At 37.8% G+C, this 69992-nt stretch overlaps 2 protein-coding genes across 3 annotated transcripts; both read left to right on the top strand.

The window, feature by feature from the left end:
- Positions 1–12841: 12841 nt before the first annotated feature.
- Positions 12842–16790, top strand: LOC145045998 (glucose and ribitol dehydrogenase-like). 2 transcript variants are annotated; one of them, XM_078994282.1, is made up of 5 exons: positions 12842–13031; positions 13219–13356; positions 13642–14018; positions 16035–16390; positions 16502–16789. In XM_078994282.1, the coding sequence occupies exons 1-5, from the start codon at positions 12843–12845 to the stop codon at positions 16558–16560; spliced, it is 1119 nt and encodes a 372-aa protein (XP_078850408.1). In that variant the 5' UTR covers position 12842; the 3' UTR covers positions 16561–16789. The 2 variants fall into 2 exon arrangements, with proteins under 2 accessions (XP_078850408.1, XP_078850409.1); XM_078994283.1 differs by having other exon boundaries at positions 12919–13031; positions 13151–13356; positions 16502–16790.
- Positions 16791–34587: 17797 nt separating this feature from the next.
- On the top strand, positions 34588–37787 carry LOC144998570 (glucose and ribitol dehydrogenase-like). Its single transcript, XM_078958315.1, has 5 exons — positions 34588–34787; positions 34953–35090; positions 35378–35754; positions 36975–37330; positions 37441–37787. The coding sequence occupies exons 1-5, from the start codon at positions 34599–34601 to the stop codon at positions 37497–37499; spliced, it is 1119 nt and encodes a 372-aa protein (XP_078814441.1). The 5' UTR covers positions 34588–34598; the 3' UTR covers positions 37500–37787.
- The last annotated feature ends 32205 nt before the right edge of the window (positions 37788–69992 follow it).

Genomic DNA, 69992 nt, shown 5'->3' with positions numbered 1-69992 from the left:
TATTAAAAAAATTAAGATAATAAGACAAAACCTCATAAATGGTCACCGGATATTGAAATAATGAAAATACCCATCACTTAATGGTTGAACGCTGACGGAGTTAGGTGGACGGACTAAACATTAAAAGTTTTGAAACCACAGGGACCATCTATGAAGTTTTTTGAACTTAGGGACTAAACTTGATATTTTCGGAAACCACATGGATTATTTTAGAAGTTTTGTCTTTTTTAATTAACGATTTTGGTTGCCGGTAATAAACGTCGTCGCTAATTACATAACAACATTCGATTAAATATTGTGACAACCTGATATTTCGACTCTATGTAATGACCTAAAAAGTCAAGTATTGTAACCACTTTTGAAAATAATTAAATTAACTTTGAAAATAAAATGTACAAATGTCTCTATTTGGTTACCTACTATGTTAGATATCATTAAACTGTGAACATACATAAAAAGAACGCCCAAATCTGAATTCGTATGAGGAAATTATGAATTTTCGAAGTTTCTAACCTACCAGTAGACAACTAAAAACTCCAAATAGAGATCGAGTGGTCTTTAGCTGACACAACCTATACGAGAGTTGAAGACGCCGACAATAGGGGTATGATGTGTGTGAAACTCACTTAGTTTTAATCCTACTTTTAGTTGTAAAATAAACACACAAAGGCAGTGTACCTATCAATTGTGGAATAGTTTAGGCAAGTAGGGTATCGAACACAGGGAACGGCAAATTAAAAATAAAAACTAATTCTATCTAAGTTAATTAAGAAGTAGGGGTTTTTCTCTAGTTTTACAAGACTAGAAACTTACTAACTATTACTAATTTGAGACTAGAAAATAACGACTTAACTAGATTCAATAATTGGAAAGGAACTTCTGTTTAGTTCAACTTGGTTAACTCTATGGTTGATTTCAAGGTAATAGTGCAATGGATTAATCCTTTCGTTGGTTACCGATTCAGGTGATTAGATTTGTGTTCACTACCCTAATCCTTAGCAAATAAACTAACTTAAACAGTGGCCAATTGTCTAATTTAATTATATTCATTAGATTAATTATTCGGGTTAAGTTAGACTTGCAATAGTTAACTAATTTATTCTTTTAATTAACTTCTTGTTTGATGGTCATCTTACATGCTTGCACATGAATTTACTCAATTTTCTTATTAATTCTAGTTTCATATTCATTAATCCTAGACATATAGTATAGTGATCACATAGCATATGAGGTCAATAATCAATAGATGTTCATGCTAATCAATTATCTTCCTATTAACAGAAAATTAATTATTATTCACACACAAGGTTCTTTAGCAAGCTAAAATAACAAAAATTCACCAACTTGGAGTTAATCCTACCAATCAATCAAACCATATTGTCAACTTTGTATCCCCAAACAGAAGTCTAAAGGTTTTAGTTCATAATTAAAGTAAATAACAGCAAACAAACAAAGTCAAGTTGCTTAATCATAATGATAAAACAAAAGAATAAGTGGAATGATGAAATTTTGCCTTAATTACTCTCCGGAATTGAATTCTAGCTTCCTTCGTCGTCTTCTAGGGTTTTTCTGGCTTCTCAATCATAGCAAAGTACTTCTGAATCATCCCAGAACTCTCTTCAATCGATCTGTGGAATTATCTTTAAATATACGAATCGACTCGTCGAGTCAAGTGATGACTCGTCGAGTCCCTCTCACATTCCCCGTATTGCGATAACTCTTTGGGATCTTGAGTCATTATCTTCTCGATTCTTCGATTGAACTCGCCGAGTAGTCGATCTGACTCGCCGAGTAGATGTCATTTTTAGTGTTTTTCTTCTTTATTCCATTCTCGATCTTCTAACTGTTTCTCCCGCTTCCTATCGCTTCCGAGCTTCATCTTTGGACTGAAAAACATAATTTAACACTTTTAAGTACCTTTTGTCCATGAAATGCAATAATTTAGCTAATAAATGAATAAAAATCTATACTTAATACAAACTAAATATGCACATATCAAAATACCCCACACTTGACTTTTGCTTGCCCCCAAGCAAAACTGAATTTTAAGACATTAGAATTATGTATGACAACTCCAATCTAACCTAGCCATTATGCCAAGAACGCAACGCATGCATTTGTGTCTAAAATCTTTCCTAAACCCCCCCCCCCCCTCATACTCCAAATACTCACAATCCTCATAAACATTCGCCCACTCACACCGAACTATGCTCATTTTATGCAACCCTCCGAATCCATCCTCAGAAAACCTCTTACCCTCAAGGTATTTTTAATTGAGCAACCCAAGCATACATAATCTAGAATTACAGCTTTTCGATACCACTATGGAGCTCTTTGAATTCTTCACTTCCTTGATAATTTGTTCTTTGATCTCTTTGAATTCACCACCTTGTATTGATTGATTTTTGGTATCTTCAACTTTTTAATTTCTTCAGAATTTTTGATCTTCTAATTTCATACTTAACTTTGATGCTCCAAAAATTCTTCAAACTTTTTCTTGTAATTCTCTCTTTTTTTAATTACACGTACCTCATTTTTTTTCACTCAAATCCCTACATGCTTAAGTAGGGGCGCTCAACTTCAACCTTTATTGGCTAATGATAAAAATTTTCCTGGATACATTTCAGGTTTAGGCTGCTAAACGTATTGCATCCCTCAGGCTGAGCAATGTCGTGTTTTTGTCTCATGATTTCACTGAAATAAGGAAGCCACAAATGCACTAGAACGTATATAGGCTCAACTAAACATTTGGGTTTTCATGCAATTATCAACATAATTCTAACATGGAGTCCTAATTACTTTTACCAAAATTTTCTAAATAAGTCCTAAGTAATACTTTTGGTATGCAAAATTTTAAAATTAACCTAAATTAAGACTCTAAATTGTCTATTATGTAACCAACCCTAAATTAAGACTCTAAATTGTCTATTATGTAACCAACCCCCTACCCCACACTTATTTGATGCAATGCCCTCATTGCATATTATGCATAATAAAAACATAAAAAAAAAAAAAAAAAAAAAAAAAAAAAAAACTAAAGGGGGAATTGGAACAAACTCCCCTGGGATAGCAGTGGATAGGTTGATCACTTTCATTTTAGCTCCAACTTCAATTGACTTTAGACATGGTAACATCTCATCCATGCCTTGGGTGTCTCATCTCGTGTGGGTCGCTCCAAATACGCGGTAACCAGTGTAAGATCTTTAGGAATTAATATGGAAAGAATAAATAGTCAAGTGGTACTCTAATTAGCATCAAATCAGCAGCCCCTTCGGCATGAAACCAAACGACTCGGCGAGTATATACAAAACTCGTCGAGTTACTTCGTGAAATCTTCGGATTTGTGGGAATTAAGGGCGACTCGTCGAGTTAGTTTGGTGCACTCGACAAGTTGGTCACTGAATGAAAATTATAGAATTCTGCATCTGATCCAGCTTCCAATAAACTGTCTATACGTTCTATATTCACTTCTAGACTCCCTTGCCAACATCTCTAAAGACTGGACGCAATACTTTAACTCTAACGCTCCTTCCTCGTGACTCTCTTTCTCACTTTGATTCTATAACTCTAAACCCTTTTGAAGCTAGCACTCCTAATTCAATTCTGAAAAATCGTCAAAGCATCAATTAAACATCAATAGCAAGTTTTAAACAAACCAAATGAAACAAACAAACACAAAAATAAAAATGCATAAAAAAAAAATCAATCCTCCTCATCATCATCATCAAGCCCTACTCCACTTCCTCCAGCCCCACTTCTTCTTGCACTTATCACTTCTTCCCATGATGGAATATATGGAAAGTTACCACCATCGATGTGTGGAATGTTAAAGTGGTCAAAAAGTCGGACATGAGATTGGTTGCTAAAATTCAAACCCCGTGCCATTTGATCATGTAGTCGCCTCATCTCCACATTGTACCAATCCATTGGTACTTCGTCATTCTCAACCGGAATCACCGGCGGCTCCTCCTCAATATCCCGCTCTCTCCTCGAACGAACCTTCCTCCCTGGTGCTTCGGGACCAACAACCGGATCATCATTCGGGATGGCATAATGGCCACCACCATAATCTTTAATAATCCTCGCTCTCCGGAAAAGAATTGGATTGAACGGAGGTGTAGGGATCAACGTCATGAAGTTCCACGCACTGCGATTCATCAACCCGAATGAGTTGGCCAACCGGGTGACAAACATCCCACCATTAATTCGGGAAGTTTTGCGATCCTTGACCGCACCCTCCGAGAGATATGAAGCTAGACACCAAGGAATGTTGCAAAAAACGTCGGGTGTAATGATGCTCCATAAATAGAAGACTTCGGGGTTGGAAACCTTGTCATCATCCTTTCGTTGATTGATGATGGATGAAATGAGGTGGTGTATGAGGCGGTGTGTTGGGGATCGAATGCTCCCTTCCTGTGCCGACTTTGGAATATAGACTTTGTTACCAATAGTATTCCACCAGCCCGTACTCGTAACTCCTTCGGGAAACACCATATGGGTTTGTGCCAAAAAGGCCCGAAAGATGGGTGTTGAGACCAAGGGCTGATCATAAACCCCTAATCGACAGGCAAGATCCACCATAGAGCATTGATGAAACTCTCCCCCAAGACAAAAACTGAAGCTGGACGGGTGATAAGCATCCACTCCCCCGGTGAAAGATACCGTGGAGAAAAACTCCAAACAAAGCTCCAAATAAACCGGCTCTTGAATACGGAAGACCCGACTCCACCCGTCACAAACCATTGTTTCGCCTTCATGGTGAAACTCCTTCAAAAGATAAGGAGCTAACTCCTCCTCATAGCGAACATTCTGCAGCCAATCCCAATCTATCCGGTTGGGCACATAGACCTCTTTCTTCTTGATATCAGCCAGCTTCTTCTTCCATTTCCGCAATGTCGAAGCGGACTCGATTTGTGGGAAGTTTAGCCATGGAAAATCCCCTTGGTTGCCACTGGAACTTTGCCCCCTTCTGAACATGATTTCTGCGAAACAAATACACAAAACCCAGAAAACACAGAATACAATTAAAAAAAACAAATATCTCCCATATGTTTCCCGACTCGACTCGTCGAGTCTAGGCTCGACTCGGCGAGTCACGCAAACTACACGAGTCAGTCGGCGGGTCGATGAAAACTAGACCATGAAACCTGGAAATTTCGTCAAGGGTTTTGTCTAAGCACTTACTATTAAGATATTAAGGCCAGAATAAGCAGTCAAAACAACATAATTCATGAAAAATCAAAACCCTAGAAATTTACTACTTTTCAAAAACGGGTTTTTTATGCAATTGCTACCATAGATGGCCTTATAATCATGTTCTTAAAAGAAAACAAGAAGAAATTTGTTACCTTTTGAGATTGAACTTGAGAAAATTGAAGAAAACTTGAAGAACAAAGATGAATGCTTGAGAGAAAGTTTAGAGGAAGGCACCCGGCGAGTGTGTATGTGAAAAACTGATTCTTAGGGTTAAAACCCTAGTTACCGGTTGTAAAAGTAATTTTGAAATTATTTTTTTTCTGTAAATAATACCGACTCGTCGAGTCGTGGTCAGACTCAGCGAGTCTGGTCACAAAGTCAAACTTTTTCTGAAATCCATATGGACTCGTCGAGTCGTGGTCAGACTCGGCGAGTCTCTTACAAAAAAGAAATCATAATTTTCAAAATTTTGTTATTTATTAAAAATCATTTCACCCCACACTTAACCTATGCACACTCTCAAGCAGACATGTCCGATGATTTGGAAGATTAAAATTCTAAAAACGAAGGAAAAATAAATAAATAAAAGTAAAAAGTAAAAGAAAGCAAACTCTATATAACGGGTTGCCTCCCGCCAAGTGCTTCTTTTTAAGGAGTCAATAGCTAGACTCCTTCCCATCTACGTTTCGTCATCTCCGAGCATCGGGAACGCACGCCTAACTTTTTGTGATTTGTACTTGGTCTTGTAAGCGTAAATCTTTTCTTGTAAGCCCTTTTCAATGCATCTCTTTTCCTTTTCACAGCCTCATCCTCAGCTGCTTGGGCTTCCCTTTTCCTCTTTTTCTTCTTTACCCCATTCTTTTTCACCTTCTCTTGCACCTCCTTCTCTTTAAATTTAATTACTTCACATTTCATGATAGTTCGTGCTTTAGGTTTAGTAGTGAATGGTTGATCAGCTTCCTCCCTCCTTTCCTTTGTCTCTTCATCCTTTCCAGTGCTCAACCCATCTTCAAAATGAACCGTATCAAGACATGCTACATCGGTGTACTGAACTTTCCTTCCCTTTCCTCCTTCTGCTGTTTGTTCTTCTAAAGAATCATGAATACTATCTAAATCCACGGTATGTGAAGAACTAGTAACAAATAGATTTAAGTTGGCCAAGTCTTTGTCAAATTCTACTAGACTCGTCGAGTCCATTAAAGTAACTCAGCGAGTCTGATCGGGTTTCATCACTACTTGGGTGTTTTCTGAGTTGGCTCCTTCCAGTAGCTTTTCTAACTCCTCCAAGTCCTTGTTAACATCTCCTTCTTCTTCAGAGTGTGTCGAAAACTTGTTGGGATCTTCTTTTAGCAAACGTGCAAGCTCTTTTTCTAATATGTCATCATCCAATTGGATCATTGAGACTTCTTCATTCTTTTCCACTTCTTGCTTGACTTCTGGAATAGCTTTAAACATTACAGACTCATCACCCACCCTTAATGTCAATGTAGACTCACATATATCAATTAAAGCACACACGGTGTTCAAGAAGGATCTCCCCAAAATAATTGGAATTTCAGGGTCTTCTTCCATATCAACTACCACGAAGTCTACTGTAAAAATAAACTTGTCAATTTTTATAAGGAGATCCTCACAAACGCCTTGTGGATGAATTATCGTCTTGTCCGCCAAATGGATCTTCATATTCACCGGCCTTGGTTCTGGTAAATTCAACTTCTTAAAGAATGAAAAAGGCATCATATCGATGCGTGCCCCCGAATCAGCTAATGCTCGGGTGAAAACTTCATTACCAAATTGGCAGGGAATCACAATATTTCCTGGATCACCCTTCTTTTCAGGTAGCTCACTCATCAATACTTTCGCGACTTCAGCCAAATCTTTGCTAGCAGCAAAAAGGCCCTTAAGCAAGTTGAAGTATTTAGGTGTTTGGAGTATTGTTTCCACAAATGGCACATTAACTTGTAGAGCGTTAACATGTTTCATGAAGGTTCTGTATGCTTCTACTTTTTTTGCAGGCATGGCTTTGATTGGGTATGGTAACGGAGGATTATAAGGCTTCAAAGAACTGACAGGTTTATCATTTGCGCATGGACTCGTCGAGTCCAATGGAGTGACTCGGCGAGTTGAGTCGGGTTTTGCTGGGTCCGATTCTTCTACCTTTTCTGCCTTATTCTTGGAGATTCTCAGTGCTTCTGTAAATGTTCCTTCACTACTGGAGGTTATTACACTTACATTCTCCATTCTTCGATTGGGTTCGGTGTTGCTCGGAAGTTGGCCCGGTCTTCTTTCATTCACTTGATGTGCAAGCTGTCCCAGCTGTTTCTCAATGTTGAGAATGGATGCTTGCTGATTCCTCAACATATTTATGGTTTCTTGCATTGCTACATCGTGATCATTGTGTCTTTTTTCGGACGCGGTTATGAATCTTGTGAGCATATCTTCTAAATTGGCATTCTTTTCCATCACCGGCTCTTCCTTTTGATAGAATCCCCTCTCCTTCTGCTTGTATTTCTCCTCCTTTGCCTTTTTATATTCTTCGTATGGGAGCCATTCCTTCTTCGGTTTCCTCCAATCTTCGTCGTATCTATCGCCACTAGAGTAAAACACTTGAGCCTTTTTATTTCCATTTTTGTCTCGATCACAATCCTTGGTGAGGTGGGACCCGCCACAATTTTCGCATCCTACCCTAATATCATGGATTGTTTGATCCATTTTTGTCATTCTTCGATCTAGGCTATCGAGCTTAGCTATTACCGCCGCCATGCTATCATTCACCGAGTTCACTGCTCCACGACTTACTTCATTCCTCAGATTGTGGTATTCTCTAGAATGCTTAGAGAATTCTTCAATTAACTCCTTGATTTCCGGAGGCGGCTTTCTGGTGAGTGGGCCTTGTGAATCGAGTAGTTGCCTTGTAGTGACATTAACTCCATCATAAAAAATGGAGACCTCTTGTTGGCTATTAAGATCATGGTGTGGGCAATTTCTAAGTAGGCTCTTGTACCTTTCCCAAGCTTCATAAAGAGATTCTCTGGGTTGTTGCTCGAAGTTGGCAATGGCTTTCTTTAGCTTGGCTATCTTGGAAGGTGGGCAGAAATGGTCTATGAACTCTTCTTTCATCTTGGCCCATGTGGTGACCGATCCCGGAGGAAGTGACTTTAACCAATCTTTTGTAGCTCCTTTAAATGTGACAGGAAGCATGCGAAGAAGCTGGATCTCGCGAGGCACATTTGGTACATTGAAGTAATCAGCCACATCATTTACTTCATCCAAGTGCTTATAGGCGTCTTCGTGATCTTTCCCGTAAAAAGGAATCTCCTTGAGTTGAGCGAGAATATGGCCCTTTAGCTCGAAAGTAGCGGTTGCGGGAATTGCGGGTTGCACAAGTCCCGGGCCGGTGTCATCACGCATCCTCTTCTTCCATTCCCCCATGGGGATTTCGTCAATATTAGCCATAGCGGTGGCTAAATCATCTTCAAACTCGGATGTGTGCTCGTATGTGGGATCGTTTTCTTCCTCGGTCTCGTACTCGGTTTCCTTTTGAATTGGGTCTTCGATTGTCAATGAGACACTGGATGCTCCTAATTTGTTGCTCCTTTTCTTGCTGAAAACAGACTTGAGGTTTTTGAGCGGTGAGTTCTTTGAAGAAGCGGATTCTCCAATGGTTTTGCCTTTGCTCCTTCTTAGTGCGGTTTCCGGATCTTCAAGAGGGGGAACCAGAGGTGTATCAGATCCTCAGGTCATGAAACAATAACTGCAAACAAAACAGAAAACGCGTAAAAAGAACAAAAAAATATAATAAAATTAAAGCTGATTTAGCGTCGTACTCGCCGAGTCTGGGCGAATGCACTCGGCGAGTCCAAGGTAAAATCAAGTTTTTTTTTTTTTTTTTTTTTTTTTTTTTTTTTTTTTTTTTTTTTTTTCACCTAAAAACTTAAACAGAAATTAACTTTGTGTAAGATCAATCTCACACATAGGATCGATTGAATTAGATTTTTAATGCTAATTTTAGAACCGTTCCGCGGCAACGGAACCAAAAACTTGTTGTGTGTGAAACTCACTTAGTTTTAATCCTACTTTTAGTTGTAAAATAAACACACAAATGCAGTGTACCTATCAATTGTGGAATAGTTTAGGCAAGTAGGGTATCGAACACAGGGAACGGCAAATTAAAATTAAAAACTAATTCTATCTAAGTTAATTAAGAAGTAGGGGTTTTTCTCTAGTTTTACAAGACTAGAAACTTACTAACTATTACTAATTTGAGACTAGAAAATAACGACTTAACTAGATTCAATAATTGGAAAGGAACTTCTGTTTAGTTCAACTTGGTTAACTTTATGGTTGATTTCAAGGTAATAGTGCAATGGATTAATCCTTTCGTTGGTTACCGATTCAGGTGATTAGATTTGTGTTCACTACCCTAATCCTTAGCAAATAAACTAACTTAAACAGTGGCCAATTGTCTAATTTAATTATATTCATTAGATTAATTATTCGGGTTAAGTTAGACTTGCAATAGTTAACTAATTTATTCTTTTAATTAACTTCTTGTTTGATGGTCATCTTACATGCTTGCACATGAATTTACTCAATTTTCTTATTAATTCTAGTTTCATATTCATTAATCCTAGACATATAGTATAGTGATCACATAGCATATGAGGTCAATAATCAATAGATGTTCATGCTAATCAATTATCTTCCTATTAACAGAAAATTAATTATTATTCACACACAAGGTTCTTTAGCAAGCTAAAATAACAAAAATTCACCAACTTGGAGTTAATCCTACCAATCAATCAAACCATATTGTCAACTTTGTATCCCCAAACAGAAGTCTAAAGGTTTTAGTTCATAATTAAAGTAAATAACAGCAAACAAACAAAGTCAAGTTGCTTAATCATAATGATAAAACAAAAGAATAAGTGGAATGATGAAATTTTGCCTTAATTACTCTCCGGAATTGAATTCTAGCTTCCTTCGTCGTCTTCTAGGGTTTTTCTGGCTTCTCAATCGTAGCAAAGTACTTCTGAATCATCCCAGAACTCTCTTCAATCGATCTGTGGAATTATCTTTAAATATACGAATCGACTCGTCGAGTCAAGTGATGACTCATCGAGTCCCTCTCACATTCCCCGTATTGCGATAACTCTTTGGGATCTCGAGTCATTATCTTCTCGATTCTTCGATTGAACTCGCCGAGTAGTCGATCTGACTCGCCGAGTAGATGTCATTTTTAGTGTTTTTCTTCTTTATTCCATTCTCGATCTTCTAACTGTTTCTCCCGCTTCCTATCGCTTCCGAGCTTCATCTTTGGACTGAAAAACATAATTTAACACTTTTAAGTACCTTTTGTCCATGAAATGCAATAATTTAGCTAATAAATGAATAAAAATCTATACTTAATACAAACTAAATATGCACATATTAGAGTACAACACTAAAAAGTCTGACGAAAATAAACAACGGATGAAGGAGTTATGGGATTTAAACTGACTTTTCTAGGCCCAACCTGTTAAAAATAATATAATAAAAAAATAAAGTCAAAATTAGCCGACGGAGTCTAAACGAGAGTTGTAGAGCCTTTTCACACCTACGCGTGCATATAAAGAACGTCGAAATCGGAGCTCGTACGCAAAAGTTACTGATTTTACAAGTTCGGGACACAAAATTCGAGGCTGACTCAACCTCACGACGTGAGGGGACCATGCTCATGATGTGAGATCGTAATTGATGGGTTCCTGAGTGTCAACCACGTCAAATCGTCGACGAGGATCATGTTGACTAAACCTCACGATGTGAGACTCCAAATCAGTCCCTATAAATATAAGCTTAAGGGTGTCAGGTTTGGTGCTCATTTCTTTCCTTCTAAGTGCTGTTACTTTGCTTGATTACCTCGAAAAGCCATCCCGAAGCCCCGGTTTTCTTACTCGAGTCCAGAAGGAAGTTTACGCTCCCGAGATTCCCGAGAATCCTGAGAAAATCCATTTTCACGAGTTAAAGTTCTACTCGATTTTCATCTCACCTTCTCCAAGCTATCAAGTGAGTTCATACCCCTATAAACTACACTTTCAAATGCTTTATCAATGCTTTTTATATAATTTTAGGGGGGAGGGGGGGGGGGGGGGGGAGGAATACAACTAAACACACGGTTATTATCGTGTGTAACCTAAAGTTTCACTATATACTTTTTATCAAGTAAATCATACGTGATTCATAACTATTACATGAGAACTTCGTATGCAGTATATATATTCTCGATAACATCTTGTCTCTTGGAAATAAAACAAGTTTATATATATATATATATATATATATATATATATATATATATATATATATATATATATATATATATATATATATATATATATATATATATATATATATATATACACACACGAATCAAACATTTTATTTATACCTTAAGTATATGTGATCACTTATATCACTATAACTATTATAGTTTACATAACAAGTGAGTATTACAGTAGGGTTTACTATACGAATAAAACACACACTTTGAAAAACTATAATAGGTATAGTTTATGAGAAAATCATGAACATTTACACACTAGAAACACTATATCAAGGAGATATTATTATACAAAATAACAAATGGACATTTTCATACGTAAATCTGTTTTATACTAAGTTTTGTGAGATATTTCACGTACTTTCGAGTATGCATTTTAAGTCATGTATTATATACAAAAATCCCTTGTAAAGGGAGTGTGATACTTGTGTATAGATCTATACAGAATTGACAATCCCACAACTAAGCTGTTAGCTACAGCTAGGCCGGCAGGTCTGGGGTGACAAATGTCATAACTTTCCAACGTCTGAAGAACGTTGTTATAGGCATCCTGGTCAAATATCATGGTTATAAGACTCACATGTATGTACGTACTATATTCATAATTTCAACCGTACTCTATTAACCATTTTCTAGTTGTGTTGTGATTAGGGATGAGAGTAAAACATGAAGGGTGACAGAAAGAGGAGACTTGTGATAACATTTGATATGTGGCTAGTGATTTCAATATAAGCTTTGGTAGAAGATAGCATTTATATGTAGGTGGAGGAGTGGTACTTAATTGTGATTGGTCTACTCCAATTACTCCAATTCATAAGGATCACCAATTTTCAATCTATGTCGTTCAAAAAAAAAATCAATGGCTAGTAATTATTCTCGAAACTTTTAAGACTTTAGTCTTAAAAATTATGGAGCCCACAACTATGTATGTTTTATATATATATATATATATATATATATATATATATATATATATATATATATATATATATATATATATATATATATATATATATATATATATATATATATATATATATATAAATAAGGGCCTAATTTTTTTTTTTTTTTTTTTTTTTGCCTCAGGCCTCAAATTATTTGATACCGACCCTCTTAATTTCCTGGCTTTTCGTTAGTGAATAGAAAACAAACGTGAGTGGTGAGATATGAGTACATCTTCGCGTCTAAGCAAGGTGGAAAGAGACCAAATTGTCATTAATGTGGTTAGTTGGACTTATTTTTCAGATTAATCAAATATTTGACTTTGAGAAAAAATTTGCCTATATATGACGAGGTCTTTCATTCAATCATCCATCCATCGTAAGTCATGTTGTTCTCGGTAACGGTTAGTTTGGTGGGTTCAGTCTCCAGTAGAATACCGATCACACAAAACTCATGTTTATATTCACGGCGGTTGTTGACTTCACTTCCTTCTACAGGATCTAGCAATAATGGTGTTGTAGCAACGACAACATGTGTGTTAAGACGTGGTTCATCTTCTATTCACACCTTTAAGGTCTGCTAATTCTCTTCTATTCAAAATATGCTAATTTTGATTGTAATATATTATTGGATTATTAATGGTTAATTCCTTGTGGTGAAATATTTTCATTTTTTTGTTTCAAATCCGAGCAGCCATTGATGATAAAAACTCACAAGCATTCAATTACCCTAACTGGAGTTTGGTAACTATTTAATTTTAGGCGAAGGCCATGCAGAGGGAAGAAGGCGAACGACGATTCCCACCACAGCATCAGGATGGTCAACCCGGGAAGGAGTACCTGATGGATCCTCTCCCAGTATTCAGCGATCCTAATTACAAGCCCACTAACAAACTCCAAGTACACTTCCTTTCTTGAATATTATTATTCTTGTCATTTGGTCATCCGATAGACTTCAGCTAAACTAGAAGAAATCAAAAATCATTTGTGTATGAAGCTTCTCATCTGTAGTTATCATACTTGTAATTTAATTTCAATGCAAAAGTATTTTAAAGAGAAACAGTGCAAATATGAAACCTTTTGCCCATGCAATAATAAAACAGTAGAAGAAGTCAAATCATGTCAGCTTGTTTCCTATATGAAAAAACCATCTAACATAAGTTCTTTGTTGTTTACTTGGTGTAGGGAAAGGTGGCTTTGGTGATAGGAGGGGATTCGGGTATTGGGAGGGCTGTTTGCAATTCTTTTTCTAAGGAGGGTGCAACTATAGCCTTTACTTATGTGAAAGGTGTCGAAGACATAGATGCAAAGTATACTTTAGCGATGATAAATGATTCAAAAATGAGTGATGCAGGTGATCCAATTGCAATTCCTACCGATGTAAGGTATGACAAGAATTGTAAAGATGTAGTGGATAAGGTGGTTGCGACATATGGACGAATTGATGTACTTGTGAACAACGCAGCTGTGCAGTATGAAACATATACTTTAGATGATATCACGGAGGAGAGGCTTGAAAGGATATTTAGAACTAATATATTCTCCCAGTTCTTCATGACAAGGTGTGCCTCTTAATGTTCAAGTTATTATTATATTTCTTTCACCAGTTATATTTTTTCTTGAGAACTTCACTTTGCCCCAAGAAGGAGAGTTTCAGAGTCTTAATTAAAAAGTACGTAAAAGGTAGCTATTGATTTATAGTAAAATTCATTAAACTAGAGCATCAATGGATATAAGTCCGTGTTAAAACTTATTTTCTTGATCTCACTAAGTTACATTGTGACTTTACATAATGGGATTTTAATTTGTATACAAATAAGATGAAATACATTGCAATTCATAGAGTAATAACATTTGTGCTATATGTTTCTTCCTATCAGTATATATTTTGCAAATCAATTGTGATGTTTTGTGTTGATGGCTTTATTTTATCCAAAGGATTAATTCTGGGTAATCCTATGTTAAGACATTTAGTGAAATTGAGACCTCTACATGTAGTCATTGGTTTCACTAATTTTGGATCGAGTCTCTTCTCTCTATATGAGCATGGTATATGCATTTCTTTGTATTCAAACTTGAGTTATTATTAAAGCTTAAATAAATTGCAATTTTCTATAGAATCTCAATTCAATTTGATGATACTTCATAAATTTTGGTTCAAACCATGTCTCACATAGGTTGAAGAGAATAAAATACTTTTTAAGTTCAATTAAATGTATCTATGTAATGGTGTGGGACTAAGGGGAGTGCGTGCAAATGATCACCCCATACAAGTATCATGGCCATCTGGATCCCTATGTGTAATTGTGTATCCAAGGTAAATCAACCCTATACAAGCATCATGGATATCTCCCTAGCTTTTTAAATCACTTTATAACTTTTTTGCAGTATTCTTGGAACTCTTTTAAGTGCTAAAAAAAGAGTCGTGTTTTTTTTTTTCTGGCAAGGAACTGTTATTTGAACCTTCTGCGGTAAGATAATAATCAATTAGAGTAAATTCTAATTTAATTAATCTGGAATCTTGATTCAATTTGAAAGATAATTTTGAAGGCTCTCTTGGAAAATAGGGGTGTTCAAGAATGTCCGAAAATAAAAAAAAGAACTTAAAACCCATCAAACTGTACTGATTTTCAGGTTAACTGAACCTGATAATTTGACCTTTTTTGGTTTGGTTAACTGAACCGGTATTATATTTTAAGATACTTTTTAGGTTTGAAGTTTAATGCTAGTATTAAAATTTATTATTATAAATTAAAGTTTCAGTTAACAAGTGTCGTATTTCTTAGCAATTGTAGTCTTAAAACACAATTGAGGTGAATACATAGTAGGATAAATATAACTTCCATGAGTTCCTTACACTTTAACCTAAATAAATGAATATTATATTTATATACAACCCCTTTTAGTTTTATATTTACAAAAGATCGAAAGATTACCATTATTTTGAAAATTAGTTTTAAAGTTAATTAATTTTGAAATAGATTTTAAAAACCGGTTAATCAAAAATGTGTTAACCTGTATTTTTGTTTTATGTTTATGTTTAAGAAATTAGTAAACAGGTTGCGGTAACCTTCAAAAACAAATATACGATTTCGGTCCTGTTAACTATGCATGAATACCCCTGTTGGAAACCTTCTCTCACGCAGGTGATAAGAGAAAAATCAAGAGAAAGAGCTTTTTGAAATGAATTAAACATATTGTCATTGGAATGGTGAGTGTCTAGACACCTCTTAACTCAAGGAAAGAAAAGTTTTCTTCCATGTATCTAATATTCTGTTTCCACACCTCTTATGGTATTTCTATTACGTGAAAGTTCCAATATCTTCACACAAAATTAATGAAATGCAAAGCTTGTTACATAACATGATTATTTTGCACTGAATTGGTGCAAAAACCGAAACAATTTAGCAACAAGTCATGTTAGTTCAATGTCATTTTCACTATGTAGATGAAAGAAGAGTCAGAATGTTTGGAACTTAAATAAAGTAGCTTTTATGAAGCATCGATCGAGATACTCAACTGAGAACTCTTATATTTAACTTTTGGTTTTGATGGGTTGTGATGACTTGGACGTATAGGCATGCTGTGAAGCACATGAAACCAGGAAGCAGCATCATAAACACCACTTCAGCGTTAGGATTCTCAGGAAGCACAAAGCTCCTTGATTATGCTTCAACAAAGGGAGCCATTGTGAACTTCACCAAGAGTCTAGCAATATTCCTGGTTGACAAGGGGATTCGTGTTAATGGTGTGGCCCCTGGCCCTATCTGGACACCACTTGAAGCTGCATCACTCAATGACGATGATATTGCAACGTTTGGGTCCGAAGCGCCCATGAATAGGGCAGCTCAACCAGTCGAGATTGCTCCATCATATGTATTCCTCGCGTCCAAGGACTCTTCCTACTATACCGGCACATTTCTTCATCCTGATGGTATATATAATTCTATACACATAAACACATATGAAGGCTGCTTATTTTCTTCTTTGAGTCGTATATATCTTTGGAGTTGTGGAATCATGATATTGCAATTCTTTCTTGCAGGTGGATATCTCGACAATGCTATTCCTAGTGTCAACAACAGCACTACAGTAAACCCATAACACAAATATGATATGGGAAGTTAGATGTTGACAACCTTACCTTTACCGGAGGGTAGAGAGTCTACTTCCATTAATGCTAGCCCTTGTAATTTCCTAGAATCTCATAAGAAAATGGAGTGAAGTATAATATAGTTTGTGCATAATTACGTTATGTGTACTTGAATTAAAATGGTGTTCTAATGTAAAATCTTATGTTATGGAACGTCAAATATGCAGTTATCCGTACCTTTACAGAGCTGTTGAAATAAAATACTGATAGAACATAATTTGATGAATTTCGAGGATGTTTGAAATCTCAATACAATGAAAAAAATGTGGAATACGTGTGAATTATAGTAATAACCCAATGGATTCAAAAAGTATACTTTAAAGTTGAAATATTTTCTGAAATATATTTCAATCAACCCAAGTACAAGTATAGAAAAAATTGAAATTCCACGAACTGGATAATAAAAAAAAATGGTAAACCACAGAATCTGAACTGCTTTCGTCAACCTGTAAGAAGACTAATGTGGGAGGTTAGTCATGAAATACTAACATTATGTATGTGTATATGTCGATAATTGCCTCAGAATTGAATATGACTGGTGTCCAATTCCATTACCGAATGTATCAATTTAAAGTTTCATATAGCGGAAAACACTAATTAAGGCTTACATACAAGTAAGTTTCATAGAGCAGAAAACGCTTAAGGCTTACAAGTATATATAAGGGATGGATATACAGTATATATGGCGGGCCACATTTTATATTTTATTTTTACAATGCATTTGATACAACATAATTTTCTTTTGATATAACATATTTTTTTGTTAAAAAAGTATATGTTGTGTTAGTATTTTCTTTCAAGAATGGTCATTGTATTCTTTCAAAAATGACAACCTTCATTCTTTTTATTTATATTCTTATTGTAGTTATCATCTTTCAAAAATATATTATTATTCAATAATTTTATAATTAATTAGTTTTGATTTCTTTGTCATTCTCACAAAATAGTTTTAGAATTTTACGATTCTTGATTCTAATGTTTTAATATTTATTTTTGACCGATGATACTTGAGTCTTAATTGTTCGTATTTTAATTTAATTTAATGTTTAATGTTGAAAATTAAAAATTTTAAATCGTAAAATATAATTCTTGGATAAAAAAAATTACATTTTTAAGAAAGAAAATGTATTTTATCTAGAATGAAAACATATTCTATCAAGATGAGAACATATTATGTTAAGAATGACAATGTATTATACCAAGAATGCAAACGTACCAACTATTCTTTTACATAATTAAATTTGTTTTAACGTAAATAAACAAAAAGTGATAATAATAATTCGAATTTCTTAAAAACTTTAAAGTAAGAGAACTAATTACCTTTAAAATCCAAAATATTTCTTATTTAATTTCATATTAATTGACTAAATTACCATTACAATGAAATCTAGGTTATTATATAGTGCATATTATTTCATATTAATAACATACACTGTAACATCTTAGCCCTTCTTTGTTTTTCTTCAAATTTAAGAATTTTGTTACCTATTGACACATAATTTAATAAGGGTAAAGGGTCCTAATATATATATATATATATATATATATATATATATATATAGAGAGAGAGAGAGAGAGAGAGAGAGAATGAGAGAGAGAGAACACAAAAAATGTTAAGAATACGAGAACGAACCTAGACCATCCATTTAAAAAAAAAATCTAAAGCTAATATTAAAGTGTAATTTATGTAACTTTTCAAACTTATGTATGTAACACTCGCTTCTCAGGTATTTTCATTGTAACTTAAAGTATAATTTACTTGCAAAATGGTCCTTATGCGGGTCGTAATATACTTCCTACGCATGGCGTAGGAAGGGGTATGAAACGTGGGGGCTTATGCGCTACGCATTGCGTACTCGTACTATGCAGGGCGTAAGTGTGCAGTGTCGAAACCCAATAAATTTAGGGTTTTGGCCATATTTAAAGCCCTTAACACCCTTGATGTATCTCCATACTCAACCCCCACTGTCTCCAACCAACCAACTCGAAAACCTAATCCCTTATGAGCTTGCTTTGAGCCGTTTTTTTTTTTTTTTTTTTTTTTTTTTTTTTTTTTTTTTTTTGTGTGTGTGTTTTGGTGCATTTTGAAGAAGAAAGAGTTTATCATAGTAGTGTGGTGTGGTTCAAGCTTGAAGATCCAGAACTCTCGTCTCATTTGCCAACCTTAGGAGTTATAAGGTTCTCACCTTTACAGTTCTATAGTTTAGATGTAGGTTTGTTTCTTGGTTTGTATGATTATGGTCCTATGGTTTCGGTTCATGTGAGTAAGAGCTATTCTATAGCTTAGGATTAGCATTTCTTGATGTTTCTATGGTTCTTATGACATTAAAATGAGATATTGATAATTATATTTCACCCATGCATGAGTTGTTAGCCATTACATGATGTTATGCAACTAAGGTTTGGATTTGAGCTCTCTTTAGCCATGCAAAGTCATAAAGTTGGAGACTTTATGATTTAGAATGCTCATTAAGGTCAAATCTGAGTATTAATTTTAAAGTATTAATGAAATAAGTGCCTAATGTGAGTTCTGGAGTCTGTGGTAGTACGTACTACGTAATCCAGGCTATGCCCCGTGTAGTTTGTCGAAGTCATTTTTTCTGGTTGAGCACTTTACGCCCCACATAAAGCCATGTGTATGTCATGCATATGTCAATGGAAGTTTGATCATTGACTTTTTAACCATTTTGACTTTTGGTCAACTTTGAGGGTTTAGGGCTTGGAAGGGAAAAATGGTATTTTATCCAAATAAGAGATTATCTTGGTGGGTGGACTTGTTGATTCATGTATTTATCTTAATTATGAATTAGGGTTTGGTTTGATATGTATAGTGTGAGGAGGTTCTTATACCAATAGCCAGGGTGTGAGATTAGTGTGTTATCGATTGAGTTGAGTCTCTTCACTATACTCGTGGGTCGAAAACACTGATGCTGACCCACTTGACTATGTTTGTAGGATGCTGGTTGTCTTATTAACTCTTGCATGTTATGTATGTTGGGCGGGGCCTATTATGTATTTCGGGTGGGACCTGTTAGCCGAGTGGTGCCCGATGAATGTTGGGTAGGGCCCGATGAATATCAGGCGGAGCCTGATGAATGTCGGGTGGGGCACGATGTATTTATGGAATGCGGTATTTTGGGAAAACTTAATAAGCTTTTTGCTTATGGTTTATGCTTATGTTTCAGGTACTTCCAGTTCTAAGGGGAAGATGTCACGCCCCCAAACCTGAACGGCGGAAACGTTCGGGGGCGGATGACTTCATGTGGTAACGTAACAAGTGAATACATAGTAAAGAAAGCAATACAACCATCATATATATATAATTGAAAGTTTACATTTGTCAAAAGTTACATGTTCAAAACCAATTACAAATATGATGTCAAAATATGAGATTAAACTGACACCGCAGCATCCCTTCATCAAAAGCATAATGATACCTGTAGTTACTGAATCCCTGGGACATACAAGTAATTTTGAAAGAGTAGATCAGTATTTAAGCTGGTGAGTTTCATAAGTATTTAATGACAATGTTTGTATAAAATGAATTATCTTGTCCTTGTTTGTTTGTGTTTAGAAAATCCTATATTTTCTACTAGTATAAGAGTAGTCTTCCTTCCAGACCAAAGTTTGTTTCCAAAACGTATGTAAGTGTAAAAATAACCAATATGTTTGAAAACCTCGTAAATCAATGTATTTTTAATACCTCCTGTGAGTTTTATAACCATACTATTGACTCGGGATGCCTATACACAACGTTCTTCAGGCGTTGGAATGTTATGACGTTTGTCACCCCAAACGGTGGACTGTAGCTAACAGTCAGGGCGCGGGTTGTCAAGCCCGTATAGATCTATACACAAACACCATGCTCCCCCTCCAAGGGATTCTGGTATATAATATAGGACTTGAAATGCGTACTCGAACGTACGTGAAGTTAATGTCTCACAGAACCGTAGTATAAAAACAGATTTACGTGTTGAAATGTTCGTTTGTGTTATTGTACCTGAAAGTGATTTCTTGAAAATCATGTTTCTAGTATGTAAAAGTTAGCAATATCCTCATAAAACTATACCTATTATAGTTTTCTAAAAGTGTGCCTTGTTTGTTTTAGAATATCTAGAAAAGGAATCACTTGTTATGAAAGCATAGATTTTTGTAGAGTCTAAGATAGACACAATATACTTTAAATTTAAGAAAAATGTTTAGTTTATACATGCATTACAACAATTTATAGTTTTAAAGATAGAATGCCATTGTACTATATTTTGTATACGGGGGTTTCCTATAAAGCTTATAAATCACATATGATTCTACTAAATAAAAGCGTATAATAATCTTTATATATATAACACCCGATAGTAGTCGTGTGTTTTACTTGTATTCCCCCCCCCCCCCCCCCTCCCCCCTTAGAAAGCATATAAAAGCGTTTAGAATATTTAAAAAGGGTTAATTAAGGGGTATGAACTCAGTTGAAAGTTTGAAGATAGCGAGATGGAAAACCGGGCAGAGTTTCATCTCGGGAAACGGATTTTTCTTGGGATCCTCGGGAATCTCGGGAGTAAAATCGACCTTCGGGACTTTGAGGAAAATGATCAGGGCTTCGGGGTAGTGTGGGCACGGAAAATGAGGAAAAACGTAAGAAAAGTGAGAGAGAATGAGCAATTTTTCCGGGAACCCTCGCATCCCTATTTATAGGAGGCTGGAACCGCCTCGGTATGCGGGGCGTACGCGTACGTCATGCATGACCAAGTCCTCGACTGCCTCGGACTACGGATGGGACCGGGGGGGGGGGGGGGGGGGGTAGGCTCGCATAGGGGCGACGTGGACGATCCAAGGCCAAGGCCTTCGCGTACGCGGGGCGTACGGGGTTACGCGGCGCGTAACTCGGATGAGTACGCTGACTCCCCCTTCGGATAATACCGGATTTTTAATTAAATAAATATATAATTTATTTAATAAACTTCAAAAATTCATATCTTCTTCATACGAACTCCGTTTTCGACGTTCTTTATATCCCCGCGAAGGTGAGACCATACTCTACAACTTTCGTTTAGATTCCGTCGGCAAATTCCGAAATTATTTTTATTATTTATTTATAAAATGTCGTGATTAAGGAATTTCTTTAAAAATTCATAACTTCTTTATCTGACGTCGGTTTTTGCCAGACTTTTTACCGCTGAAATACCATTGTCGAGACCTTCGATTCTCGTTTAGGTCATTCCAGCCCAAAGTCGTTCGATCTTCGATTCGAGTTTTTAGCTGTCTGTTGCTAAGCTGAACTTGGAAAAATCTTAACTTTAGTATACGAAGCCGGATTTGGGCATTCTTTTTATGTACGATCTTGGTTTAATGATATTTAAACATAGCAGGTAGTTAAATAGAAACTTTTTGGACATTTTATTATCAAAGTTAATTTCTTTAACACAAAAGTGGTTACAATACTTGACTTTTTAGGCCATTACAAAGAGTTGAAATATCGGGTTGTCACATCATCCCCCCGTTAGAGAGAATTTCGTCCCGAAATTTAAAGTAGTAAAGATACTAGTGAACATGAAAGAGATGAGGGTACTTTTGTTTCATCTGATCTTCGCGTTCCCATGTGAATTCAGGTCCCCGCTTGGCATTCCAACGAACATTCACGATGGGTATGCGAATTTGTTTTGTTTGTTTGACCTCTCGGTCCATGATTTCTACTGGTTCTTCCACAAAGTTGAGGCTCTCGTTGATCTCGATCTCATTGAGTGGAATAACAAGAGTCTCATCGGACATACACTTTTTCAAGTTGGAGACGTGGAAAGTTGGATGTATGTTACTAAGTTCACGTGGTAGGTTAAGCTTGTAAGCCACAGGGCCGATTTTGGCAAGAATCTCGAAAGGCCCTATGTATCTTGGATTTAGTTTCCCCCACTTTCCAAAGCGTATTAAACCCTTCCACGGTGAGACCTTTAATAAAACGTGGTCTCCTACCTGGAATTCCAAAGGTTTCCTCCTTTGGTCAGTGTAGCTTTTCTGTCAGTCTCTAGAGGCTTTCAATCGTTCACGAATCTGAACGATCTTCTCTGTTGTTTATCGTATGATTTTCGGACCGGTGAGAGTGCTTTCAGGAACTCTTCCTTTAGCTAACTGGGTATCGCCAATTTCAGTCCAGCACAGAGGGGATCTGCACTTTCGACCATAGAGGGCTTCGAACGGAGCAGCCTTTATGCTTGTATGATAACTATTGTTGTATGAAAATTCGACAAGGGGTAAATGGATATGCCATGCCTTTCCAAAGTCAATCACACAGGCTCTCAGCATATCTTCTAAAGTCTGTATCGTTCTCTCACTCTGCCCGTCAGTTTGTGGGTGGTAGGCTGTACTCATGTCTAGCTTAGTCCCCAGGGAACCTTGTAGTGACTACCAGAATCTTGAAGTGAATCTACTATCTCGGTCGGAGATAATGGATATCGGAACACCATGCAGTCGCACTACTTCCCTTAAGTAAGTTCTTGTAAGCTTTTCCATTTTGTCAGTCTCCTTGATGGGTAGGAAATGCGCGGATTTGGTCAATCTGTCGACGATGACCCATATGGTATCGAGTCCACCCGTCGACTTGGGTAACTTGGTTATGAAGTCCATAGTAACCCGTTTCCATTTCCATTCTGGTATCTCTGGTTGTTGTAGTAATCCTGACGATTTCTGATACTTACGAAGGTAGCAATTTCTGCTTTCATGTTAGGCCACCAGTACAAGTTCTTAAGATCCAGATGCATCTTATCTGAACCCGGGTGAACGGAATACCTCGTGTTGTGTGCTTCAGTCATGACTACATCTCTGAACCCGCCATGTTTCGGCGTCCAGATTCGGTCCATGAGATAATATGCTCCGCCACCCTTGACTTCTAGATTCTTTTCCATTCCCCGCAGGGATTCACCCGCCACATTTTCAGGTCGCAAAGCTTCCATTTGTGCCTCTTTAATTTGTGTGGATAAGTGGGAATGGATAGTCATAGTCAGAGATCTGACCCTCCGACCAGTGTATTCCTTTCGACTGAGGGCGTCAGCTACCACGTTGGCCTTGCCAGGATGATAATGAAGTTCACATTCGTAGTCATTGAGTAACTCAACCCATCGTCGTTGCCGCATGTTGAGTTCCTTCTGATCAAAAACGTGTTGAAGGCTCTTGTGATCGGTGAAAATAGTGCTCTTTGTTCCGTATAAGTAGTGTCTCCAGATCTTCAGAGCAAATACCACTGCTCCTAACTCAAGATCGTGTGTCATATAGTTCACTTCGTGCGTCTTAAGCTGTCAGGAGGCATAAGCAATAACTTTCCCTCTTTGCATAAGAACACAACCAAGTCCTTGGTTTGATGCATTGCAATACACTACGAAATCTTCTATCCCTTTGGGGAGGGATAGTATCGGTGCGGTGCACAAGGCCTGTTTCAGTGTTTGGAACGCCTTCTCTTGTTTTGCTTCCCAGTCAAATGCCACGCCTTTCTATGTTAATGTAGTAAGAGGTTTCGCAATGCTAGACAAGTTCTTTATAAATCTGCGATAGTAGCCAGCGAGACCTAGAAATTGACGAATTTCTATAGGTGTCTTTGGTGCCGACCAGTTCTCGATGGCCTTGATTTTGGAGGGGTCCATGTGTATCCCTTTCTCGCTAACCACGTGGCCCAAAATTCGACTCTTCGAATCCAAAATTCGCATTTAGAGAACTTCGCATAGAGTTTCTCCGATCGTAGTGTTTCTAGGACCTTTCGTAGGTGTTGACTATGCTCTTCCTTACTTCGGGAGTAGATAAGTATATCATCGATAAAGACAATGACGAACCGATCTAAGTAGGGACATCATACCCTATTCATTAGGTCCATAAATACTGCTGGTGCGTTGGTTAATCCAAATGGCATTACTACAAATTCGTAGTGCCCATAACGAGTTCGGAAAGCTGTCTTGGGAATATCCCCCTCAAGTACCCATAATTGGTGATATCTGGATCGTAGATCTATCTTCGAGAAGTATTTTGCTCCTTGGAGTTAATCGAATAGGTCGTCAATACGGGGTAGAGGGTAACGGTTCTTGACAGTAAGTTTGTTCAGCTCTCTGTAGTCGATGCACATACGGAACGATCCGTCATTCTTCTTTACGAACAAGACCGGTGCTCCCCAAGGTGAGAAACTTGGTCTTATGAATCCTTTTTGCAGGAGTTCATTAAGTTGACTGGAAAGTTCTTGCATCTCTGCTGGTGCTAGACAATAAGGCGATTTCACTACTGGGTAGCCCCTGGAACTAAGTCGATTATGAATTCGACTTGGCGTTGTGGTGGTAATCCTGGTAGTTCTTCTGGAAAGATATCGGGAAAGTCGCGTACTTCTGGAATGTTCTTGATGTCCTTCAGTTCCTGGCTTGTATCGACGATGTGTGCTAGGAATGCTCGACAATCCTTCCGTAAACACTTTCGAGCTTGGATGCACGAAATGATACGAAGGTTCGTACTTGATTTGTCGTCGTAAATCACTAATGTTTCGTTGTTAGGGAGATTGAGACGAACTGCTTTTTCAAAACACATGATGTCGGCACGAAGACGACTTAACCAGTCCTTACCGACTATGACGTTAAAACTTTTAATAGGAACTGGCATGAGATTGATTGGGAAAGAATGACCGTCTAAAGTTAACGTACAGTCCTTGTATATGTACTTAGTGTTTTTGGTTTTTCTATTGGCCATCTCTACAGTGAATGAGTTTTCTAGCTTGCTAGGTTTAGGTTTAAGTAAGTGAATAAAGTTTTGACTCACGAAGCTTCTCTCCGCTCCACTATCGAATAATATGCATGCATATGAATTATCGAGGAGGAACGTACCAGCAACTACAGTTGGGTCAGCTATAGCTTCGTCGTGGCCTATAGTCAAAACTCGTCCCACACCGTCGGTGCCTGCTGCCTTAGGGTAGTTTCTCCTATAGTGGCCCACCTCGCCACAACCGTAGCAAGTCTGGCCTATACCTGCACTGGGAACTTGAGTGATCGGCTTTGCGGGATCCTTGTAGAAACTGGCTGTGTGTCCCTTTCTGTTGCAGTTGGCGCACTGCATTTCCCGAAAAGGTCCATGGTGGTGGTAAGTGCATTTGGTGCACTTTGGATGGTTACCTACATAAGGCTTTGTTGTGTAGGTATTTGTAGGAGCTGTAGTAGGTACCGTGGCAGCATTCACTGAAACCAGTTGTTTCTTTGCGGATTCTTGGGAAGACCCACCCTTCCCTTTATTCCATACTCTCTTCCTGTTGTTGTTGTAGTTGTTTCCTCTCTGTGGTTCTGGTGCAGAAACAGTTGAGTTCTGATGGCCTCCATAGTCAATCAGAGATTGTGCCAGTTCCTTAGCACTTTCAAAGGTGTCAGGTTTGGAAGTTAACACGCTTGACCATATTTGGGTCGTCAGTCCCCATATGTACCTCTCTATTTTCTTGCTCTCAGGAGCAATCATATCTGGTCAAAGGATTACCAGCTCGCAGAATCTGTTGGTATATGTTGTGATGTCGGTACCAACCATTCCGAGAGTCAAGAGTTCATGTTCGAGCTTTTGAACCTCTCCCCGTGGGCAGTATTCTCTCATCATCATGGCTTTGAGGCTCTCCCAGCTTATGGAGTTTGCCACTATTAGAGTAAGTACTTTAATGTGGCCGTTCCACCAAGTCAAAGCTTTATCAATGAGTGTGAAGGTTGCAAATTTGACCTTGCTGTGTTCGGGGCAGGAGCAGATTTCAAAGACTGATTCTGTCCTTTCAATCCACTGTCTCAGAGCCATCACACCACCAGTTCCATAAAACATATGGGGTTTGGCATTAGTAAAGTCCTTATAAGTGCATTCTCGGGGTTGCCCATGACTCTCGCCATGGTTGGATAGGTGTGTGTCAGTTCTCGAGTCATTAGTACTCGAGTTATTGAGCTGTGACATGGCAGCTGATACCGCTGCGGTGACTGCTGCTTGGAACATGACAGCATCAAATTGAGGAGGTGGAGGTGGTGGTGGTATCGGTGTTTCATTGATAGGGTTACGTCTGGTATTCCTGCGTGGCGACATCTTTAACTATACGTTTAAAAGATGATGACATGGATAAGAATAAGTGACAAATGAATGTGTCTCATGAACCAAATTGCCATGGTTCAACAACAGATGATAGCATAGAAGAATGAAACTTATTTGTAAGACTGAAAGTATGAAACAAGTTTTTGGTTTCTCGATGACTTTTCAAGGTTTGAACGAAATACTCAACGTAGTAATAATAGTGTCACTTATATTAATATAAAAGTTGATACAACGATCATGAAAATTTGACCCTTATAAGGGTCTCCGATTACAAAGTTCGAGAAATTTAAAGTCTTTTAGCCGAGGTCCTAAGTTATAACAAAATTTGAGGTTTTCACAAGTACTACTTGCGACGTGTGTTGCGCTTGGAGCTCGATTCTGCATCTGATTGCTTCAACTCCATAAGACGCCTATCAAAGGCGGCTTGTTGTTCCCTCAATTCCGCGAAGGCTGCATTCGCTTGTGCTTGGAATGCTTCGGCGCGGAGGTGGATGTCGTTCTGCAACATCTCCAGGCGGTTGATATCGGCCATGTGGAGTTGTACTTCCACGTTGACCTCTCGGATTTGGTTTGCTTGAACCCCCGATTGGTAGGACTGGTTGGCGAGTTTGCCCACCATGACCGGGAGTGCCCGATCGGATGAACCTCCACCGCGGACATCGTAGAAATCTCGGCACATGACGTAAGAAGGGCGTAAACTTTGTTGTTGGCTCCAATGGTGGAGGTGACTTCCCCAAACGGGAGTTGGTCCTTGAAAGTTCCTCCTAATGGGTGGAGGGTTGACTATTTCCGGTTCTGAGTCTGTCCCGGAGTCGTCCCTGCCATCCAACTCAATGGGCTCTTCGTCCTCCTCCAGATCCTCTTCAATCCATCCTCCGTTGCCTTGTTGTGGGTAGTAGGGGTCTCCATGTGGGTGAAATCCAGCCATTTGACTATACGAGAGTAGGGTTATAAGATTTGAATAAAACTTGAGACATGCAATACTAACTAATCTAGTGTGTGCACCAAATACTCCTATAGTATTTAAATTCTTGTGTTTGATCTTCGTGGTGTTTTTGGTAAGTTTTGACTTGTTGCTCACTACGAGCGTTCCTCGATATACATTGGTCCGATCTCGGGCAAATATAGTTGATCACGCTATATTTGTCCCAAATCTGATTACATATATCGAGTCTTAATCGTAGTGTCCAACTTGTCTAAATACTTGTTGTATAGTTAATAAACATGAAAATAATTTGTTGTATGCATGTATTTGTACTTAAATGAACTAACATTTTTAAGTTAAACGAAACGCGGCTTAGGCGTAAATAAAATCGTTATGTCAGAGAGTATTAGTCCCTTAAGCATTTATAGTTTGTATATCTTATGTGGTTCGATATACTTAGTTCACTATAAATATTGCTCTGATACCAATCTGTCACACCCCCAAACCTAAACGGCGGAAACGTTCGGGGGCGGATGACTTCATGTGGTAACGTAACAAGTGAATACATAGTAAAGAAAGCAATACAACCATCATATATATATATATATATATATATATATATATATATATATATATATATATATATATATATATATATAATTGAAAGTTTACATTTGTCAAAAGTTACATGTTCAAAACCAATTACAAATATGATGTCAAAATATGAGATTAAACAGGCGCCACAACATCCCTTCATCAAAAGCATAATGATACCTGTAGTTACTGAATCCCTGGGACATACAAGTAATTTTGAAAGAGTAGATCGGCATTTAAGCTGGTGAGTTTCATAAGTATTTAATGTCAATGTTTGTATAAAATGAATTATCTTGTCCTTGTTTGTTTGTGTTTAGAAAATCCTATATTTTCTGCTAGTATAAGAGTACTCTTCCTTCCAGACCAAAGTTTGTTTCCAAAACGTATGTAAGTGTAAAAATAACCAATATGTTTGAAAACCTCGTAAATCAATGTATTTTTAATACCTCCTGTGAGTTTTATAACCATACTATTGACTCGGGATGCCTATACACAACGTTCTTCAAGCGTTGGAATGTTATGACATTTGTCACCCCAAACGGTGGACTGTAGCTAACAGTCAGGGCGCGGGTTGTCAAGCCCGTATAGATCTATACACAAACACCAGGCTCCCCCTCCAAGGGATTCTGGTATATAATACAGGACTTGAAATGCGTACTCGAACGTACGTGAAGTTAATGTCTCACAGAACCGTAGTATAAAAACAGATTTACGTGTTGAAATGTTCGTTTGTTATTGTACCTGAAAGTGATTTCTTGAAAATCGTGTTTCTAGTATGTAAAAGTTAGCAATATCCTCATAAAACTATACCTATTATAGTTTTCTAAAAGTGTGCCTTGTTTGTTTTAGAATATCTAGAAAAGGAATCACTTGTTATGAAAGCATAGATTTTTGTAGAGTCTAAGATAGACACAATATACTTTAAATTTAAGAAAAATGTTTAGTTTATACATGCATTACAACAATTTATAGTTTTAAAGATAGAATGCTATTGTACTATATTTTGTATACGAGGGTTCCCTATAAAGCTTATAAATCACATATGATTCTACTAAATAAAAGCGTATAATAATTTTTATATATATAACACCCGATAGTAGTTGTGTGTTTTACTTGTATTCCCCCCCCCCCCTAGAAAGCATATAAAAGCGTTTAGAATATTTAAAAAGGGTTAATTAAGGGGTATGAACTCACTTGAAAGTTTGAAGATAGCGAGATGGAAAACCGGGCAGAGTTTCGTCTCGGGAAACGGATTTTTCTCGGGATCCTCGGGAATCTCGGGAGTAAAATCGACCTTCGGGACTTTGAGCAAAATGATCAGGGCTTCGGGGTAGTGCGGGCACGGAAAACGAGGCAAAACGCAAGAAAAGTGAGAGAGAATGAGCAATTTTTCCGGGAACCCTTGCATCCCTATTTATAGGAGGCTGGAACCGCCTCGGTATGCGGGGCGTACGCTCGTATGTGGGGCGTACGTGTACGTCATGCATGACCGAGTCCTCGACTGCCTCGGACTTTGGATGGGACCGGGGGGGGGGGGGATAGGCTCGCATAGGGGCAACGTGGACGATCTGAGGCCAAGGCCTTCGCGTACGCGGGGCGTACGGGGTTACGCGGCGCGTAACTCGGATGAGTATGCTGACTCCCCCTTCGGATAATACCGGATTTTTAATTAAATAAATATATAATTTATTTAATAAACTTCAAAAATTCATATCTTCTTCATACGAGCTCCGTTTTCGACGTTCTTTATATCCCCGCGAAGGTGAGACCATACTCTACAACTTTCGTTTAGATTCCGTCGGAAAATTCCAAAATTACTTTTATTATTTATTTATAAAATGTCGTGATTAAGGAATTTCTTTAAAAATTCATAACTTCTTTATCTGACGTCGGTTTTTGCCAGACTTTTTACCGCTGAAATACCATTGTCGAGACCTTCGATTCTCGTTTAGGTCATTCCAGCCCAAAGTCGTTCGATCTTCGATTCGAGTTTTTAGCTGTCTGTTGCTAAGCTGAACTTGGAAAAATCTTAACTTCAGTATACGAAGCCGGATTTGGGCATTCTTTTTACGTACGATCTTGGTTTAATGATATTTAAACATAGCAGGTAGTTAAATAGAAACTTTTTGGACATTTTATTATCAAAGTTAGTTTCTTTAACACAAAAGTGGTTACAATACTTGACTTTTTAGGCTATTACAAAGAGTTGAAATATCGGGTTATCACAGAAGAGATCGACATGATTGCATCGCATCCACTAGTGTCCTGCATTTTATATATGATTTTTACTGTAATAATTATGTTATACTTTTTCATACTTTGATTGGTTTCTGGAATGAATGAATTGGTGTTAGGTTGACTTAAATTTTTATCTTACTTATGTATTTTAGGGCACTCGCTATGCTTTGTGCTCACAGTTTTATGGTTATGGTTTTAGGTACTTCTAGTTTGAAAGGAAAGGGTTCGGCTTGATTGCAACATATCCACCCATGTGTCCGCAACTTTGTGATTTTAGGATCGCATTTTGATAACTAATTTTACTTATATATACTCTTGAATGATTAAAAAGGCTAAACGATGTTTATGATCAAATTAAAATGAATTTTTATCTTTTCAATTTTGGTACGTTACAATCTGCTGAGAATCGCGTGGTAGAATGCTAGGTAAGATGCCTTTGTATGTCGGTTATATGAGGATTTAAAACTGCATGCTAATATGGATTTCAGATGATTGGATAGAATTACCCAATTAGGTGGTGTCGGTTATATGAGCATTTAGAAGTTTAGGTTTAACTCTAGTATGCAACTCTTGGTTGAGTCTAACCGTTGTAGTGTGAGACCTTGTAGTCAAAGAATTATATAGTTCTTGTTGCATGTAATTGTGTTCGTAAGGTAGTTATTATGTATTATTGGGAGTTTCTTCTACAGCTGATGGCGGAGAGAGGTGTGAAGGGAATCCTAGGAGAACGTAATATGTATGTTAGAATGTCGAGCACGTTATTTAGTAGGATTGGCGGATATTTTGGGAGTAAGGGAGTAACTTTGAGGATTCGGGGCAGTCCTTGAGGAAAGTACGAATAGGTGTGGAAGGTAGTATTGGGCATGTACTACTAAAAGCATAGGATCCATACTCGAGTCAAGGGAAGCCACGAGAATACTAAGGAACAAGTAGAGTGTGGGAATTCTTTGAGTGTTTTCTAATGGTTGGAATTGCTTATTTTCAGTATCGTGGTCACTTAAGGTGGCAGGTTTTGGTTAGGGATCAGGTTCGGGCTCTAGGGACGGACTCTTGGAAGATCAAGTGCGAGAGTTCATTTCACCAGAGATTACTCACAGTATTTCAGGAGCAGACTCATGTAATCTCGATATGATCAAGGAGGGCAATATGGAGATGATGGATGAGCGTCTCGACGCATTATGTACTGAGTTCGTGGCTATGGTCGGTGCGCGCTCTCTGACCTTTCGAGAGTTTCGTGCATGTGGGACTCCTGAGTTCTTCAGGAGGAAGGACCCCATTGTTAGCAGGCGATTGTTGGCGGACATTGTGAATGCCTTTCGGGCTAGCTTCTTCCCCGAGGGTTCGAAGGTCAGATATACATCTCGTCTTCTGAAGGATAGAGTTCGTGATTGATGGGAGGAGGTAGACCATTCCTTGCAAGGTGAGACCATTGAGACGATGACATGGAGGGATTTTGTGACGAGGTTTAGGGTTAAGTTTGCACCAGTGATCGAGGTTCAACAACTGGTGAGGGAGTTTCAGGACCTTCGTCAAACTAGTGATTGTAGCGTAGATTACTTCCATGTTCTGTGAGAGAGTTTTACTGGTTCCACAGTATGTGGCGAATGAGGAGATGAGGAAGGCGAGCTACCATGACATGTTGAAGAGTGAGATATAGGAATTTGTGAGCATGTCCAGCTGCAAGACCCTAAATAACATTCTAGTAGGGGCCTGGAAATGGTAGATTGATTTTGATACTATAAGGATGAAGAAACAGGTTCAACATCAGGTATTAGAGGGCTCGGCGAAGAAGACCAAGGTTTTTGATTCTCGATTGAGGGGTCAGTAGTGTCAAAACTAGCATTATTGCTTAGGAAATTCTATCCATGGATCGTTAACTCTCAATGTATCTTGTAATTAAAAGTTAGATGATATCCACATTATACATTAAAAAAAAACTATTTGATTCAAAACTCACTCATGAAGCCCTAAGCCAAATACAAGATACTACACTCACTCAACTATGGGTTGTAACCCTAATTTTTCCCAGTTCAAATATTTATTGGGCCTAATGGACCAATAAACTCTCAACTTTACTCTTTTAGGCTAAGAATCCTCATTTGGGCCCAAATTACACCCACATTCATTAAACTGTAACATTTCGGGCCATAATACTTTATGGGCTTTATTGGGCCTAAAACGTCTTACTATGCTTTCATGAGCATTATTGGGCCGTAAACTCAAGTCCTTCATCATTTTTTGGCTGTAAACCAGTAGAGAGGGCCAAATGGGTCGAAAACTTTCATATTGGGCCTTATAATTTCAAGAACATCCAATATAAGCCCAAAACACTCTTTTCTTTCACCCTTTCTTCCCATTCTCGGTTCTATAAAGAAAGAAAATGTGGAGACGGCTAGAATTGTGACACATGATTCCGCATTTGAGATCTCTGGGATTGTACTCTGACATTATTACTAATTAATGATATGGTTTTTGAGACATGTCACTATGGTTTATGAATTAATATGATATCAGTAATGTTTTCCTTAAACAAGTGTTATAAGCAATATAATTAAAACAAAAACTTTTGGTCTCAATTTTTTGGATGTTACACCCTGTGTTCGATACCTAACTTACTTTATTATATTATAAACTGACTAGGTACACCGCCTATAAGTGTATTAGTAGATAAGTAGTTAGGTTATAAATTTAAAGCTAAATAGGTGATATCTTTTGCAACACCATGATTCCACACCATCTCTCCATCAAACCCCAAACAACCATAGCTACCTGACATTTAGAAAATAAATGTACAACATTCTCTCCACCCATATTACAAAACTGACATTCATTATTGCTCAAATCCACTCACTTTTTGGAAAGACTGAAACACTTACGCAATCTATCTAGTAAAAGTTTCCTCTTAAAAATGTTAACTCTTCTCGGAAGAGCCTTACACCATCTAGTGGGATGTGAATTAGCTGGTAACATAACCTCATCAACATAGTCTCTAGTACATTTCATCGAAAAAACTTTGAGCTTATCAAGAGGCCACATAAGTTGGTCCTAAGAACCGAAAACGAGGGCACCTTGTAAGACCTCCAAGATGTTCTCCAATTGGTGTTCTTCCCTACCCCCACGAGTTACATGTCTCTAATTCCAAACCCACTGATTTTGCCCCCACCTATCTTTTAACCAACAATCTTGATAAAACTCCAATCGAAAGAGTCTATTAACAAACCCTGAAATCATGTTTGGATTTTTATATGATTCAAAAAGGTTAAAGTCAATGGATTATATTTAACTTTAAAAAATTGTACTATTTTTATAAATAAGTTTACTCATAATAACTTATGTGATGTAGATGTAAATGATTTTTTTTACAGAACTTAAAGTATTAAAAAAGAATTTGCTAAATGTTGTTATGTCATTGGTTGAAATTTTAAAGTTTGACAAAGGTACAAATTGTTGTCCAAATATTTGTATTGTATATAAAATCTTATAAACCATACATGTTACTGTAGCATCGAAATGAATTTTTCAAACTAAAATTTTTAAAATATTATTTGGAGATTATCAATGTAACAAGAAATATTAAATGATATTGTTATGTTATGCATTGAAAAAGATTTATAGGATAATATTGAACTGATTCAATAATTGATGATTTTGCATTTAAAAAAATTTATAAATGTAAATTTCTTTAATTTTTCATTGTTATGTTTACGAATTAAGGTCAAGAGCATATTCTGGCATTTGAATTTTGTTGTTTTTTCGTATTAATAATCGGTAGGTTGTTTGGTTTTCGGGGACTGTCATGAAGCCTTTTTCCCATAGATGGGCCCCAACTTTCATTTTATTATTATTTTTAATTAATAAAAATTTCCAAAGGTACTCCCTCCTTTACAAAAATAAATAAATAAATAAGGGGTCTATTTTTTTTTATTTTTTTTTGCCTTAGGCCCCAATAATTTCTTGGCAATTGGGGAGTGAATACAAAACAAACGTGACATAGAAGAAATGAGCGGTGAGGTACATCTTCATGTCTAAGCAAGGTTAGAAAGAGACCAAATTGTCATTAATGTGGTTAGTCGGACTTATTTTTCAGATTAATGAAATATTTGACTTTGAGAAAAAAATCTCCCTATATATGACGAGGTCTTTCATTCATTCATCCATCCATCGTAAGTCATGTTGTGCTCGGTGATGGTTCGTTTGGTGGGTTCAGTCTCCAGTAGAATACCAATCACACAAAACTCATGTTTGCACTCACGGCGGTTGTTGACTTCACGTCCTTCTACAGGAACTAGCAATAATGATGTTGTAGCAACGACAACATGTGTTTTAAGACATGGTTCATCTTCTATTCACACCTTTAAGGTCTGTTAATTCTCTTCTATTCATAATATGCTAATTTTCATTGGAATGTATTCTTGTGGTAGGAATTTTACATTTTTTCTGTTTCAAATCCGAGCAGCCATTGATGATAAAAACTCACAAGCATTCAATTACCCTAACTGGAGTTTGGTAACTATTTAATTTTAGGCGAAGGCCATGCAGAGGGAAGAAGGCGAACGACGATTCCCACCACAGCATCAGGATGGTCAACCCGGGAAGGAGTACCTGATGGATCCTCTCCCAGTATTCAGCGATCCTAATTACAAGCCCACTAACAAACTCCAAGTACACTTCCTTTCTTGAATATTATTATTCTTGTCATTTGGTCACCCAATAGACTTCAGCTAAATTAGACGAATCCATAATCATTTCTGTATGAAGCTTCTAATTTTATACTTATCGTAATTGGCATTTGATTTCAATGCAAAAGGTTTCTAAAGATAAAACGTGTAAATATCGAACCTTTTTGCTTTTGCCGAAAGCAATAAAACAGAAGAAGCGAAATCATGTCCGCTTGTATCCTATATGAAAAAACCATCTAACGTAATTTCTTTTTCGTTTTCTTGGTGTAGGGAAAGGTGGCTTTGGTGATAGGAGGGGATTCGGGTATTGGGAGGGCTGTTTGCTACTCTTTTGCTAAGGAGGGTGCAACTATAGCCTTCACTTATGTGAAAGGTGTCGAAGACATAGATGCAAAGTATACCTTAGAGATGATAAATGATTCAAAAATGTGTGATGCAGGTGATCCAATTGCAATACCTACTGATGTGAGGTATGAAAAGAATTGTAAAGATGTTGTGGATAAGGTGGTTGCGACATATGGACGAATTGATGTACTTGTGAACAACGCAGCTGTGCAGTATGAAACATATACATTAGATGATATCACGGAAGAGAGGCTTGAAAGGATATTTAGAACTAATATATTCTCCCATTTCTTCATGACAAGGTGTGCCTCTTAATGTTCAAGTTATTATTTGTTTTCTTTCACCAGTTATATTTTTCCTTGAGAACTTCACTTTGCCCCAAGAAGGAGAGTTTCGAGAGTCTTAAAATGGGATTCTTGTTTAAAATTAATATGAAATACATTGCAATTTGCAGAGTAACATTTGCTATGTTTCTTCCTGTCTGTATATGTTTTCCGAATCAATTGTGTGGTTTTGTGTTTAATTATGGCCTTATTTTATCCAAAAGGTTTAGTGAAATCGAGACTTGTACATGTTATCATTGGCTTCACTAACTTATGATTGAGTCCCTTCTCTCTATATGACATGGTATGTGCATTTTCTTTGTATTCAAATTTGGGTAATTGTTAAAGCTTAAATAAATTGCAATATTCTGTGGAATCTCAATTCAATTTGATGATAATATATAAAGTTTGGTTCAAAACCTTGTCCCACATAGGTTGAAGATAATCAAAAGCCATCTCATATTATATCCATGGTAAATCTAATCCCATACAAATCATGGAGCTCTCCCTAGTTAAAACAATTTATACCTTTTTTGCAGTATTATTGGAACCCTTTTAAGTGCTTAAAAAAAAAGAGTAGTGCTTTTTCTTGCATGGAATTGTTATTTGAACCTTGTGTGGTAAGATGATAATCGCTATAATCTTCATGATAGCATCTTGGAATGGCTTACTAGAGTATGAGGAAAACATTCCAACCCAGTAGGTGATTCTTGGAAATTATAGTATATTTTTATTTAATTAGTGTGGAATCTTGATTCATTTTAAAAGAGAATTTGAAGGTTTTGTTGGAAACCTTCTCTCACGTATATAGGTGATAAGAGAAAAATCAAGGGAGTGGTTTGTAGAGCTTTTTGAAATTGAATTAAACATATGGTATTTGGAATGGTGAGTGTCTAGCACCCATGCTTCTGACACCTTCTTACCTCAAGGAAAGAAAAGTGTTCTTCCAATATCTTTACACAAAATTAGTGAAATGCGACGCTTGTTAAATAAATTGATTATTTTGCACTGAAGTAGTAGTAACTGAAACAATTTAGCAACAATTCATGTTAGTTCTCTGTCATTTAAACTATGTAGATGAAAGAAGAGTCGTTTTCAAAAAAAGATTAAGTATTTTTTACGAAGCATTGTGATACTCCACCGAGGACGCTTATTTTTCACATCTGGTTTTGATGGGTTGTGATGAATTGAATGTATAGGCATGCTGTGAAGCACATGAAACCAGGAAGCAGCATCATAAACACCACTTCAGCGTTAGGATTCTCAGGAAGTCCAAAACTCATTGATTACGCGTCAACAAAGGGAGCCATTGTGAACTTCACCAAGAGTCTAGCAATATTCCTGATTGACAAGGGGATTCGTGTTAATGGTGTGGGCCCTGGCCCTATCTGGACCCCACTCGAAGCTGCATCACTCAATGACGATGATATTGCGACGTTTGGGTCAGAAGTACCCATGAATAGGGCAGCTCAACCAGTCGAGATTGCTCCATCATATGTATTCCTCGCGTCAAAGGACTCTTCCTACTATACGGGCACATTTCTTCATCCTGATGGTATAATCCTATACACAGAAACACATATGACGGCTGCTTATTTTCTTGTTTGGGTCTTATATTAATTTGGAGTAGTGAATTGATCACGATGTTGCACTTCTTTCTTGCAGGTGGAGAACTCGACAACGCTATTCCTAGTGTCAACAATAACAATACAGTAAACCCATAACACAAATAGGATAATGGGAAGTTAGATGTTGCCAACCTTACCTTTACCGGAGGGTAGAGAGTCTACTTTCATTAATGCTAGCCCTTGTAATTTCCTTGAATCTCATAAGAAAATGGAGTGAAGTATAATATAGTTTGTGCGTAATTACGTTATGTATGTGTACTTGAAATAATTGGTGTTCTGATGTAAAATCTTATGTTATGGAACGTCAAATATGCAGTTATCCGTACCTTTACAGAGCTGTTGAAATATAAAATCCTGATAGAACATAATTTGATGAATTTCGAGGATGTTTGAAATCTCAATACAATGAAAAAAATGCGGAATAAGTGTGCATTATAGTAAAACCCAATGGATTCAAAAAGTATACTTTAAAGTTTAAATATTTTCTGAAGAAATATATTTCAATCAGCCCAAGTATACTAAAAATTGAAACCACAGAGTGTGAACGGCTCACCTCAACCCGTACCAAGACTAAGGTGGGAAGTTAGTCATGAAACACTAACATTATGTATGTGTATGTGTCGATAATTGCATAATAATTGAATATGACTGGTGTCCAATTCCATTACCGAATGTATCAATTTAAAGTTTCATAGAGCTGAAAACGCTTAAGGTTTACAAGTAGGGGATGGACTGTATAGGGAAGGCCACATTTTTTTTACAATGCATTTGATATACCATATATATATTTTTTTAAACATTTTTTATTTTTTATTAAAAAAGTATATGTCGTGTTAGTATTTTCTTTCAAGCATGGCCATTGTATTCTTTCAAAATTTGACAACCTTCATTCTTTTTATTTGTATTCTTATTGTAGTTATCATTTTCCAAAAATATCTTATTATGCAATAATTTTATCAAAATGAGTTTTGGTTTCATTGTCATTCTCACATAATAGTTTTAGAATTTTATGATTCTTCATTCTAACGTTAAATATTTATTTTTGACTGTTGATACTTGAGTCTTAAGTGTTCCGATCTTTAATTTAATTCAATGTTTAATGTTGAAAGTTAAAAACTTTAAATCAGAAAACATATTTCTTAGATCCACAAAATTACATTTTTAGGAATGAAAACGTATTTTATCTAGAATGAAAATATATTCTATCAAGATGAAAACATATTATGTCAAGAATGACAATGTATTCTGTCAAGAATGCAAATGTAACAAAAATTCTTTTACATAATTAAATTTGCTTTATCATAAATAAACAAAAAGTTACAATAATAATTCGAATTTCTTAAAAACTTTAAAGTAAGAGAATTAATTACCCTTAAAATCCGGATTTATTTTTTTTAATTTCGTATTACTTAACCCACATAAAGCCATGTGTACGTCATGCATATGCTAGGTGGGGCCCGATGTATTTATGGAATGCGATATTTTAGGAAAACCTACTATGCTTTGTGCTTATGGTTTATGATTATGTTTCAGGTACTTTCGGTTCCAATGAGAAGAGATCGATGTGATTGCATTGCATCCATTAGTGTCCTACATTTTATGTATGATTTTTACTTTGATAACTATGTTATACTTTTTCATACTTTGATGGGTTTCTGAAATGAATGATTGTGTGTTTTGGTTGACTTAATTTTTTTTTACTTATTTATTTTGGGATATTACAAGTTGGTATCAGAGCTTTGGTTTGAGAGATTCAGACACACTCTCGGCTCGGGTGTGTTTTGACTAAAACTGAGGAATTAATAAATTTTCAAAATAAAATCACTTCCAAAAGGGTGTTTTTTTATAAAGGAAAGGGGGTGCGATGTATGTAATCAACCGGACTCAAGTAAGTATTTTCCTAAATAAGCATACATGTTTATTTGTTTCAGTATGTGTATGCGTATATAGCATGCTAGAGTATGGCTAAGGATGTGTGTAACACCCATTTTCTTGGATGAATCGAATTATGGTTTCAAGGAGTAGAAAGGTGGAATTTTAGAATAGTTAGGGCCTCACGACCTAACCTTTGAGTGGTTGCGATGTAAGATGGGTTTATATTAATCGTTGTGTGGGACTGGTCTTACGATGTGAGACATAGAGTGCTCACGACGTAAGAACTGTTGCAGCCCAAGCCCATGATCTTTTAGGGGTTCCTTCATATTTAAGCATTTCTAAACCTATTTTAGGGTTCATTATTAGATTCGAAACCCTCTTTCACCTCAGAAAACCCTAGCCTTCATCCCTCTCTTGATCGTTGGTCATTTTGAATCCTTTCTTGGTTTGAAAGAAGAACAGAAGAATAAGAAGGTGATCCTTTGAAGAGGTTTACAAGGAATCATCATCATTATCAGCTTACATTGTCTCTAGACCATTCATTTTAAGTGTCAAAGCTTGCTCCTTAATTGTTATATGAGGTTAAATCTAAGTTTTGTCACACTTTTCTCCTTGCTTGGACATGTTTGAATGAATAGAAACCATAAAGTTGGCAACTTTATGGATTATAAGGATCTTAATAGTGTTTTGGAGTTCAGATCTAGAGAATGGTTGATTTTTCGAACCTTTCATGAACGTTGGGTGTCTTTTTATTCAAATTTTGACCCAAATGAGATCTAGACATGTATTGTCCATATATGTCTTAAAAGCATCGAATTTCTAGTATATTAAGGATTTGTAAGACCTTTTGTAAAGTTAGAGTGTAAGGCTTAATGGATGAAGGACTTAAAAGTTGGAATTTTTGCTTCAGACTGTTCTCATAACGTGAGAAATAAGGGTCTCACGGCGTCAGAATTGGTTGACGTGTTTCTAGTGAGTTATTCGGAGCTTATGACGTGAGAGGAGACTACTCAATATTTGAGGTCAGCTCCAGTGGCTTTCCATATCTGAGTTGACTAAGTTGAGTTGTGATGAGTTGGCATCAGAGTGAGTTATATCTCACGAGGTGACCAAGGGCTAGTCACGACATGAGGATTGATAGGATGTGTCAGCTTTGACTTTGACTGTTATGTTATGGCTTGGTTGACTTTATGTCAAATTCTACTTTTATAAAGTAGACTTGTGGTTTACCTTGTGTAGATTGATAAAAGGTGCTGAGCACCCATATTTTGGCAGGAGAGCAGTTAGATGTGGTCAGATTTATGATTTAGGTGAGTCACCTCACTGTACCCGTGGGTCGAAGGAACTAATGTCGGCCTACTAAGAACTGTTATACTAGTTGTCCTCTTGACTCTTGAATGGTATGTTGGGCTAGGATCATTGTATGATGGGCTAGGCCTACTATGTGATGCGATAGGCCCATTTTTATGTTGAGTTAGGCCCATAAAATAGAGAGGGCTATGCCCATTGTATTTTATGTAGGTTGCTAGCTGTCTCTGTGCCTCTTGCATTTATATGTCAGGATGGCCCATTATCTTGGAAGGGCTAGGCTCATTATGGTGTTTTGGGCCTAATGTGAGGGGTAGACCCAATGATATGTATGGCATGTACTATTTTGGGGAACTCACTAAGCTTTGTGCTTACGGTTTTATGGTTACGTTTTCAAGTACTTCCGGCTCGAGGGGGAAGGGTCTGGCTTGATTGCTGCAACATATCCACCCATGTTTCCGTAACTTTTTGATTTTGGGATTATACTTTGATAGATATTTTTACTTATATATACTTTTGAATGATTAAAAAGGCCAAACGATGTTTATGATTAAATTAAAAATGATTTTTTATCTTATAACTTCAGGTATGTTACAATCTGCTCAGAATCGCATGACAGATTCTAGGTAAGATGCCTTTGTATACCGGTTATATGAGCATTTAGAACTGGATGCTAATATGGATTTCAGATGATTGGATAGAATTACCCAATTAGGTGGTGTGGTGGTATAAGACTCGATGATTGAATGTTGCTTGCTTTGTGCTTTTAGGAACCTCCGTTATTATTAGTTAACTATCAAGTGAATATGCTAGGTTACATGTTACATAGATTAGATAGTTTTCGAAGTATAGGCTTAACTCTATTACGCAACTCTTGTTTGAGTCCAACCATTGTAGTGTGAGACCTTGTAGTCGAAGAATTATCTAGTTCCTATTGCATGTAATTGTGTTTGTAAGGTAGTTAGTGGGTATTAGTGGGAGTTTCTTCTGCAGCTGATGGCGGATAGAGGTATGAAGGGAATCCTAAGACAACGTTGTAACTATGTTAGAATGTCGAGCACGTTGTTTGTCAAGATTGACGAGTATTTGGTATTAAGGGATTAACTTTGAGGATTCGGGTAGTCCTTGAGGAAATTATGGATGTGTGTGGAAGGTAGTATTGGGCCTGTACTACTAAAAGTACAGGATCCATAGTTGAGTCAAGGGAAGCCACGAGAATACTAAGGAACATGTAGAGTGTGGGAATTATTTGATTGTTTTCTAATGGTGTGCATTGTTTATTTTCAGTATCGCGGTCACTCAAGGTGGTTCAGGTTCTGGTGAGGGATCATGTTTGGGCTCTGGGCCGGAATTTTGGACGATCAAGTGCGAGATTTCATTTCATCAGACATCACTCGTGGTATTCTAGAGCCGACTCCTATCATCTTCGATATAATCAAGGAGGGCATTATGGAGATGATGGATGAGCATCCTGACATATTATGTACTGAGGTCGTGGATATGGTGGGTACAGTCTCTCCGACCTTTCGAGAGTTCCGTGAATATGGGACTCCTAAGTTCTTCAGGAGGAAGGACCCTATTGTTAGCAGGCGATGGTTAGCGGACATCCTGAATGCATGTCGGGCTAGTTTCTGCCCCGATGGGTCGAAGGTTAGATTTACATCTCATCTTCTAAAGGATAGAGCTCGTGATTGTGGGAGGAGGTAGACCATTCCTTGTGAGGCGAGACCACTGAGATGATGATATGGGAGGATTTTGTGATGAGGTTTAGGGTTAAGTTTGCACCTGTGATCGAGGTTCAACAATTAGCAAGGGAGTTTCAGGACCTTCGTTAAACTAGTGAAACTGTGGCAGAGATCACTGCCATGTTCCGTGAGAGGGATTTACTAGTTGCACAGTATGTGGCGGATGAGGAGCTAAAGAAGGCGAGGTACCATGACATATTGAATAGTGAGATACGAGAATTTATGAGCATGTCCAGCTGCAAGACCCTAGATGACATGAAAGTGAGGGCCTGGGAATTGGAGATTGATTTGCATACTATAAGGATGAAGAAACAGGTTCAGGCTCATGTATCAGAGGGTTCAACAAAGAAGCCCAAGGTTTTTGATTCTCGATCGTGGGGCCAGTAAGGCCAAAGCCACTGCGTCAAGTGTCGCAAGATTCTTGAGGGGGCTTTGTAGGTTGGGTGGTTCTGGTTGCTTCAAGTATGGCAAGACTGATCAATAGAGCAAGGATTGTACTGCCACCACCACCACCACCACCAAGGGATTAATTCTGATTTGCTTCCATTGCAATCAAAGGGGCCACAAAAGGCCGATTGTCCAAGTTTGATAGTGGGAGCGGTGACATCACCCGCTCCAGTGAAATTAAGGATCATTGACGGCCGCCAGAGTAAGGCAGAGGCTCCAGTAGCGAGGAGTCGGGCTTTCCAACTGAGATTCAAAGAGTCTCATGCAACACCTGATATGGTTATTTGTATGTATCTTCTCCTTACCTAATTTATTTCTTTATTAATTATTCTTATTGTGTATGTTTCTATTTAGGGATGTTCCTAGTGAACGTTTTTCCGGCCTTGGTTCTTTTTAATTTGAGCATCACCCGATTGTTTTTATCTCTTGCTCTCAATAAGAGGTTTGGTGATGCTCATGGAGAGGTTGATTATCCGTTAGAGGTGGAGATTGCTGACAAATATCTGGTACCTATACCAATGGTTCATTGGGGTTGTGTGCTGGAGTTATTTCATGAGCGGTATCCGATTGATTTGGCTCTTATACCATTGCGTGAGAGCAAACTTATCATGAGTATGGATTGGTTGAACCCTAATGGGGAAATGATTTTCTGAGAGCACTAGTTAGTTCAGGTTCGAATCCTAAGTGGGGGAGAACTAGTGATTCATGGCATGGGTTCTTAGCGTGGGCTAATTCTATGGTCAACTAGGAGATGTAGGAGGTATCTTCAGCAGGGTTGTTCTGGTTTTATGGCTTATGTTTTGGATACCTGGAGGAGGGAAGGAAGACGGTCGAAGGGTTGTCAATCATTCGGAATTATCCCAATGTGTTTCCATAGGATTTTCCTGGAATGCCTTCGGAGAGGCAGGTTGAGTTTTTTATAGTGTTGATTCCTTGTGGGTCGCCGATAGCCAAAGAACCTTATCGGTTAGCACCTTCATACATGTAGTAGTTATGTACAAAGTTGTAGGAGCTATTAGACATGGGATTCATTAGACCGATTAGTTCACCCTGAGAGCAACGATCATGTTAGTGAAGAAGAAGGATGGTTCTTACAAGATGTGCATCCATTGTCAGGAGTTAAACAAGCTAACAGTAAAGAACTGTTACCCACTTTCGAGGATCGGTGATTTGTTTGATCAGCTATAGGGCACATCTTGGTTCTCCAAGATTTATTTGTGATCGGGTTATCACCAAGTGAGAGTCAGGGAGGAAGAAATGCACATAGACGACTTGTAAGACTTGTTATGGTCATTACGAGCTCGTGGCGATTCCTTTTGGGCTCACCAATGCTCCAACAACATTCATGGATCTCATGAACATGGTTTGTAGATCGATGCTAGATTGGTCGGTGATAGTCTTCATTGATGATATTTTGGTCTATTCTAAGACCAAAGAGCAGCATAAGTATCACTTGAGATAGGTGATGGATAAACTAATGAATGAGAGTCTATAGCCAAGTTTTCCAAATGCGAGTCCTGGTTGCGCGAGGTGCAGATACTAGGGAACATTGTCAACCAGGATGGTATATTGGTCGATTCAGCTAAGATTGATGGAGTGATGAGACGGGAGATTTTAAGGTATAACACCCAGATCCTTAGAGGTATTTAAATTTATGAATTTTGGATTTCAGGTAGTACCACGTTGTGATGAAGGCATCCTATGATGTGGTGGGGGTTGATATGTCGCAGGTTTTAAATGACCACCACGATGTGGCAGCCTGTGGCCACGGTGTGGAAGCCGTTTAATGAAAAACCTTAATGTTTGGGGTTATGCCCTATTAAAGGGAATGTGATGGCTAGGGTTGTTCACCCTCAGTCTCCATCACACTCTTTCAGCTTCTAAGCAAACCCTAACCCCCATTGTTGCTCTTTATGATTTTTGTGGTGATTTTTGGAGATTGGAAGAAGAATGAGGTGATTCCTAGACTTGGATTCAGCAAGCAACTCTTGTCACCATCTTATTGTGCTTCTTTTGGACTCTTGTAAGTCCCCAAGTTCCAAACTTTCTAATTATATAGTGTTAGATCTTGTATTTTGTCCCATTTCTTCTTGATCTTGTTAGATGGGATGGAGTGACTTCATAAAGGTTGCAACTTTATGATTCTATGGATCATTTTGTAGTAGTTCATGTTTTGGATCTGAAGGTTTGCGCCATGCATAAGATTTTGGTCATAAATTTTCATTTTACGCTAGGTTGAGTCCAAGACTTGCATTGCAAATGCAATTCTGAAAATCATCAATCTTTAGGATGGTTTTAGTGTTATGAACTCTTTTGGAGCAAATGAGCTTGAGACTCGAGGGATTAAGTGCTTCTTGATAATTCCTTTACATTATTTAGCCTTTTTTGATCTAATACTTGCGATATAGACGTCCTGGTAGATCTCAAGGGATAAAGGTGGCAACTTTACCCTTTTGGATAATAAAAATGATCAGATCTGGACTTTGTAACCTTTGGAATTAGAGGATTCGAATTAGCTCATTTAGTGCTTCTTGATAATTCCTTGCCATTAAGGTTGCCACAACGTGGCGACTGTAGGATTCACATCTGTTTTGTCGTTTGAAAGCCACGACGTGGCCAACAATGGCCACGACATGGAGGGTCAATCTTGACCGTTGACTTTGACTTTTGACTTTGACCAAGATCTAACTAAGTTTGACATAGGGATATTTTGGGTATTTTGAGGTGTAATTTGTGTTTTGTTGACTATTATTTGTAACGGTGACCGGTAGCGTGCTTTTCAGAGAAACATTTTGTTTCAACTTTTCGTTTGTCTGTGAGGTGAGTTTTCTTAGCACCTTAAGTGGCTCGAAAGCACCAAGGTCGGGCCACAATATTATATGAGTAGAATGTATGTTATTGTATGATTTGGATAGATGTGATTGCATGATTTATGCATTTAGCTAATCTGGGACCGTATTCATTATGGACTCGGGGTTGATACGGACTCAGGGGTTGATTCAGACCTGCCACAACTGATGATTGTTATTTTGGGCTGATACGGACCCGGGGGTTGATACGAACCTACATAGCCACATGTTGTTATATTAGATGTATGTTGTATGTAGTATTTTGGGAAGCTCACGAAGTTTGTACTTACATTTATATTTGTGGTTTCAGGTACTTCCAGTACAAAAGAGAAGGGCCTGACATGATCATAGTGTATCCACTCATGTTCCATATTTTCCTTATGATTTGGATTTGTACTCTGATGATTAAACTCTTTCGGCATACGATGTTTAGGTTTGTTATGGATGAAATTTAATCTCTGTTTTTGGGAAGTTACAACTTGGAAAAGAGACTTGGTTTGAGGGATTCTGGCTTACCTTCGGTGTGTCAAAACTCAAACTGAGGAAATGATAATCTTTTCAATGAATATTGAATTTCTAAAAGATTTCTTTTATAAGACTAGAAAAAGGGTGTGAGGCATGAAATTAGCTGAGCTCAAGTAAATGCTTCCCAAATTACCCATACTTGTGTATTAAGATCAGTGTGTTGGATATGTGAATTGCATTATACATTACAGCTAAGGATACCTTCAGAAATCATATGATAGAATTGCTAGATTTGTGTGATGCCTTATATCCTAAGGGATTGGATGTTATGTATTACTTGGAATTGATATCGACTAAGTTAATCGCTAAGTGAATGCTTTCATAGTTGTATACAATTATGATTATATAGCCCTGGAATGATCGATTTAGCCTCATTTCATGTTCTGTGTTTGGTTGTGGACATACATTAGAATCATCATTTAACAGTCTATGTGATCCCATTTTGTGTATAACTTGCATGCATAAGGCAACCAGCGGATCGATTGAGGTTCTCTGTATTTTGAGCGATGGGAGATGAGAATTCATAGGAAATTGTAGGATGTGTAATTTGTTTAGCATAATATTGGTTTATAGTGCTAGTGTGGTGACTTAGAGGAATCATAACAGTTCTTGAGGAAGGTACATATAGGTATGAAAGGTGGTAGTGGGACCGTACTACTAGAAGCACAAGATCTGTACTCGAGACAAGGATAGACCTAGGGATTCTAAGGAGACATGTGTAATGGTAATTCCCTCGTGTTTATCCTGATGGGTTCTATGTTTGTATTTCTGTTTGAGTATGGTGATCACTCGAGGAGAAGGTTCTGGTTTTGGCCCAGGATTAGAACCTAATTATGAAAGGTTGTGTGAGCTCATTGCAGCTGAGGTTACCCTTGGCATTTTGGATAGTACACATGTGATGTTTGGTACAATCAGGGACGGGATTTTGGAGCTCATGGATGAGAGTCTTAGAACCTTTCTAGCCGAGATTGCTGGAAGTTGGATTTGGGCACGTACTCCCTCATTTCGGTAGTTTAAATCTAGTGGAGCTCCTAAGTTCTTTGGGGATAAGGACCCCATCGCTAGCTGTTGTTAGATTGATGACACAGAGAGTGCTTAGTGGACGAGCTTTTTCCCTAAGGGGTCAAAGGTTGGGTTTGCATCATGCTTATCGAGGGACCAGGCTCATAATTGGTGGGATGAGATTCATCGAGTTGTAGGGACTATGGCTATGGCGGTCAGGACTTTGGAGGAGTTCATTATGACATTTCAGAGTGAGTTTACACTGGATATCTAGGTGTAGCAGCTTGAAAGGGAGTTTCAGGGCCTTCGATAGACTATTGAGACTATGGCGGAGATCATCACCAAGTTCCGAGAGAGGGATCTTTTGGTTCCGCAGTACGCTATAGATGAGGAGATGAAGCAGACAAGATATCATGATATGTTGAGGGATGACATCAGGGAGTCTGTGAGCTTCTCAGGGTGCAAGATCCTAAATGATATGATTGCGAGGGCCCGTGAGCGGGATATTATGTTGGATCTTTGGTCGAAGCACAAGCCAGAGTAGTTGTAGACTGTTGTGGGTAAGGCTAAGAAGCCTAAGATTTTTGATTTGCACTCTAGGGGCCAATAGGGTCGAGTCCGCTACAACAAAAAACATAACTGGGTGTGTCGATTAGTGGGTTTAGGTTGTTACAGATGTAGGCAGATTGTTTATGTGAGTAAGGATTGCTCCCGAAATGCATTGACATGTTTTCAATGTAACAAGATAGGCCATAAGAAGGCCGATTGTCTGAGATTGTTAGGAGGGGTAGTGGTGGTACCTACAACCTCTACCTTGAGGATTACTAATGGCCGCAAGGGCAAGGCAGAGGCACCTGTGGTGAACAGGAGGGAGTTTTAGCGGAAAACTGATGAGGCATGTGTATCACCAAATGTGGTTACTAGTATATGTCTTATTCATATATTTTATTTCTTTCATTATTTATGCTCATGATTATATGTGGTCTTATATAGGGAGCTTCTTGGTCAATGGTTTTACCGCTCATGTATTGTTTGATTCGGGAGCTACCCGATCCTTTGTATATCTTGCACTTACCAAGAAATTCTGTGATGCTCCCAAGATTCTGGATTACCTTAGAGGTTGATATTGTTGATGATTGTTTTGTGATTGCTTCGATGGTTCATCATGGGTGTACCATGAACATGTTCAACGAAAGATATTCTATTGATTTGGTGTCGATTCCTCTACATGGATTAAAGGTTATCATCGGGATGGATTGGTTGGGTCTCAATAGGGCCATGCTTGACTATCAGCACCAACTATTAAGAGTTCAAACCTTATGTGGAGGAGAACTATTTATTCCTGGTGAGGGAACTTCACATGAGCTAATTCTTTGTTAAGCTTCAAGGGTCTAGAGATATCTGCTTCATGGTTGTTCTGGGTTTCTAACATATGTGCTGGATACTAGGGTTGAGGGCACGATGATGTTGAGTGAGATGCCCATTGTGCAGGTTTTCCCATTGTGTTTCCTGATTATTTTCTTGGAGTGCCTCCTGGGAGGCAAGTCGAATTTCGGATTGATCTGGTTCTTGGAGCGGCTTCAATAGCCAAAGCCTTGTATCGCTTGGCACCACTGGAGATATAGGAGTTCTCTATGAAGCTTCAGGAGCTGCTAGGTAAGGGGTTTATTCGACCGAGTAGCTCACCATGGGGAGCATCGATCTTTTTCATGAAGGAGACCCTATGTGATTTCTAGTTGTAGGAGGTGCAATTCTTGGGGCACATCGCCAACCAAAAAGGTATATTGGTCGATCCAACCAAGATCGAGACTATGATGTGATGGGAGGTTCTGAGGACCCCATCTAAGATTTGGAGCTTCTTAGGTCTCGTAGGATATTATCGGAGATTTATACAGGATTTCTCCAAGATCGTCGTGCCTCTGACCCATTTGAAGAAGAAGAATGTTACTTTTTGGTAGGGGTCTGATCAACAGTTAGCATTCGAGAAAATGACGCAGAGATAGTGTGAGGCCTTGTTCCTCATGCTTCCCGAGGGTTGTTGGAATAGTGTCTAAGGCTGCAACTATATTATGCAAGTATTTGATCCGGTTGTGCATGGTCCTTTTGGGTTGCCTTCACCATAGCAACTTGATGGATGATTTGTTAAGAGAGAGTAAATATTATAAGGAATAATATATGGTTATTTGATTAATATATAAGTCATAAATTAATTGGAATTAATTTGGTGACTTAAAGAGATTAATTAAATAAAGGGGTATAAACTGTAAATTGTTTGATAGTTAAACTTTAGACTATAAATCCATTGGGATATGCTTTGGATGAATTCTATGAGATATAGGATAGCTAAAATCGTCCAAAGGCTTATCTATGGAATGGATTTGGATAGCCTTAAGAGAAAATTATCCAATTAGGGTTTAGGTTGTAACCCTTAAGGAGTCTACAAGTATAAATAGACCCTAGGGGTGAGGGAATTCGACACACCATCTAAAGTAGAGATACTCTGGCCGAATTCCTCCTCTTTCTTCTCTCCTAAATCATCTTGCTTGCTATTGGTGTTTGTAAGCCATTAGAGGAGTGACATTTGTGACTCTAGAAGCTCCAAGACAACAAGATCAACAAGGAACTCAAAGGTATGATTCTAGATCTATTTCAATGTTGTTATTTAACCTAATTAGCCATTAGAAGTCTTGGATTCAAAGCATGTTTAATTAGAAAGCCTAGATCCAAGCATTAGGGTTTTGCATGCGCACATAGGAAAGTTCTTATGGCTAAAACCCATCAGTGGTATCAGAGCCTAGCTTGGTTTTCTTTAAATTGTTGCTTGATTAACTGAAACAAACCTGCAAAATTCGATTTTGGGTTTATGAGTCATGTACTCGGCGAGTTCCAAAGTGGACTCGGCGAGTAGGCCTGTACTCGGCGAGTCCGAGCGTCTGGATTAGGCAAAACCGGGATTTTTTCATGTTTATCTTATGGAAACTTACCTTAATCATATTAGATCAACCCTAATTCAATTTTTTTGATATATATGACTATTATCTTGATCTAATTAAAGATATTTATCATCTAATAAAATATTTAATTTCCTTATGTGATAAATGATTTATTATTTTGATAATTATCTTAAAAGAAATCTTGGATAAATCAAATAAAGATAATTAGGATATTAATTGTTAATTGGAATTATTTGTTATTTGATCCTTCATGTTTTAAATGTTTAAAACCTACCCTAAAGTTTTGAAATTTATATTTGTGATTAAAAGTTTTAATTTAGACAACTTAAATTTCAAACCCTAGATTTTAAAAAGTTTTAAAATACAACCCTATACTAATATGATATTACTAGAATAATATATATATGTATAACTAAATGATAGTCTTACCGTTAGTAGGTCTCATTCACGAAGCCGATCTATAAGGTGGGTATAAGGTTGCGGCCTATAAAATGGCGCTTAATGGGTGTACACTCACACCCACCGCTTGCTTGATTGGTGGAGGGTCGTTAGCCGAACAAGTAGGATAGGGCAACCTCATCCTCTCATTAAAAGTATAATAAGAAATACAAAGTAACTACACGTTTTAAAATTTTCCCAATCTTAGTTACTTTAGGAAAAGTGAATTGATGCAATCCCATGAAATTACACTTTGCACCTTGCTAAGAAGTTAGTGGAGCGTGTGTGGTTTACCGGCACACTAATTGGTTCTAAGCGAAGCTGGCAAAGGGTGATTCATTGTTTATCATAGTTCGATGGAGCGTGTGTGGTTTACCGGCACATCGAATAGGTGATCGTTACAATGAAGGCACCATGTGAATTTGCATGGTAATTCACACCCGCTTTGTGATCCTCGGCATCCCAGTCACAAACGAGAGGGGCATATCGAGATTTAAACATGCCATTGAATAGTTTCAATGAATCTCATCCGAACCTAGGAATTCTCAAAAACACTTAGGACTAATAGTTTAAGTTTTGTGATGGAGAATTAGTGAATCGTCATTCACTTACCTTCAATTTATTTGCATGTTAGATTACTGCATCCCTTTTCTAGTATGTAAATGTTATTGTTGGATCCTAGCCCTAATTTTCTTATTGGGTGATAATTAGGGATTCTTATTCTAATCTATCTTTGTCCTTTCTAAAGATGTCGAACGCAAACAACGCTGCTGCTAGTTCTTTCACGTTGATGAGCCTTTGCCAAAAGGTCACCTTCGATGGAACGAACTTTAGCGAACGGATAAGATACATTAGCACCATTGCTCGCTATGAGGATAAAGAGTATGTCCTCGATGAGAAGCTCGAGAAAATCAACCCCGAAGTTGCTACTCCCGAAGAAATCACCACCTTTGAAACTCATGAGCGAGATGCAACGAAGGTACATTGCATCATGATCGCAACCATGAACTCCGAATTCCAAAAGTCCTACGAGGACATGTATCCATACGAGATGCATCAAGACTTGTTGGAGAGATACCACCAAAACGCGAGACAAGAGCGTTACGAGATTTTCACTAACATGATCTCCGCTAAGATGGGTCATGGAGAATCTCTTACCGTGCACCTGCAAAAGATGCAAAGGTATGTCGACCGCCTTCGCAAGTTAAATGTTGACTTCGGTGAAGACTTGGCGATCGATATGGTGCTTCACTCTTTGCCTCCGATGTACAACCAATTTAGGATGACCTACCATATGAACAAAGAAGAGGTCACCCTAAGCAAAATCCAAGGTCTCTTGAGGGTCGCTGAGAGCAACTTCAAGCACAAGTCTGTTGCACCTACTCCCAATCCGTCCGCTGCTCCTGTCTTGGCTATTGGTCAAGGGAAGGGAAAGAAGAGGAAAGCTTCATCGAATAACTATCGCAAGGTGAAAGCCCGAGATGGTGCCTCTTCTAGTGGGACCAAAGTTGATCCCGCTAAGCCCTGCTCCAACCCAAAGGAGGCAGAGTGCCACCACTGCCACAAGATAGGACATTGGAAGAGAAGTTGCCCGGATTACCTGCAAGCGATCAAAGAAGGAAAGATCAAGCCATCTTTCGCAGGTATATACACAATCAAATCTAACGATTCTAATCATGCTATTTCTTGGGTTCTTGATACCGGTTGTGGTTATCACATTTGTTCTAATGTGCAGGGACTAAGAAGAAGTAGGGATGTAGAGCAAGGAAGGATCAATCTAATCATGGGGAACAGAAGATCGTCGCCTGTGACCAAGATCGGAGTGTATTCTTTAGTGCTTAGGAATAGTTTGGTTTTAGATTTGAACAATTATTGCTATTCGCCAGAAATGGCTAGAAACATCATTTCATTTCATGGTTTATATAGACAAGGATTTAGATTTTCTTTTAATAATGAGAATGGTTCTATTTTGGCTTATCTAAATGGTGTCTTTTACTTTGAAGCTATACCATGTAATGGAATATATGAAACTATTATGATTGTTGATAACTTAGGAAATGATGTTTTGAATATTGATTCTTCCACTATTATGGATAAAGCATGCTTGTGGCATTGTCGTCTTGGACATGTCAACAAGAAATGCATAGCACAACTCCAAAAGGATGGAGTGTTGGAGTCATTCGACCTTAGGGAAGATGACACATGCGAGTCTTGTTTACTTGGAAAGATGACTAAGTCACCCTTCACGAGTACTTGTGAAAGGGGTGAGGGGCTATTGGACATAATACATACCGATGTATGTGGACCCTTTAGATCGACCACGAAGGATGGGAACCGCTTCTATGTGACTTTTACCGATGACTATAGTAGATATGGGTATATCTACTTAATCAAGAAAAAGTCAGACACCTTTGAAAAGTTCAAAGAGTTCAAGAATGAAGTGGAGAATCAATTAGGCAGGAAAATCAAGATGCTTCGATCCGATCGAGGAGGAGAGTACCTAAGTCTTGAATTCCACGATTATCTCAAGGAATGTGGAATAGTTTCGCAATTGACGCCTCCTAGGACACCGCAGTTAAATGGTGTGGCAGAAAGGCGTAATCGAACCTTATTGGATATGGTTCGCTCTATGATGAGTCGTGCTTCACTACCTATCTTCTTTTGGGGGTATGCCTTAGAGGCTGCCGCCCATATCCTTAACCGAGTCCCTACTAAGAAGGTTGCCAAAACACCTCACGAGATGTGGATAGGGAAAGCTCCCTCGTTGGCACATATCAAGGTTTGGGGTTGCGAGGCTTTCGTAAGACGAGATACTCACGACAAGCTTGAACCTCGAAGTGAGCGATGTATTTTCATCGGCTACCCGCAAACATCCTTTGGATATCTCTTCTATAGACCGAAAGACAATGTTGTCTTTGTTGCGAGGAGAGGAGTTTTCCGAGAGCGAGAACTCATAAGCCAAGGAGACAGTGGGAGGCAAATCGAACTTGAAGAGATTCAAGAATCGATAGATGAAGGAACCTCTACCGCTGGCATTCAACCCGAGGAGGAAACTCCGGTTGAACCGATTGACGAATCCTTACCTCTCAGACGTTCCGATAGATTTAGAGTTCAACCCCAGTTTTATGGTTTTCATATTACTACCGAAGGGGACACGTATATTAGTGATGGTACACTAGTAAATCTTGATGAACCTAATAGCTATAAGGAAGCCATGGTAGGCCCGAAGTCTGCGAAATGGAAAGAGGCAATGGATAGCGAGATCCAATCCATGTACGATAACCAAGTTTGGAATTTGGTTGATTATGTGCCCGAACGTAAGACCGTTGGGTGCAAATGGATCTTCAAAAAGAAGACCGACGTGGATGGGAACGTACACACATATAAGGCGCGATTGGTCGCGAAGGGCTTTACTCAAACTCCCGGAGTTGACTATGATGAGACCTTCTCACCAGTTGCGAAGATTAAATCTATTAGAGTGATGCTAGCAATTGCCGCATTTCATGATTATGAGATTTGGCAAATGGATGTCAAGACCGCTTTCCTTAATGGAAAGTTGGCTGAGGATGTTTACATGGCTCAGCCAGAGGGGTTTGTGGATCCGAAGCATCTGAATAGAATGTGTAAGCTTGAGAAGTCCATTTATGGACTTAAGCAAGCGTCTCGTAGATGGAATCTTTGCTTCGATGAGAAAGTCAAAGAGTTTGGATTTGTACGAAGCGAAGACGAATCTTGTGTATATGTCAAAGCCAGTGGGAGTATAGTAAGCTTTCTCGTTCTATATGTCGATGACATATTACTCATAGGGAACGACATCCCGACTCTGCAGGAGGTCAAGTCCTGGCTCGGGAAGTGTTTCGCTATGAAGGACCTCGGAGAGGCTTCTTATATTTTGGGAATAAGGATAGTAAGAGAAAGAAGTATGAGACTAATTGGACTTAGTCAGAATACTTACTTAGAAAAGGTACTAAAACGTTTTAGTATGGAAAACTCAAAGAAGGGAGAATTACCGATACAAGGAAATGCCAAGTTGAGTAAGACTCAAAGTCCGAGTACCGAAGCTGAGATAGCAGAAATGAGCCGAGTACCATACGCTTCCGCAGTTGGCTCAATCATGTACACTATGACTTGTACTCGCCCTGATGTAGCCTTCGCCTTGAGCATGGTTAGCAGATATCAAGGGAACCCTGGCAAGGCACATTGGATTGCGGTGAAGAACATCCTTAAGTACCTTCGGAGGACAAAAGAATGGTTCTTAGTCCTTGGAGGGAGTGATGACTTGAAGGTGCAAGGGTATAGTGACGCCAGCTTTCAGACCGACAAGGACAACTATCATTCGTAGTCGGGCTGGGTCTTTACCCTAAATGGAGGAGCAGTGACATGGAAAAGTTCCAAGCAGGAAACCGTAGCTGATTCAACGTGCGAATCAGAGTACATCGCAGCGAGCGAAGCGTCGAAGGAGGCAATATGGCTAAAGAACTTCATTGGTGATCTTGGAGTTGTGCCGGCCATAAAGGAGCCCATGGAGATTTTCTGTGATAACGAAGGTGCGGTTGCCTTGACCAAGGAACCGAGGGATCATGGTAGATCTCGACATATCGACAGAAAAATATCACTTCATTAGACATCGTGTAGAAGAAGGACAACTCGTAGTGAAAAGGATATCATCAGAAGATAACCCAGCAGATCCGCTTACGAAGGGACTGAGTAGGGTTAAGCACTTGCAGCATGCTAGGAGTATTGGGCTGAAGGATGATATTAGTATAGATTAGATAGTGTTAGAAACGTATATTAGATAAATGTAATTAACATTTGATGATTAAATAAAGGAGTTTTATTTATGAGTAAAGTTACTTTCACATGTTAATTGTTTAACTATTGTTTCACTTTGCATGTTTTGACTTCCAGAATAATTGAGTTTATTAGGAATAATCGAATTATTCAAATGGTCCACAATCGTTCATATGTTGGGAGTAGATATGAATGAAGATTGTCATGAATTGGTGTGTAGAATGTCTAAATGGTGTTAGACATAGCAAGGGTTGCTGCAACGTTCATGAGTGCTTATGAATTGGTTTTGAGCATTGGAATAAACCCGCGCTTACTGGAATCACCTTATGGAATACGATATAAAAGGTGATCGCAAGACGATAATATCATATAGTCTTAAAACCTAGATATATGGTTTATTATTTGTTAATTGATTGTACATTGATAATGCGAAAACGCATCAGTAATTCGGTGTTATAAAACGCATTGTTGTGTATAGTTGGTTAATGAATAAGTAAATGCATATAAGTCGAAGTTTATCTGTAACTTTTATCTAAGAAGGTAAAAGCGATATCTCGGCCGCTCGATGATTTGATTTGACTTATGTGTCGGGCCCGGTCAAAACTGAATTGATGTGTTTGATTAAGTTCTATGTCAAATAAATCAGAGATCGAGAAATCTAAATGCTTGACTAACCATTCCATAGGATTGTCGGCATGATATCTAACAGAGGACTGTACGATCCCTTATCTAAAGGACAAGATTGATTAGATTAGAGTTGACAGCGTCTTTGAGAGCTACGATTGCAAACCGAATTGTACTTGTATAGTTACTAGACTTATCCAAGTGGGAGACTGTTGGAATAGTGTCTAAGGCTGCAACTATATTATGCAAGTATTTGATCCGGTTGTGCTTGGTCCTTTTGGGTTGCCTTCACCATAGCAACTTGATGGATGATTTGTTAAGAGAGAGTAAATATTATAAGGAATAATATATGGTTATTTGATTAATATATAAGTCATAAATTAATTGGAATTAATTTGGTGACTTAAAGAGATTAATTAAATAAAGGGGTATAAACTGTAAATTGTTTGATAGTTAAACTTTAGACTATAAATCCATTGGGATATGCTTTGGACGAATTCTATGAGATATAGGATAGCTAACATCGTCCAAAGGCTTATCTATGGAATGGATTTGGATAGCCTTAAGAGAAGATTATCCAATTAGGGTTTAGGTTGTAACCCTTAAGGAGTCTACAAGTATAAATAGACCCTAGGGGTGAGGGAATTCGACACACCATCTAAAGTAGAGATACTCTGGCCGAATTCCTCCTCTCTCTTCTCTCCTAAATAATCTTGCTTGCTATTGGTGTTTGTAAGCCATTAGAGGAGTGACATTTGTGACTCTAGAAGCTCCAAGACAACAAGATCAACAAGGAACTCAAAGGTATGATTCTAGATCTGTTTCAATGTTGTTATTTAACCTAATTAGCCATTAGAAGTCTTGGATTCAAAGCATGTTTAATTAGAAAGCCTAGATCCAAGCATTAGGGTTTTGCATGCGCACATAGGAAAGTTCTTATGGCTAAAACCCATCAATGGTATGGTCGGTTTTTTGGTTTATTATGACCCTTCTATATCAGGTATGGGAGTTTTCCTTATGCAGAGGGGAATGTGATTTCTTATGCTTCAAGGAAGCTAAAGCCTCATGAAGCAAATTATCTTACGCATGATTTGGAGTTGGGGGTTGTGGTTTTCGTCCTCAAGATTTGGAGGAACTATCTGTATGCGGTTAGGTGTACTATCTATAATGACCACAAGAGTTTGATATACATTATAGATCATACGAATCTAAATATACGGAAGCGAAGATGGTTAGATGCGGTAAAGGATTATGATTGCGAGATCCTGTACCACCCTGGTAAGGCCAATGTGGTGGCCGATGATTTGCGTCGTACGACATGGCATTCTCCTATCAGCGATATTTGTTTGAAGATGGTTATTACTTCGCCTTTGTTGGATATGATCAAAAAGCATCAGCTGGAGAGATTAAAAAAGGAGAACTGGAAGGATGAGTGGATTAGGCGACATATTCCTTTTTTAGTTAGAGACAAGGGTTGTTGACTTAGTGTGGTAGGGTTTGGGTTCCGACTACTAGTTGAGCGAGACAGATAGTTCTAGATGAGGCCAATATGTTAAAGTTTTTCATTCATCCAGGGGCCCCAAAAATGTATCGAGACCTAAAGTTGAGTTATTGATGGCCCCATATGAAGAGGGATATATCATGGTTTGTTGAATGGTACTTGACTTGCAGGAAAGTTAAGACCAAACATCAGAGACCCCTAGGAAAGATACATCTGCTACCCATTCCCATATGGGAATGGGAAGAAATTACGATGGATTTCATCACAATATACCATGGATAACATGTGGAGTTGGTGCTATTTGAGTCACTATTGATATATTGACCAAGACTGCACATTTCGTACTGATTACTGAGTGCATATATGCTTATAAGTTAGATGATATCTACATTTAAGAGGTGGTGGTTCCACACGGGGGGCAAGTTTTGTTGGGGTGCAAAGTTTTTCATGATTGACTTTGTAAATGTTTGACTTTGTAAAACCCACTTGCACGTGGAGTATTTGCCTTTTTACACACGTGTAAATGAGAGTGAGAGAGAGACATGTAAACACCTCTATATAAGGTGGGTTTGTCCACTTGTAGAGGTGTGCTTGACAGATGTAGTCATAGTGATTAGTGAGTGAGATATTTATGAAGTTCTAGACTCGATCCCTTTTTGTACTCATTTACTATGATCGAATATATCTTTTAGCACCCAAATCACCATGTTTAACTGTGCAAACTTAAATTCCGCATGCCAAACCATGTTCTTTGTCACTACAATTGGTATCATAGCGGGTTTTCAAGATCAAGGTGATATTTGAAGAACGATTCACGATTTGGCAATTTTTGTCGCAATTTGATCATTTTTGGTAAGTCTCTCTCTATGATTTTTCGTAATATTTGAATCGTGCGTTGCGTTTTTTATTTGTGATCGTTTAACTCATTGAATCGAATTCATTTCAAGCCCATTGATTGATCCAATTATTTTTGTTTAGATCAAAATTCCAAACATCAAAAACAATTCTCAAATTTATTTTATTGTTGATAAAATAAAAATGAGAATCTAATTCAATTTCTTTTTGCTACCAATTTCGAAGCCCAATACAAAGTTATTCAATTCATAAGTCCAATAATCAATGTGATACTGCTCATAATCGGCCGATTCATATTTGTTATTATCCGATATTTGTTTAATTGAGCCCAAAGAATCATCCAAATCAGTTTGATATACATATTGATGTCTCGTTCTTTTTATCATACACATTATTGGTTGTACATCTGTTCAACATATGCAGTATCCGACTTCTTGTATGTGTTCTCACAAATTGATTAATCTCGTTCTTGATTCGACGATGATGTCATTCGATTGAAATTTGTTTCAAAATCTCGACTTGTGACTCAAGTTTTTGTGATTTAATCTGTTATAAAATCAATTTTGTTCTTGTTCAAGGGTAGAAATCGTCAAATTAGTTCTTTGATTTTGATGAATACCTTACAAAAAACTTTGAGAATTTGTGAAGAGCATATCAAGAACATTTGAAACAATATTTTTTTGATCTCAAATTTGTTGTGAGAATTATCAATTTGGTGTTTGTCGATTTTTGAGTATGAAAAGTCAAACTCAGAAAAAGTCAATCTCAGTTTTTATATGTTGATTCTCTTAATTGGAGGCTAATTGTGGTTGATACAAGTTGTTTCGAGATTATGGATGTCAAAAACAAATCTGATTTGAGATTCAATTTCAAAAATTGATCTAGATTCGAAATATTAAAGTTGAAGTTTTTGGGATTGATAGATTGAATCGATGGAACTCATTAGGTTAATTGATGAAGGTCTGTGATCAAATGTGTTGGAATCGAAAATCAATTGGAATGGGTTGGTGTCAATCGTTCGACGTCTTTGGAGTGATATAACGATAATTTTGATTTTGGGAAGAAATCTTTGATATTCGATGGGTTCTTATGATTCAGTAACGGAATTGATTTTTTGAAGGAATCGATCTTGTGTGATTAATAATTTTGGTTCGATGAATAGAGTCCTGAATGTGAAGTCGATTGTTTCGAAAGCTTGATAAAGATGAATGGATTTGGTTAGGAACGAACATGAACTGATTTGAATAAAGAAGTGTGTTTGGAATGTATTCGAAGGGTGTATAAAGGGTTCATACGATGTTTGTTTGGGATTTTGTTCGAAGGCTGTGATTCTGTGTTTTAAACGAAGGTTTGTTTGAGCAATATATGAAGGGGCGTATTGAGAATTCATAAGAAGACAGTTATTGTTCGTTAATGAGGCGCTTCGAATTTTTAACACTTCATATGAATTGAAGGGAAATGGTAAAGTTTCGAATTTGATACCTGAACCTTCGAATTTTTGATACTTCGAAAATTAACTCAAGTTTCGAATGTTTGACACTTTTCACCCAAATTCAAAATTTTTTTGGAGTTTCGTATATTTTGGGCATGCTTGGTATAAATTGGGCACAAAGAGCAGAATTTTCGAAAATGGTCCGTGAAACTTCGAATTTTTGGCAGTTTGCACCCAAATTCGAAAAAGGACTAATTTTTGCTGGAAATTGAAGATTGTGTATTTCAGGCCCCTACAGTTTGTGCAAATTGACGGTTTCTACCTAGCTTTTGAAATGGGGGAGAGTTTTGCATATTTTGCTGTTTTGGGCGCAACGAGTCACTGCAGAATTTTGAAATTGACAATTTCTACCCGTTTTTGAGAAATTTTGTCAAAGGCAATCCGTGAACGAAGATAAAAATTGAATATTTTTTGGATTTTCCGGATTGAAGCATAAAGTTTATGCCACATGTTAAGGGGGAGTTTTGACACGAAAAATTCCATATAGAGCATGTTCTTTTTCCTTGGAGTTTTATAATCAAATTTCGATTATAAAAAGGGGTAGAAGTTTTATATGAAAATCCAAACTTGAATTTTTCATATTACGCGAATTTGAAGACCGAAGTGATGTTGAAGTTTTGAAGCTTATGAGATGATGCAATTGGAAGTTCGGAAGTGATGTATTCGAAATGGGTTTGGTTTTATTGAAGATTTTTGGGGTGTGTTTTTATGCACAACTTTTGGGTGATTATTTGGAATTAATCATTCGTTGCTGCTCGGATTGTATGGTCTCACATCCTAGAGCTCAAATTGAAGAATCATGGAAGAATTGAGGATTGAAGTTCGTTTCAACATGTGTCACCTTTGAGGCTCGAACCGTGTAGTTGCTCGACTTTTGAAGAATTGAAGTGGGCCATTCATTCCGAACTTTGAGGGGGAGAATGTTGGGGTGCAAAGTTATTCATGATTGACTTTGTAAATGTTTTATTTTGTAAAAGCCACTTACATGTGGAGTATTTGCCTTTTGATACACATGTAAATGAACATGAGAGAGAGACATGTAAACACCTCTATATAAGGTGGGTTTGTCCACTTGTAGAGGTGTGCTTGAGAGATGTAGTCATAGTGATTAGAAAGTGAGATATTTATGAAGTTCTAGACTAGATCCCTTTTTGTACTCATTTACTATGATCGAATATATCTTTTAGCACCCAAATCACCATGTTTAATTGTGCAAACTTCAATTCCAAATGCCAAACCATGTTCTTTGTCACTACAAGTTTTGGTAGTTTCGGACCGGGACGTTCGTTTTACCTCCAGGTTTTTAAAGAGGTTTCATGAGGAGTTGGGTATTCAGTTGCATTTTAGTATAACATACCATCCCCAGATCGACAGACAGAGCTAGCAGACAATTCAGACACTCAAAGATATGCTCCGGTCGTGTGTATAATATTTGGAGAGAGTTGGGATACTTACCTTTCACTGGACAAGTTCTCATACAACAACAATTACCATAACAACATTAACCAACCACTATTTAAGATGTTGTATGGGAGGAGGTGCAAGACCCCAATCTGCTGGGGAGGAAGGAAGGTCGGGCATTGGGTTATGGGGAGTACTGAGGTGGTTCTCAAGACTACTGAGATGATTCAACAGGCGTGTGATAGGTTGCGAGTCGCGTAAATCCAACATAAGAGTTATGCAGATTGGCGACATTCAGATCTCGAATTTCAGGAGGGGCTTGGTGTTTCTAAAGGTGTCACGTTTGGAAAGGCATCGTCAGATTTCAGAATAGGGGAAAGTTGGGCCCCCGATTTATCGATCCCTTTAGGATTATTGCCTAACTGGACAAGGTTGCATACCGGTTGGATTTACCTGATGAGCTCAGCCAAATCCACAACACCTTCCATGTTTCTCAGATTCGGAAGTGTATGGCTGTGACAACCGTCATATTCGGGTCAATTTGTGACAATCGTCAATCTTGAGTCAAGTCAAGTTATCAAGTCAAGCCGGTCAACTCTATTAAACCTTGTGTATTAGGTCGATGAATCGATAAAGCAAGAACATATGAGTTTTTGATTCGCAATTGGATTGATGATTGAGGGATGATTCATGAAGAAAAACGCGAAGTCAAGGACTATGAAATTGTTGGTTGCAAGAATTTAAAAACTCGATTGTGGAGTTGTTGATGCTCATTTTGCGAAGGTAAAACAATCGAGTGTTCGCATCTATGAATCAATTTGAAGTCGATTGGGTTAATATTCGCATATGGGTTCAACATATGAAAATTTTGATTTCGCAAGTTTAGAGTTCAAGAACTAAACTGTGTTCGCATCTGGAATGAAAAATTTTGTGAATCGCATTTGATTAATTAGGAAAATGCGAAGGTGATTAATGCGAAGGGATGCGAAGGGTGTAAGAATGAAAATGCGAAGGTGATTAATGCGAAGGGATGCGAAGGGTGTAAGAATGAAAATGCGAAGGTGATTAATGCGAAGGGATGCGAAGGGTGTAAGAATGAAAATGCGAAGGTGATTAATGCGAAGGGATGCGAAGGGTGTAAGAATGAAAATGCGAAGGTGATTAATGCGAAGGGATGCGAAGGGTGTAAGAATGAAGATGCGAAGTATTTCACAGTAGAATGCGAATTGGGGAAGAAAACAGAAGATTTCAAATATTGTCCCTGGAGTTTCGCATTTTTGGAAATAAATACTCAACTTCGCAAATGGGGGTCATAAAATGATGAAATTGCAAAATTTTTAAAGAGATACACACACATAGACAACCACACATATATTTAGAAAATTAAACTAAAAATGGGATATAGACTATTATAAGACATTGTTCTTGACTTTTGAGTCCAAAGACGTATGATCCGAACTTTAATTGTGAAATCGTCCTTGATTGAGTCAATTTCCTTTATAGGAGTAATATATTCCATTGTGCCTTGCAAGTTAAAAAAAAAAATATAAAAAAATCAAAGTCACAAGCAACCACCCCACACCCACTCTATGACCAGCCATACCTCCCCACCTTACCTATGTCACTTCAATGTTCCCTTACACTCAAATTTCACTCACTCCCACGTTTTTGAGCTGGAACAATCAACCACACTCCTCATTTTTCTCTCATTTCTCTCATTCCACTAAGTAACAAACATCACTTTTTCTCTCAAACTCTTCTACTCAAATTTTCGAGATCCAAGGCTGGATTCAAGTGTTCTTCCACACTTAGTAAGTAAAAATTCATCCTCCCTATTATTATTTCACTTCATTCTACTCAAATCTTTGGTTGCTTACACAAACTCCCTAACTATGATGTTAGATTCTCGAAAACCTTCAAGGCATCTCCAAGTGTTCTTGAATTAAACACTTCCATTCTTCAACAATCATCTACTGAAATCACTCAAGGTGAGTTCATACCCCTACATTTTCATGTTTTCTCAAGTTTTCAGGGGGGGAATACAAGTTAAAACACTAAGAACATAACTAGATTTTTCTAACAGCCTTCATCAGAAAAGTTCAACTCCATTCACGGACTGTTTTGGGCATCTTAAACATTTTTGTTTTCAAAACTGTACAAGGTGCAAATAGTTTAAGTTTTTAGCTTTAAAATGACTACTTGCACATCTCCATACGAGTTTTCTACAATTTATGGTAATTTTTACAAAACTGCCTATCATTTCAAACAACAATCCGGACCAGTCTGTGATTTTGGACTTTTTCACCCAAGTTAGAGGTCATTATAAATTGAGATAAAATTTATGAGAAAACTAGACACATTTTGTGAACTCTCAGAATTTACGGATCTAGTTTTCTACTTCGTATGATTTTTCTATGATTTTTCCAAATACAGGGCAGAATGGCTAAAGTTAGCCAACAGCATGTAAATATCGTAACACTTTGTATTATGTTGAGCAAAGTGTATAATCATAAGTTCTAATATTTGAATGTATTTCCGTGTTAGTTTATCATTAGGAACTGGAATTAAGACATTCATATTAAATATTAAATATTATTCATTCATTTTGGAACACGTATTATTAGACTATAAAATGTATAGTTTGATAAATTCACAATACTAATACATTTCCATAAAAGAATTCATACATATTACATACATTTTAGATAAACTATAATAGGTATAGTTTATGATACATCACTCAACGCACTCGTACAAAAAGGGTACATTCATACAAGAAAGATTTATATTCACACACATTTCAAGTAAACTTGTTATCCTATATTGTGAGTTTCTCTATTTTTCTCTCTCTCTCTCTCTCCCCGTACGTCCGAGTGCGGGATATAATTCCTGGTAGTTATAATCAGAATCTCCTTGAGGGAGAACGTGATACTTGTATATAGATCTATATTGGGATTGACACCCCACACCTTGCTGCTAGCTACAGTTGGACCTGCAGGTCTACGGGTGACAAATGTCATTTCATTTTTCGCGACACTGAGAACGTCGTGGCAGGTTCACATAGTCATAGTATGATTATAACGGCTCACATAGGGAACAATCCATAAGTTTACGGGATTTTATTTTTAAAACCTAAATGAGTTTTATGTCGATTTAAAATCACCTTTTATCTCTATGGGTACAAATACAAAGTACCGGGTCTCTATACAAAAAGGGGTACAAATACAAAGTACCGGGTCTCTATACAAAAAGGGGTACAAATACAAAGTACCGGGTCTCTATACAAAAAGGGGTACAAATACAAAGTACCGGGTCTCTATACAAAAAGGGGTACAAATACAAAGTACCGGGTCTCTATACAAAAAGGGGTACAAATACAAAGTACCGGGTCTCTATACAAAAAGGGGTACAAATACAAAGTGTCGGGTCTCTATACAAAGCTATTATGATATTAAAACTACACATCCTCTAAAATTGTTAGACTTCAACTATAGTCGCTGAGCGTATATGTTGAGTCATATAAGAATTTAGTCTTGATTGGCCTAGAATTGGTGGTGCCCGCCTCATCTCCTGTTCCTCGTTGGGTTGTGGACCTAGGGCAGACCCACTATATTCAACGTTTTATCTAAGTTAAGCCTTATATAACTTTATATGTTGGACGATTATAGAGGAACTCTACGGATTACTCTAGGGTTCATTACAGCATCATGTAGGATTATTTCTATTCATACTTAACTAAGAAAATATTGGATTTTCTGGAAATCAAACTAAATCGATTTTACAAGGAAAAACGGTTTCTACTTCAAACAAAACTCTTATGAACTCACCAACCTTTGTGTTGACACTCTTTAAAACTACTTGTATTATCAGGAAATCAGTGAAACAGGAAAACTTCATCGCTTTGAGGATGGGACGCTAAACCGTCAACAATTTATTTTGTCATCATAATGTAATTGCTTTTGAAACATGTAAACATATACTTTGGTGTAACTTTTGCAATTATATTTATGGTGGTTGTTTTTACTTTGAGCACTATTATACACGTTGTTGTGATACTGTACATGAAGTCCTCCACCCCCAGACGTTTCCGCCATCCTTGGTTTGGGGGTGTGACAATGGCCAAGTGGTTATTTATTTGGACAATATTTAGGTCGATGATCACTTGAATTATATGGAGAAACTAGTGGTGATTTTGGATCGGAAGATGAAGGCCTTGCGCAACAAAATGGTGTCTTTGGTAAAAGTTAATTGGCATCATCAGAAGGTTTCCTAATGGACGTGGGAACTCAAGTTAGATGTATTGGAAGCAACAGACTTGAAGGACGAAGTTTGATTTAAGTGGGACAGAGTTGTAACATCTGGATCCTTAGATGTATTTAAATTTATGAATTTTAGATTTGGGGCGGTACTACATCATGGTGAAGGCATCCTATGACATCTGACGGTTGATGTGTCATGAATTTTAAATGGTTGCAATGGCATGGCAGCTTTTTGATGAGAAACCCTAATTTCTAGGGTTTTTACCCTATTTAAGGTAATGCGATGGCTAGGATTTCTCACCCTCAACCTCCATCATATTCTCTTAACCTCGAAGCAAACCCTAACCCCATTGTTGCTCTCTAAGCTTTTTGTGTTGATTTTTGGAGATTAGAAGAAAAAGGAGGTGATTTCTAGACTTCGCTTCGGTAAGCAACTCTTCTCACCCTCCTATTATGCATCTTTTGACTCTTGTAAGTCCCCAAGTTCCAATATTTATGCTTATAGATTTTTAGATCTTTTATTTTGTCGCATTTCTTCTTGATCTTGTTAGATGGGATCGACAGACTTCATAAAGGTTGCAACTTTATGAATCTTTGGATCATTTTCATGGTTTGGATCTGAAATTTGATGGTTGGTTTCTGCCATGCATAAGATTTTGGTCATAAAATCCCATTTTGACCTTAGTTGAGTCCAAGACTTGCATTGGACATGAAATTCTAAAAAACATCAATGTTTAGGATGATTTTGGTGTTATAAGCTCTTCTAGAGAGAATGAGCTTGAGACTCAAGGGATTAAGTGCTTCTTGGTAAGTGCTTGCCATTCTTTATCCTTTTTGGATCTAAGACCTGAGATCTAGACCTCTTGACGGATCTCAAGGGATAAAGTTGGAAACTTTACCATTTTGAACATTAGAATGATTAGATCTGGACTTTGGAAGATTTGAAATTGGAGGATTCAGCTTAACTCATTAAGACTTTTTGGATCCTATCGCCACGATGTGGCCTAGGCTGCCACGACGTGGCGACTGGCGGATTCACATCTGCTTTGTTATTTCAAGGACATGAAGTGGCCAAGTATGGCCACGACATGGAGGTTCAATCTTGACCGATGACTTTGACTTTTGACTTTTACCAGGATTTGACTAAGTTTGACCTAGGGGTGTTTTAGGTATTTTGAGTTGTAGATTGAGTTTTGGTCACTATTATTTGTAAAGGTGATCACTAGTGTGGTTCTCGGAGTAGTGTGTTGTTTCAGCTTTTCGTCTGTCTGTGAGGTAAATCTTCTTACCAGCTTAAGTGGGTTGAAGGCACCAAGTTCGACCCGCTGTGTTGTATGAGTAGAACGTATGCTATTGTATGATTTTGACTAGGTGATTGTATGATTTATGTATGGAGCTAATTTGGGCTCGAATTCGTTATGAACTCGTGGTTGATATGGACCCCAGGGTTCACAACTAATTGTTGTTATTTTGGGTTGAGGTGGACCCAAGGGTTGATACGAACCTGAAACAGCCACATGCTGTTATATTATTTGTATGATGTATGTATGTGGTATTTTCAGAAACTCGCTAAACTTGTGCTTACATCTATGTTCGTGGTTTTAGATACTTTCGGTACAAAAGGGAAGGATCGACATGATCGCAGCACATCCACCCATTTTCCATATTTTCTTTATGATTTGGATTTGTACTTTGATGTTTGGGTTTGTTATGCACACTTAATGGTTTTTGATTAAATTAAAAATGAAAATTTTATCTATGTTTTTGGGACATTACGTGTTTGTATTAGAGACTTGGCTTGAGGGATCCTGGCATACCTTTGAGTTTTCCAGAATTCAAACTGAGCAAATGATAATCTTTTCAAGGAAGCTTGAATTTCTAAAAAGATTTCTTTTATAAGACTAGAAAATGGGTGTGATGCGTGAAATCAACCAAGCTCAAGTAAGTGGTTCCTAAATTACCCATACTTGTGTAGTATAATTAGAATGTTGGATATCTGAATTGCATGCTAGATTAGGGCTAAGGATACATTCATGAATCGTATGATAGCATTGTCTGATTTAGTGATACCTTATTTCCTAGAGGATTGGACGCTATATATTACTTGGAATTGATATCAACTCAGTTAATTGCTAAGTGTATGCTTTCAAAGTTGTATACAATTAGGATTATATAGCCCTAGAATGATCGATTTAGCCTCATTTCATGTTCCTTGTTTGGTTGGGACTTAGGGTAGAAACATCGTATGAAAGTCTATGTGATCCCATTTTGTGTATAACTTGCATGTAGAAGGCAACTAGTGGGGTTGATTGAGGTTCTCAATATTGAGAGTAGTGGGAGAGGGGGATTCCTAGGAAAGTCTATGATATGTATGTTGCTTAGCATATGATTAGTTTATAGTGCTAGTGTGGTAACTTAGAGGAATCAGGACGGTTCTTGAAGAAGGTACATGTAGGTGTGAAAGGTAGTATTGGGCCCGTACTATTGGAAGTACATGATCTGTACCCGAGACAAGGAGGGACCTAGGGATTCTAAGGAGACATGTGTATTTGTAACATCCCAAAAATACAGGCCAAAAAATTTCATTTTATAATTAAGCGATTTGAAAAAGCGTTTGTAACAAAATATCACACGATCATAATATTTGATAAAACATGTCTCGTGACCGTAAACCAAAACATAAAACATGAAAATGTCATAGTACAAAATCCCAGAATGACTCTTGGTGCAGAAATCAAAAGAGCGTGTGTGATGCGCCGCTACCGCACCAGCACATTCCCCTTGACAGAAGAGGTACCTGAAACAACAACTGAAAACTATAAGCACGAAGCTTAGTGAGTTCCCCTACTATACCACATACCATATAATCACATAACATACATACTGTCAGGAAATTCTGGGGTGCCCGACCTACCCGGTACGACCATTCTGGGGTGCCGACCTACCCGTGTCAAGCCATTCTAGGGTGCTGACTACCCATGTCAAGCCGTTCTGGGGTGCTGACTACCCTTCGGTCCTAACAACCGAACCTCGGGGACTATTGCACCCCTACTACTACTATCACATATAACATAACATAACATATTACCAGACATATCTGGGGTGCCTGAGCTGCCCTTCGGTCCTAACAACCGAACTCGGGGACTGGTCCCCTCTTACTACCTCTATCGCATAAAACATAACAAGGCAGCATGCAAACATATCATCACATACTGTCAGACGTACCTGGGGTGTCTGGCTACCCTTCGGTCCTAACAACCGAACTCTACTACTATCACATACAACATATCATGGTAGCATATAACATATCAGGTAGTAGCAAACCTAGATGATATCACAAAGACAATCATCTATCATACGTCTCCTACTGGTGGGCCGGCATTGTGGCCTTAGACCCACCGCTACTGGAAGGTAACTCACCTCGAAAGTAGCTGCTGAAGTCTGCTTGCTAAGTGCCTGACTGCTGAATCGCAAATCCTCCTGCTATAAATCATAAACATAGGTTAGACACCCATAAATACCCTTAGGTCAAAAGACTGACCCTCACTTGGTCCAAGGTCAACTCCTTGGTCAAAGTCCTTCTCCTATTAACCTGGTCCTATACGACCAGTCCTTCTTCCCACTCACTGAATTACTGTCACACCCCGAAAACCAAGGCGGAAACATTTCTGGGGCGGACTCCACGTTGAGTATCAAATCCAATGCACATAGTAAGCAAAGTAAACAACCATTACATTACATATGAAATTTTATAATTGTTCAAAAGTAAAGTTGTACAAGTGTGATACATATGTATATATATGAACAAAAGCAAGACGTGATCTTCAGTACGCTCCGTCTTCTCCAAAAGGATCGTTGGGTACCTGTCTAACGTGGACATGAGAATACAAGCAGTTTTGAAAATCAGCATAAAGCTAGTGAGTTTATAAGATGTTTGTTTTTCCGAAAATGTTTAAGGTTCCTTTGGTTTTCCGAAAAAGTTACAAACCCAAGAAAATCCCATATTTTCTTATAAATAATGTTTGGTTAACTGTTATGTTACACGATTCTAGTTATGCACAGTTGTTATCCCAGGAAAATCCTATATTTTCCTAAAAGTAAAGTTTTAGTTAAGAACCACATTGTATAGTTTTGTACATAGAGTTATTTACTGAAAATCATGGGATTACTATCCCGCACTAGATATAAGATAGCCTTAATACATGAAAACTAAAGATAGATATAGATTGAAAGCCATGGGACTATCATCCTGTGCTAGATATAAGATAATTTGTTATACACAAAACTGTACATAGATATAGATTGAAAATCATAGGATTATCAACCCGTACTAGATTTAGATTGAAAACCATGGGATTATCATCCCGTACTAGATATAGATTGAAAACCATGGGACTATCATCTCGTACTAGATATATAAGATACAAAACCATGGGATTACCATCCCATACTAGATATAGTTGGAAACCATGGGACTATCATCCCGTACTAGATATATAAGACACAAAACCATGGGATTACCA

This window comes from Lactuca saligna, chromosome 5 (assembly GCF_052625555.1).
Source record: "Lactuca saligna cultivar CGN05327 chromosome 5, ASM5262555v1, whole genome shotgun sequence".
In the NCBI taxonomy this organism is placed as follows: domain Eukaryota; kingdom Viridiplantae; phylum Streptophyta; class Magnoliopsida; order Asterales; family Asteraceae; genus Lactuca; species Lactuca saligna.
This window is presented reverse-complemented; position numbering and strand designations above follow the sequence as displayed.

Coding starts and splice junctions, on each gene's coding strand:
- LOC145045998 (XM_078994282.1), top strand. CDS start 12,843: ATGTTGTTCTCGGTAACGGTTAGTTTGGTGGGTTCAGTCTCCAGTAGA. Junction 13,357..13,641: donor AGCCCACTAACAAACTCCAA/GTACACTTCCTT, acceptor TACTTGGTGTAG/GGAAAGGTGGCTTTGGTGAT. Junction 16,391..16,501: donor CACATTTCTTCATCCTGATG/GTATATATAATT, acceptor TCTTTCTTGCAG/GTGGATATCTCGACAATGCT.
- LOC144998570 (XM_078958315.1), top strand. CDS start 34,599: ATGTTGTGCTCGGTGATGGTTCGTTTGGTGGGTTCAGTCTCCAGTAGA. Junction 34,788..34,952: donor CTTCTATTCACACCTTTAAG/GTCTGTTAATTC, acceptor ATTTAATTTTAG/GCGAAGGCCATGCAGAGGGA. Junction 35,755..36,974: donor TCCCATTTCTTCATGACAAG/GTGTGCCTCTTA, acceptor TTGAATGTATAG/GCATGCTGTGAAGCACATGA.